A 72,089-nucleotide genomic window follows, 5' to 3' on the forward strand; every position below is an offset into this window, starting at 1 on the left:
ATAAAAGAAAAAAAAACAACGGGAGCAGGGGAACTAAACCCAGGGCCTTCCCTGTCCCAGGTCCAACAGAAGTTTTGTGAATCACAGTGGAACTAAAACTGGAACTTGGGGTATACCTACACTGCAATAAAAGACCCACAGAATGGCCACAGCTGGCCTGGGTCAAGTGACTTGGACTCACAAGGTTCAGGCTGTGGGACTATAAAACTGCAGTGTAGACATTTGGGCTCAGGCTGGAGCCCAGACCCTAAGACCCCACTCAATTTTATAGCCCTGCAGCCCAAACCTCATGAGCCCCAGTCAGCTGATCTGGTCTCTAAGATTCAGTGCAGTGGCTTTTTTATTTTTAAATCACAGTGTAGACATACTATTAGACACTGTGGCCTTAGCACCTTTGTGGACCTGAGCCTTAGTGACTATGTACCAGATCTTTGACCTCCAAGCTAGGCTCAGTCCTTGCCCCTTTAGTCCCAAAGCTACCACTACCCCTCCTGCAGGGGTGGGCGTGGGGTATAAAGAAACCTAAGCCTGCCCTCTCCTCTGTATGCCACACCAGGGACCCTGTGATAAGTAGCTAGCAGCTGTTTTTTAGAATCCTTCAAAGGTTCCCTAGGCTGCTTCCTACCTTTACCTGTTTGCAGCATCTGCTATGAAACTGCACTCTCCAGTCCTCTCTCTCCCTGGGATTTCATATGCCCATACAGCTTCTCCCCATTTATTGCTGAGAAGCTCTCTCAGCATAGCTCCTAGCCCAGGGGTGGGCAAACTTTTTGGCCTAAAGGCCACATCGGGGTTGCGAAACTGTATGGAGGGCCAGGTAGGGAAGGCTGTGCCTCCCCAAACTGCCTGGCCCCCGCCCCCTATCTGCCCCCTCCCACTTCCTGCACCCAACTGCCCCCCTCATGACATCTGACCCATCCAACCCCACCCCCTATCCAACCCCCCTGCTCCCTGTCCCTTGACTGCCCCGACCCCTATCCACACCCCCAACCCCTGACTGCCCCCCTCAGAATCCCCAACCCATCCAACCCCCTCCTGCTCCTTGTCCCCTGACTGCCCCCTCCTGAGACCCCCAGCCCTAACTGCCCCCCCAGGACCCCACCCCCATCCAACCCCCCTGCTCCCTGTCCCCTGACTCCTATCCACACCCCCACACAGGCCCCCTGAGACTCCCACACCTATCAACCGCCCCCTGCTCCCTGACTGCCCTATCCCCATCCACACACCTGCCCCAACTGCCCCCTGGGACTCCACCCCCTATCCAACCCCCCTGCTCCCTGTCCTGTCTGCACCGACCCCTATCCACACCCCCGCCCTCTGACAACTGCCCCAGGACTCCCATGCCTGTCCAACCTCCCCATTTCCTGGCCAGCCCCCCCCCAGAACCTCCACCCCATCCAACTGCCCCCTATCCCCAACTGCCCCCAGGACTCCCTGTCCCTTATCCACCCCCGCCCCCCCCCATGCTGCTCAGAGCAGCAGGAGCTCGCAGCCCACCGCCCGGCCAGAGCTGGGCACGCAACCCCATGCTGCCCAGCAGGAGCGGCGGGCCAGAGTGCTGGTGGCATGGCAAGCTGAGGCTGCGGGAGAGGGGGGACAGCAGGGGAGGGGCTGGTGGCTAGCCACCCCGGCCAGGCAGGACAGTCCTGTGGGCCACAGTTTGCCCACCTCAATCCCAGCCTCTCAGGGAGGCCCCTGGTTTGGCTCGGCTCGGCTCGGCTCCCCTCCCAGGGCCACCTCATAAGATTTCCTTTCTAAGTCCTGCCCTGCAGCCCTTGCTTTATAGGAACCACCTGGGGTAGTTCTCCTCAGCTGAGTCTACTCCTTAATCAAAGGCCATCTTGATTATCACTACAAAAGTTTTTTTTCTCCTGCTGATAATAGCTAATCTTAATTAATTAGCCTCTTAGAGTTGGTATGGCAACTTACACCTTTTCATGTTCTCTGTATGAATACATATCTTTTTACTATATGTTCCATTCTATGCATCTGATGAAGTGAGCTGTAGCTCACGAAAGCTCATGCTCAAATAAATTTGTTAGTCTCTAAGGTGCCACAAGTACTCCTGTTCTTTTTACTCCTTAATTGCCTGTCTCCCACCCATGTCAGAGAATGAGCTAATATGGCTTTCCACACCCCTTAAAACTATGGCATTTGCAGATGCCATCACATTTAGGTTTCCAACATTTGAGTTTTTTCCTTTTATTGCTCATGTTTCTGAAAGGTAATGTCCTCTCAAACTAGTGATATGTGCCTGCAACTTTAATGTTACCTTGAGCTTTGTCATTGGCTTTAGTATGAGCAGAAGCAGGATCTGAGAGGTGAAACACATGAAGTGAACTGAAGAGAAGAATCTGTTTGTTTGTCAGTGTGAAAGACTTGTTAGTAAGGATTCCAATCTTGGTTCCTCTCACCTCAAATATAACCATTGGTTTTAAGCAAAAGTTCCATATGCAATTTAACCTCTTTGTTTGTGGCCAATTAGCCTGCAGTTCAGAAATTTTTGTGATGTTAAAAATGTGTCATAAATGGAAAAACTAACGTAAGCATAAAGGCAGTTTAAATAAAGATAAAAATGTAAACAGTGCCTGCTTTATTGTATGATTAGTAATTCCATCTGTTTGGGGTCTTTTATAGAGAATGGATTTGGAGGGGAAGGGAGAGTTTTTCATAGTTTTAAGCCATGTAAAATTCATAAAAATATTTCAGAGTAAACAAATCTAAAATAATCTGCATCTTTTCCACGGAGGAAGTACTTAAATAGTTCTGCTCTCCAACAGAGCTGTTCTACTCTGTGCATTGTAGTCCTGTGTAATGAGGCTAAAAGTTAAAGTAGAATAAATTATTACACTACCTCTTCCTCCTCTGCTAACTCCTACTCCCATTTTTGGTAACTTCATTTTTCCCACTGATGACCTGCCAAACCTTGCTGCCTCCCACTTTCCTCTCTTGATCCACCACTTTTGACCTGCCTCTGGATTAAGTCTCACACTCACTGACAGGGTCACTCCTTGGACCTTGTCTTCACTAATCCCTCTCAGATTTCATACTGAGTTCCATTTCTCCTTATCTCCTTGAATATCACTCACTCTCCCCTCTTGAAGAGTGACACAGCAGCCACTCTAGAGCTCAGACAGGCCTAAACTTTGACCTAAATGTCTAAACAATGAGATTGCTAATCAAATAGCATTCGTAATAGGGATGAGCCCCTTTCTCCTGTGTTAGCAGGCTCTGGCACAGTGGCTGAACAGTGTGAAAGAAGGGCAGTGCTGTTCTGCACCCATTCCTTGTGAGCAAGGTGGAGTTCAGGTCCCCCAAGCTGCCACTGGAAGATTATACTATATGCATCCATCTGGCTGGTGGAGCCCTTGTACAGTATGACCACAACTGTAGTAGGGGCATAGAGTCCATTATCTGGGTCACTGCAAAAAAAAAAAAAAAAAAAAAAAAAAAAAAAAAAAAGAGCAGGTTTTAGGGTTCCGTGGTGAGGGAGGAGAGTACTTATCTTCCTTCCCCCACACCCAATTACCAGATTGATGAGTCTGCTCTCTTCACTGACACAGAATTTGGTCTAAATGGGGGAGGGTCATTTGATTAGCTTTTTTTCTTCTCCAGCTTTCACTCAGTCTGTGATGAAACTACTCCCCCAAGAGAGACTGTATAGCAGGAGGTGGGGTGGATGCTCTGACTCCACACTGGGGTTGGGTTTTGGCAGTCTCACAAGATAAACATTTCTAAGCTGCTGCACCTGAAGTGTTTTAGGTGCCAAGTCCCATTTTGAATAATGACTCAGGCATTTAGGTGCCCAAGACTACTTGAACGTCAACGCAACTTAAGCTCCTGAGTCACTTTTGGATCTTAGGATCTTAGGTCTGGTCTACACTACAGATCTATATCGGTATAAATATGTCGCTCAGGAGTGTGAAAAATCCACACCCCTGAGTGACACAGTTATACCGACCTAACCCCCTGTATAGACAGTGCTAAGCTGGTGGGAGAGCTTCTCCCATTGACATAGTTACCGCCTCTTAGGGAGGTGGATTAGCTACACCAGCGGGAGAACTCTCTCCTGTTGGCTTAGAGCATCTTCATTAAAGCACAACAGTGGCACCGATGCGGCATTTTAAGTGTGCCCTTAGGCTCTTAAGTTGCTACGGGTATGTATACACATTGAGCGGTAGCCTGCAGCAGCAAGTCCACCAACTTGGGCTCAGGGGGCTCACACTATGGTGCTAAAAATAGCTGTGTTGATGATGTAGCTCAGGCTGGAGCTTGGGCTCTGCAGCCCACCCCCACTCTCTAGGCTTCAGGGCCCCAGCTGCAATGTCTACACAGCTATTTTCAGGGCTGTACTTGTCGACCTGGGCTCCGAGGCTCGCTGCTACAGGCTGCCACTCGCTGTGTAGATATACCCTAAGGTGCTTTTGAAAATTTTACCCATAACTTCTATGTGATTGCCCTGACAACCCTTCACGATCCAAGCAGGACTTCATACCTTCAGAGCTCTGCTGGGACACACAGCTCTAATGACAGGTTTCAGAGTAACAGCCGTGTTAGTCTGTATTCGCAAAAAGAAAAGGAGTACTTGTGGCACCTTAGAGACTAACCAATTTATTTGAGCATGAGCTTTCGTAGCCTCTAAGGTGCCACGAGTACTTCTTTTCTTTTTACACAGCTCTAAGTATCTCCCCTTCACAGAGCAGGTTTGAGCCCCTGTAAGCCTGAGATAAAACTTTTCACAGGGGTAGGGTTGTTCTAAGCCCAGAAATAAGAGGGGCAGGAACTCTTTTTAGCAACTTGGTCTTCCAAATAAATAAAAGTGAAAGAGTTAAATTATTACACTGTGTAACTCCATTGACTTAAAAACAGGTAAAGATACACATGGAATTTCCATTTCTTATCTTCTTACTCAAAAAACCTTTAACCTGAACATATGAAAGGCCCTGCCAAAAACAGTTAATCACACTGGGAGGAAATGTAACTAAGCCATCACAATCTCTGTGACTAAAAGCGGAAGGAAAAACGTTTGTGGTTTCTCTAAAGAAACGGGTTTAAAATTTACCCTTCCAACAGTCTTCTCGGTCTCCAAAGAGTGTTATAATTAATCAGTGTACAAGACTCTCTCATCATGCTACATTAACCTTACCGAGGATTTGAGACTAGGAACAAGAGAAGCAAAGCAGCAAAAGAAAAAGTGAAAGGAAGATGATACATTAAAAAGCATATTCTTGCACAAGGTGAGTATTCCTCTGTTTACACCACTAGCCATTGTTGCAAATGTCTCAGACATGTCCTCTCCTCTATTTACTTTGGGCTTGATTCTGCAAGGTGCTGAGCAATCTGGCCTCAATCCAGCACAACAATTAAGCATGTGCTTAACTTTAATGAGTGATCCCACTGATCTGCTCAAATTCTATGTTTGTTCAGAGACAGATTCCTTAGCACCTTGCAGCACCAAGTGCTTTAACTGCAACAGTGTCTCCCTCCTTGCAATCTGCCATTGCAGTTTATCGCCTCTAGCTTCTTTTAGGGTTCACCCATATCTGCTACATATTGATGTAAATGTTAGCTTGAAAGCTCTTTTCAGGGGAAGGCTGTCCTTATTTTTATTGACGTGCACACTTCTGAGCAGATGATGAACACTTAAATACAATATTATTTATTGTATTTGTCACGCAAGGAGTTTCTCCTTTTATTGTTATGGTTGAATATACTGTACTTATTTAAAATGATCACCCATGCACCAGCAAAAATTGGTAGCCTAGAAGTGGTGCTCTTTAACCAAAGGGCAAACAAAAGAGTACAAGAAGTCCCAGGGATGCTTTAAAGCAGAGATTGAAGGCCAGGGAGGTGATTCTTAGTGCACGTTTCCCCATATTTCTGTTTCAAAGGCCATTTTGATTTTTCTTTCAGACTTTAACCAACTGACTTTATAGTCATTTGGTTGAATTTTAATCAGGGAAGTATTCATTTGTTTTATTATAAGTGATTCTAAATGACATGGGTGTGTGTAATGACTGGTCAACCGTACTGCTTCTTGCTGGTTCCTGGTGTTGGGCTAAGTGTCTGGTAGTCTCTGTACTACAAGTATTGAAGGTATTTGATTTGTTCTAAAAAGCATGAACAGAAGCGAAAAGCATCTGTGAACATTCTCTGAATAAAGATTAGTGGTATTTGCCACCTCTTTATATCTCTTTCCACAAATGTTCACATGAATACAATTTGGTTGCAGACAGAAAAAGTATCACAAATATTAGAGCAAATATTGGCTGATAATATGTGCCAGATTGTGGCCTCACTGAAAGCTCTTTGAAAGTCACTATTCAGGAATCCTACACAACTGTGATTTAGGTAGCCAAATAGCAAATTATGACCAGGCAGCATTTTAAGTGATAGTTAGTCCATAGGTTAAAATGTGTTTGACTAAAATATTTGTGGAATAAATAACTAACAAATTCATTAAAAAGTTAAGTCATGTGGTGGATTATTTGTGAAGAGAAAAAGGGGATACATTCCTCAGCTAAATTGTTCACTGTGAATAGTCCACCCAGCTGTATGTGTACAGGCTGTACAAAAAGAAATGCAGGTGGACAACGAAATGCAAGAGAATGCTTGTTTACTGATGGCTTGCTAATGTCAGTGATGTAGGAATTGTTAATTCAGTGAGGTTGCCTGGGGTGTGAGGGAGGGCAGAATGTGGCTCACAGTCTTAACTGTGTCAGGTTTCAGAGTGGTAACCTGGTTAGTCTGTATCAGCAAAAATGACCAGGAGTCCTTGTGGCACCTTAGAGATTAACAAATTTATTTGGGCATAAGCTTTTGTGGGCTAGAACCCACTTCACAAAAGCTTATGCCCAAATAAATTTGTTAGTCTCTAAGGTGCCACAAGGACTCCTCGTTGTTTTAACTGCATCAGTTTGCCGAATCAAGCTGTTGAATGCAAAGCAGCGTATGGCCCAAAAAATCTCTAGCAAAGCACATGAGCAAGTAATCATAACATGGCAAAGTGCAATGAAGCAATGTTTCTTGTGTTTATCTAAAAGCATTGCTCAGCTTGACAGCTTTACGATTCACAACTTGTTTTCATGAAGGTACAAGACGGGATGGTAGTCACACAGCCATAATACAGGTTCCAGAGTAGCAACTGTGTTAGTCTGTATCCGCAAAAAGAACAGGAGTACTTGTGGCACTTTAGAGACTAACAAATTTATTTGAGCATAAGCTTTCGTGGGCTACAACCCACTTCATCGGATGCATAGAGTGGAACATATGATAAGAAGATATATATATACACACATACAGAGAACATGAAAAGGTGGAAGTAGCCATACTACAGCTTGACTCAATGCATGTAAACAGCAAAAGGCAGACCCTCAGCTAGTAAAAGTTAGCTGCCCTGAGTTATACCCATGGAAGGTTTGGCTCCCGAGGTAAGACAGCAGACAACACGGGAGCAGTAACATTTTCAGTCCTGTTCACAGCAATAAGGCTTCCTTTAAAATAAATTGTATTGTTTCATGGGGGCAGTTCTAGCAAGCATTCAAAATATTAAAGCATCATAGAAACAGTAAACAAGACATTCCAGAAGAAGAAATAGCATGACAGGATGACAATGAGGCTAAGTATCTGGAACATGACATCTTTTTGTTTGCTTCTCCAGAAAAACAACTCTTAAAACCAGATAATGTTTGAGCTTGCTTTAACAGACCAGGGGTCCACATCCTCAAAGGTACTTAGGCTCCTAATTTATTTCAGTAGATATTAGGAGGGTCTCTGCCAGGTAGCCTTAGTCTGGCTATTTGGGGCTGCTACTCCCAAAACCTGCATCTCATAATCAATCTTGATTACATGTACAGTTCTTTGAAAAGACTAGACTATCAAGCAAAAGGCCTGTCTGCTATCTGTACTCGCTATAAATGAATATAAAGACAATATGCTGGTCTCAAGCTCTGAATATGGCTACACAGGGCAGTAAGACAGCGACACTGCCTTCACTTGAAGACATATGACCAATTATATTAAAGGTCACACTTAGTTGCCTAGTCCACAAAGAAACACAAACTTGCAGGGGTTATTATAGACTATGTCCAGCTGCTGCAGTAGCACCCTAGATGCATCAAAAAATACAGGGCCAGTCGCTGCCAATGTAAACAGGCACAGCGCTAATGATTGCCAGGGACTTTCATCCATTTATGCCATCCGATAATCTGGCCCATAATAATCTACCCAGAGTAATCATTACTAATGATTAATCTGACCCCCAACACACACTCAGCAAATTGGGCAAAAGAACATCTCCATTATTAGATTATGTTTTGAAACAAATTGACTATGGCTGGATTTGCTTTGACTGAGTTCTTCACTTTAGTGTTAGCATTTTGCAAACATTCTACCAAACAAATGTAGCAGCAGGAATGTTACTGGAAACAAACAAACGTTGGCAGAAAGCAGATCTCAAATCTGTAATCGTAAACATTCAAATTTATGGTTAGACTACAGTTAAGCTCACTCAGCCAGGGAACAGGCCTATGGCCTGTGTGGCCAAACAAAGCTGCTCAAAAAGCAAATCGTGACTATCAGCAGGGGCGGCGAGTTATATGGGTCCGTGGTGCCCGGGGTCCAGCAATATTCAGGGCCTGGGGGCCCGGCTCCACCAATGTTTGGGGTCGGGTCTCTCCCCGGACCCCGCCTGCCGCCCCCACACGCCTCTCTCGAGTGTCCCCTGGCTCCCACTTGCTGCCCCCGCGCTCCTACCCCAGGCCCCTGAGCGTCCCTGCCTCTCCCCTGCAGCTCCACGCTGCCTCCGCTCTGCTGACTCCCGGCATCAACTGCCGCCTAAGGGTACTAGTGCCAGGGCAGGCTGACCCTGACCCTGCCCTTCCGCCTCGGCCCCTTCCATTTTCCAGCGGGACCCTCCACCAGCACTGGGAGCCCCCTGCCCACAGTCACCGCTCCTGCCCCATGCTGGGCAAGGGGCAGCCCCATCCCCCGCCCCCAGTGAGGCTACACTGAGGGGTGGCAGCAGCAGGGGAGGAGGCGCACACATGATGGCAGCCCCTCCCCCTGCCACGTACCCACCACAGGGGAGGCGAGGGAGATTCCTGGACCTGAGAGGGGCCTTAGGAACAGTGACAGTAATGCAAGGTGAGTGTGCTGCTGGGGAGGGTTGGGAGAGGGGACCCCCAGAGCTCACTGCAGCCTGCGGGAAGAGGGCTGGGGGGAGTCCTCCTCTCTGGCCTGCCTGCACCCCAAACTCCTCATCCCCGACCCCACCCCAGAGCCCACACCCCCAGCCAGAGCCCTCATCCCTCCACACCCTAACCCTCTGCCCCAACCCTGAGCCCTCTTCTGCATCGTGAACCCCTAATCCCTGGCCCCACCCAATGGCCCTCACCCCATACCCCAACCCTCTGCCCTAGCCTGAGCCCCCTTCCATACCCACACACCACAGCCCTCACCCATGCACCCCAACCATCTGCCTGAGCTCCTCCCACACCCCAAACCCCTTATCACCAGCTCCACTCCACAGCCCTCACATTTTTACATTATTTTAAAAAACATATATTGGCTTACAAGGCAGGTGTGGGGGGGTGGGACTTGTACCTGTTCTGGGCACCACCAAAAATTATACAAACCTGCCGCTCCTGACTATCAGATACCTAAAACAGTGCTTACGTGGTGAACAGTTCATAAACAGTGCACAGGTTGACGTATGTGTGCATAACATATAATTTTCAACAGCAAACCATTGTTCATTTGTGCCCAGAAATAGGGCTCTATTTGTCAAATGCATTATTTGATGTGGATCATTTGCCCAGCTCTGCTCAGACTCATCAATGCTCCCAACCTCAGATCTCTCATCCCCCTTGTATATCATTCCCTGCCCACTCCCCATATACCTACTGCAGAGGGGAATAAGTAGTGTGCACCCACTTATCCCTGTGCATTTAGACCCAAGGACTGGGTGGTCTGTGCAAGGCTCTGAGAGAGATTTTTACTCCCATCTGATCCCCTTTGTGGGTGCATAGAGCCCAGGTTACAATCTAGCCCATAGTGTCATCTCACACTCCTTGTAAGCTGATGTGATAGAAGGCCCTGTTTTTAAAGAGGCAGACATTTTTAATTAATTTTGTTGCTGCAAATTACAGAGTTGAATAAAGGAATTCTTTTGTGAGTGGGTTGCGGAGAAAGTCTAGGACAGGGAGAGCTGGGCTGGGGGTGGGAGTCTGGAGCTCTGTTCCTCTATTTGATGCAATCTCTTTTAAAGGTCACCCACTGGGAGACAACATCGATCAAATTCTTTTTCTAAAAGGGACAGTGCTACCAGTGAAGATTTATATAACACACTTGTGCTACAGTTCTGTATTTTTTTAAAATCATTTAAAACCATATAATAACTTTAGCAGGAATATCATAAGAGGCTGCCAAAATTTCAAACATTTCCTTGAGGTAGGATGATCACAATGGAAAGGAATGTGAATCTTATCCAGCAGTCAGCAAGGTTTTGTCTTCCTTAATCCCTGACACTAAATCATTGGGTAGTTTTTAGTCTCCGACCTAAATCTTAATTGATGCTTACTGTCATTTAAATTACTGCGTGATTCTTTTAACCAGAGACCAAAGTGTTCTTTAGGGCAGTGATGGTTTAGGAAGTCCATGATCAAATATTTGAACAGTAAATAACCCCTAGGATTTATTACTGTTGTGATCTATTCACCACAACCCTCTAAGGAAATCTGATCACTCTGAAAGCTCAAGTTTCTTTCTGATATTAAAATTGCCTTATTTTAGGTGGTAGATTACCAGAACCTAAGCATGGTGTCACAGTGATGAGATTACACATTCAATAATAGATTCAATAGAATATGCATAGAACAGGTGATTTGTTCCCAGTGTGCTGTAATTTTACTTTGCACTGTGTAGACATTTGTTTTTTCCAACATGTCAATTCTACCAAACTCCCGAGAGCAAACCTTCCTACTCTGGCATAATCCAAAGGCTATTTGTTTTCATTTAGCAATCGGTCAGACACAGTAGATCAAAGCAGAGATGCTAAAAAGTCATCTCCATATCCCTGTTAATGACAATCACATCAGAAGTCTCTTTATAGGTGCCAACATTGGAAATAATTAGTAGAGACTCTGGAGTGGATGATGGAAACAGAGACTTTCCTGTCAAATCCACTGAATTGATTTGGGATTCAGCTTTTCAGAGGAATGTAGCAATAAAACTTAACATTTTCCCTAATTAAACTGTCATGATCCCTTTTCAATAGAGGCAGAGGACATACCTACCTCATCGCTGTGAATATCAACAAGTTCAATTGTGTCTTTAGAACAGCTACTAACTGTGTCAACTGCATCCTTCTTTTCTTCTCCTCTGACCACACAGTGACTGACTGAGAAACCAGGGAGAGGAGTCATTTGGTATGCTCTCCACTACCTCATAATCCCTTGCTGTTCCTCTTGGTGTCTCTGCCAAATGGGGTCTCGGTGGCTTTCTTTATTAAGCCATCATTAAAGGCCACACGCCTCTCTGGCGAACCAGTGAGGTTTCCTAGGGAAAATCCATCAGAAGGTAACGCTGCTCTTTTCAACATTAAGGCATGGCTTTATAGCCCATTGACTTTACATGCTTAAGTGATTTGCTTAAATGGAGCCTTAATCTCTCTGTGCCTTAGTTTTTCCATCTTTAAAAATGAAGATAACACCCCCCGACCTCAGAGTGGTGTTATGGGGGCTTAATATGTCAACTTTCATGATTTATTCAGTGACTACAGTATGAAGCACCAAAGAAAAGCCTATAAATAAACAATCAGGACTTCATAATACTAAATCCTAGAGCAGAATGCCCATCCAAGTCTAATTAACCATTGATTTTAATGGCAGTTGAGGATGTCAAGATCAGGTTCTTAGTTCTATGATGTGCCAGAGTTAAAAAAAAATATGGCGTGAGCATTTAATTGCAGTTAAACTACAATCTGTTAACACAGGAAATTTTTGTTTGGAAAGGAACTGAACATGTGACTTTTATTAAAAACAAAAAAAAAAAGACAGCTCCCAATTGCTATAAAACTTCAGGCATTCAAGACAGAACCCTATTCACATGGTAGCCAGTAATTTGTTAAAGAATAAAGGCTAGATAGCCATTTGACATTAGAGATTGGATTCCACTCAAAAGTACAAGATTTTGTGTAAACTGTAATGATCTGTAAGGTGTGTCCCCCAATGCTATCATACATGCCTGAGTGAAGGGCTTTATGAGGCAAGAGGTGGATGGCTACTATGTGTATAATTATTGGAATGTTTTGGGCCAGTACTGCTCTGTTAGATGTGATCCAAAGGCAACTGAAGCTGCTGAAAAGACTGGCATTGACTTCAATGGGAGCTGGATCGGATCTTTGATCTGTTGGCATTGATGGATTATGCCATTGTAAATAAGAAAAGAATTTGGTCCCAGGTGTATGCAGTCTATGTGAAAATACTTTGAATACATCGTAATTCAGGGTTTTGTTCTAACAATATTCTGATTTGTTCAATGTTTGCTTCTTTCCTTTCATTCACTGGCCAAGATTTTATTTCTTTTGATTTCCTGTTGTGTTTCTCTCCTCTCCATACCTCACAATTCCAGATTTATCTTTCATTTCTGTGTTCTCTGAGACTTTTCTTTTTAATCTTATTTTCCCCTCAGCCATCATGCCAGGTGTTTATAACCATTTAATCTGGGTTTCTCCTCTTTCCAGGTATTTCTTTCAGTGTTCGTTTTTGTTTGTTCTGCTTCCCCCCCCCCCCCGCCACATTTTTTCCTAAACCTCTTTTCATTCACCAGCCACTGCACCTTTTCCTGTAAAATGCTTCTTTTCAGTGTCTTTTTATGATTTTGTCCTACTATGCTTTGCATTTCTGTTTAGCTCTGAATTTTATTATGTTTGGGTTCATTTTGATTCATTAATCACGTTTACTACAGACATTTATATGATACCCATCACTATATTATTTATAAGAACTTTGCGTGACTGAAATAATCTCTCAAGAATAGACAGATATTTCACTTTCGTTATTTACTCCCATTTTTGTTTCTCCTTTCTTTTTATACCCTGTATTATTCCAGCTCTAAGCATCAATTAATATTAATTATTATTATTATTATTATTGATTTGTATTGCAGTAGTATTTTGAGGTCCTAGTCAAGGATCATGCCAGGCACTATATAAACACAGCACAGAAAAAGAACTTAAATGTAAGTCTAAGATGAGAGAATAGGTAGATATGACAAACATATGGGGGTGGGAACGGGGGGATGGGACGGGAGGGACCTCCAGACAAAAGGAAGTAAGCAGCAGTTGTCACAGTACACGAATTGACTAGCCATTGTCAAGTGTTTTGGAGGCCTCATGGCAGAGATGAGTTTTAAGGAGAGATTTGGAGGAAGATAATGCAGTAGGAGGCCTTGCAGAATTTTATGGGGAGCTCCTCAAATTGATAAGGGGCTGTACAGGAGAAAGCATGACAGCGTTTGTGGGAAAATGGGACTGATGGATGATAAAGCAGGGGTCTACAGCTCAACATGGTATGAGACATGATAAGTAGGGTGGGGATACCCCACAAAGTGCCTTACACATGAACGTGAGTAGTTTGTCTTTATTTACATTCACAGACTTCAGAAACATTTAGGTCCAAATCTGAACTTCACTGTTCAGGCCCCATCTCTAATTTCCTCTCTTCATATTTCTCCCTCTTCAGCTCTTGCTGACGTTGATACTGGCTCACTGGCATTTTCAAACTATCAAGCTGAAACTCCACAAGAAATGGTATTTGTGCTGCAGACATAGCCACATATGAATACAAGCTAACAAGCCACAAACCTAAAAACATGCCACACCCCAAACAAGGGTTTAAAAATTACCATTATTAGCCACTAAATAGGGCAGTTTTGATTCCCAAGCACTTGGCAGAACATCCAGATCTGTTTCAGACTCTTTCAGCCCACTGTGGTGAAGTGGCTTTGCAATTTTTATGTAACAACTTGGGAAAAAATAACTACCCATTTCTTCAATAATCTTCTCTGTGTTTCATGCAACTTGCTATGAACTAATGTGTGATTGGCTGAGTGATGCCAGTCACAATGCTAAGTTCAGATGCCAACCAAAATGAACATGGATAAAAAAATCTGCTATTTGAAAAGCAATTCATTTTTTGCAGATAACCAGCTGTACTAACAACCATTTCTAAATCTGTTCTGTGAAACAGAATAAACACATGACCTGTTCCACAGCCATAAGGACCCACTCCTCAGGCTTGGTCTACACTTAAAAGTACAGCAGCGCTGGAATTAAATTTTCTCTTTAGTGGGCAATTCTGCAATTGTCTTTTTTGTCAAAAAATGGTTTTGATGAAAAATTTCTGCCCAGTTCTACTTAAAAGTTTTGCCGGCATAGCCATATTAGTTAGAACTGTGACAAAACCCACAGCCATAACAACAGACCATCAAACACTGGCGTTGAAATATAGCTATTTATAGTAAAAGTTGGGTTAAAAAAAAATTTTTGTCACCAAAAATAAAAAATCACCCATTCATCCAGAACATCTTAGCAGCTTTGGATAAATGTTTTAAATTCCTGTTGCCAAAGTCATCTCTTTTAGCTACTTTCATTAATAATCAGGAATTTATTCCTAGGAAATATCAAAGCACCTATTTGTTGTGGGTAACAGCTGAGATTACTCAATTCGGACAGCTGTTCCTGGGTCCTGATCTGAAATTGCACCAAGAGATATGTAATAATGTAAATAATATAAAGAAATCATCTTTCAATATTTACACGTCAAACATTTCATTGTGAAATCTGGATGCCAGGCAGCTCTAAGTAGACCTTTCACCATATTTGAAGAGTTGACCCAGGATCAGGTTGGAACAAAAGATTCAATCTCTAAGAGATCTACAATTTTGACTAAAAAAGATGTTGATAAGAACACTACCCAAATGAAAAGATGGGAAAGGGACGTGGACAAAGAAATTGATCTGGATGATTGGGTCTCTATAAGGGAAAGGGGATATAAATCTTCAGTTAGTGTGGCTCAAAAAGAAAAATTTTAGAAGTCACTGTGTAGATGACATTTGATTCCAGTTAAGATCCATCATATTTTTGCTACTAGGGAGGCGCTCTGTGGGGGAGCTGTGGAGAAAGGGAAACATACTTGGACATGTGATGGTTATGTCCAGGAATTAGATGGTTTTAGGAGGAAATTATTAAAGAAACTCATCTTACAACAAAATGCCAGCGCCAGACCGGCTTACTTAATGATACAGTAAAGGATCTATATTTTAAACAGAATGACAAATTAGTTTTTTTTATTGTTATCAGCAAGACTTTTCATTGCACACTGGAAAACAGGACTCCTCCTCTTGTGGAACTGCAGTATAGTAAAATACAGACTGTCCTTGTAATGTAAAAGCTTTTACACCATTTATGTATACAACAGAAGTGTCAAAAAGAGAAAGGTATTTAGAAATGTGATCACCCTTTTTAGCATACTCAGCGGAGAAGGGATCTCCAGCCAGCGAGCCAGAATCTTTAGCCAGGTTCTTTGAATATTAACTAGCTCCTGAATAGTATGCAGTATGTTAACATTTTATTGTAACTTTGCCTCAATAAAAATTGTTTTTTTTAAATGGCACCCCTAACCAACAAACTATGCCAGCAAAATCCATAGTATAGATGCAGTTATTCCAGCAAAAAAGTACTTTTGCCTGTATAGCTTATTCTGTCCTTTTTCCAGCATAAGCTTTCACTAGGGTGGTTTGCTGGTATAACTCTATCTAGCTATCGCTTTTCCTGACAAACTTTTTTAAGTGTAGAGAAGGCTTCAGTCTTTTGTGGGCTCCACCTCTAATAGTGTTTGAGCTTCAAGTTGACTCTTCATTAGTCAACCCAAGATAAAAAAGCCTATGTTTTACAGTATAAATAATTAATACTTTTCAAACTTTGTACTTCTGAGATGCCTATAGGCATTATGTCCAAAATAACATCATAATGTGTGCAGGGGCGGCGAGTTGTATCTCCATGTGGTGCCTTAGCACCAGCAATATTCAGAGCCCAGGGGCCCAGCTCCACCAATATTTGGGCCTGGCTGTCCCCTCCGACCCCACCTGCCACCCCCTGGGCCTCCCCCAAGTGTCCCCCAGCTCCCTCTTGCTGCCCCCAGCCCCCCGCGTGCCTCCCCGGCCCGGACCAGAGCGTCCCTTCCCCTGCCTCTGCCCTGCAGCTCCATGCTGCCTCCCTGCATCAACTGCTGCCGCAGGGTCCTAGCACGCCCATCTCCACTGCCAGAGCAGACTGACTGAGCCTGCCCTTCCACCTCAGACCCTTCCCTTTTCCGGGGGGACCCTCCACCAGCACGGGGGGCCCCCCCACCTGCAGTCACCACTCCTGCCCCATGCTGGGCAAGGAGGCAGCCCCATCCCTCACCCCCAGTGAGGCTACAGTCAGGGGCAACAGCAGGGGAGGAGATGCACTCAGCACCCCCCCGGCACCCACCACGGGGGAGGCGAGGGAGATTCCTGGACCTGAGAGGGGCCCTAGGAGCACATGCAGTGACAGTGGTGGGGGTGAGTGTCCTGCTGGCAGGGCTCCTCCCCCAGAGCTCGCTGCTGCTGGCAGGGAAAGGGCTGGGGTGATTCCTCCTTTCTGGCCCCTGTCCCGGAGCAGCCTGCCTGCACCCCAAACTCATCCCCAGCCCTGCCCCACCCCCAGTGTTTCATACTGCCATGCAAGTTCTGATGTGGCCACCTAGATTATTTTTTCCATATGTTAATTCAGAATAAAATTATTTAATGTGGCTTAATTTATGAAAATTAGAATGAAAAACATCACTACCTCAGGGATACATGAAAGAGGTGCATTTACATTTTTCTTTGTGTTGGAAACTCTGTACTTGTACTGCCCTGATGGAAACCTGCCCACAACTTTACAGTAACAATTAAAGGGCTCCAATATTATTTGGAGTTGGGAGAGTTTAAAACGACAATAGAACCAACAGGAAAATCCTGGCCATGGAGCTCTAAAAATAAACAGTAGCCTTTCAAGTGACAGTAAGGGGTGGACCCTGATCTTGTTTTCATTCCCTTTAGTATAGTAAATAGATGTGAAATAGTCAAACCCTGGTTCTGTTGAAGTACATGGAAATGTTGTCAATGACTTCAGTGGGATGAGGATTTAGCCTACAGAGTTCCCACTAACGTCAACAGGAACTGCCAGTGAGCATCCAAGGGCAGAATTTGAGAAAGACTACTTTAAACTGTAGTTATACTTGGTGTGCCTGATCCTTGGCCCCACTCCAGCTGCTCTACATTACCAGAATAGCACAAAACATCTATAAAGCTAATGGATCTGTCCCCTGGAGGATTCTCCCTATGTAGGGGAATCTTCAGGTAATGTAGAAACACAGTAATAGTTTCTACTCCTTCTCCTGGCTCATGTTCCCCTGGGGGTTTTCCTCACAGATAAAGGAGACATGGCCAGGGTTTCCATATACCCTGGCAGTTCCCAGATGCCAGAACATCATCTTGGGGCTGTGAGCAGGCAGATGTAAGTTAGAGCAGGGTATAATCAGGCTGCTCTGCCTGGCACTAGAACGAGGGTGAGCCCCAGGACAAGGGGGAGAGTAAAGGTGGCTTAAAGCCACCTTTGCCAACCTCCTGCCAGTATTGTGCCAACTGAACTAGAGAACTCCCTGGTACTTATTCAGTAAGAGTGTCATTATGGGGGTTTCATAATGATGACTTTTTCTAACTGCTGCTCTACAAACTCCATCTGAGATCTCAAAAATCAAGCTGTTTTTCTACATCATACACCTCATCATAACAGCAGCAATTCAGAACCAGATTCTTTACTCCCTTGCACCTTATCTTGTCATTTACCTGTGCAAAGTCTGTGTAAAATTTACAGATTCATAGCCCAGCAGGGACCATTATAATGAATCTAGTCTGAACTCCTGCATAACACAAGACATACAATTTTACCCAATGATTCATGCATCAAGCCCATAACTTCTAGTTGAGTTAGAGAATCTCTTTTAGAAAGACATCCCAGTCTTGGTTTAAAGACTTCAAATGACAGAGAATCTACCACATCCCCAGGTAAATTGTTCCAATAGTTAATTATGCTCATTGTAAAAATACCTGTGCCCTATTTCTAGACTGAATTTTTCTAGTTTCCACTCCCAGTCATTAGATCTTGTTATACCTTTATCTGCTAGATTAAAGAGCCCTCTGCTATCAGAAATTTCTTCACGACATATTTATAGACCATGATCAAGTCACCTTTTCTCCTTCTCTTGGTTAAACTAAAGAGATTTAGATTCTCTAGTTTCTCACTGTAAGGCAGGTTGTCCAGAAATGAGTTTGTTCTTGACACTTTTCTGAACCTTTGTGAACATCTTTTATTAAGTATGGACACCAGAACTGGGCACTGTATTCCAGTAATAGTCTCACTAATACTGTATACATTGGAAACACCAGCTTCCTAATTTCTATTTGATATTCCCTTACTATAATCCAATGATCACATTTGCTATTTGAGCTATCACATTGCACAGGAAGTACATGTTTAGCTGGTTATCCAATGTGACCATAACACGTTTCTAGTCAGTTTTCCAAATTACAGCCCACCAGCCTATAAACTTTGACCTACATTCTTGGTTCCTAGTTAGATGACCTTAAATTTAGCTGGATTAAAATGCATATTGTTTAAGTGAGCTCAGTTTATCATGCAATCCAGATGGCTCTGCAGAACTGAGCGGCCCTTATCATTATTTACCACTCCATGAACTTTTGTGTCATTTATAAACTTTATAGCAATAATTTTTTATTTTCTTCCACCTCATTGATAAAGAGATTGAATAGCACTGGGCCAAGAACAGATCCCTGTGGGAGCCTACTACAGATTTCCGCATTGGATGAAGATTCCCCATTTAGGCGTCAGGATCTGAAATGTAACGAAATTCAGGCTGTTCTAAATTATGAACAAATGTTCACTAAACATCACAGAAATTTTGTAATTTTGCTTTGCCTGATTTCATACACCCCACAATGTTGTTTTTCTGTGAAATTTCACAAAAGGTTTATTACCCACAAGAAAACTTGTAAAAACACTTAAAATCTGCCCTGTCTCTTCAAATTCTGCCCCAACCTTCCTTCGGGCAGAAGAACATCACCAGTTCCATTCACTAAGGGCCTCTTAGTGTCTGATTGCCCCCTACTATTTATTGTTTCCCCCTCCCCCGCCACCCCATGACTTTTCTTTGTATCATCCATCTTTTATGTCTCATCTTTTAGACTACTAGCCCTTAGAAGCAGAGCCTGTCATTCATTATTGTGTGTTTGTTCATGCCTAGCACAATGAGGCCCAAACTGGTTGAAGCTTTTAGGCACTGCTGAAATATACCTGATGAATAATGGTGATTATAGTCCCACATTTACTAACACTGAGTAGTATTTTACTCTGCAAGTGAGGGTGTGGTAGGTTTGCTAGTCCACCAGAATTGTCCTGGAGTCTCCAGGAATTAAAGATTAATCTTTAATTAAAGATTATGTCATGTGATGAAACCTCCAGCAATATGTCCAACTAAAAATTGCAACCCTAGGGTGTGAGTGGCGGAACCAAGGTAAATAATAAACGTTCTCTTCTGCTCAATTTCAAAATATCATAACTCTGGATATATTCTAACCATTGTTTTAAATGTCCTGTCTTTTGCTTTGGGAAGAATTAACTCATTTCCACTGCCATTATTCATTTTACTTGTGCTTGGCACCTTTCATTGGGTTGTGTTATTCTGGGTTCATTGAGTTTAAAATATCAAATGTTCATCATTCCAAACAAATTGGGCCTGGCAGCCTATGTGAAATACACTCAATAATATAATAATATTTAATAATAATATTGCAGCTCTGACCAATACAATGGATTAGTAAAGAAAAGTATCCTAAATTTCAGATGAAGCTAGCTGCAATTTTCAATCAATAGTATAAATGGTAGTTTATTGCTATCTAGTTATCTACACACGTGTTAGCACTGCTATGTTACACTAATTATTTGCTAAATTCATGTGAAGAGAACTCAGGTAACCCTTCTAATCCAGATGGAGTATTTTAAGAAATGGAATTATTACTTATGTGCCACAGGAAGGTAACTAATACACTCTTCAAGTGTCTTTGACTAATGTATTTTGTCTAATGTTTTGACTGGTCTGAAATATATCCAATTTATCATTTTCCAATATAAACCCACTGGAACAAAAAAGAAGACAAGAAATAGGATCACTCACCAGCCAGGGTTTACCACTGAATGCTGAAAACAATTTATACTGTATTATCGGCAGCTGTATTAAAAGTAGTGGTTACTGTCCCATGCGCCAGGTTTACAGGATAATTAATAAACACAGGTGGCCAAAGAGCTGTCTGCTCACTTAATGTGATAAGTGTAGGGAAGGGGAAATACTGGAGGCTCATTGCTGGATATGGCTATGCTGAAAGCACATCTGTACAAGGATGACAGTACACTATTTACGGAATGGCTTTCTGGACATAAGCGTGCATAGGCTCTGCTTTGAAAGCAAAACAAATGTTTAGTGTTGGACCAGGACATTCAGAGGAAGGTAAACAGAAATGGACGCATGGAGCCGTTTGCTTTGATAGTCTACTCCACTGGGTTCAGTTTAGAGTGCTATTTTGGTGATGATTTTCCCTCTTTGGGCGTCTGAGCAGCTAGTCACTAATCTGCATCTAACTCTGGATCCAAGCCAGTAAAGGCTGACTCAGGGCTTCCTGAGGCCCCACAACACTCCAATCGAGAGATCAGCTTTTTGCAGATTTTAACACTTGGAAAAATGACTAATATTTAAGGACTGACCTGTTTCCTGGAATGAAACAGGCAATGACAAAAGGATGGGTATCTGGCTTTCGGGAGGTGGGGCTGGTCCTGACCACACTTCTTTTTCTCTGCCAAGAAAACCCATCCCCCCACTGGCGAGCAAGCTGGAAACAAGCAGGAAGGTAGTATTGGCTCCTTTGGGGAGAGCAGGCAAGGGGCAGAAAGAAACCTGCATGGAGTCCATCAGGCAGCCCTGCTACCCAGGAAGGAAGCAGGCTGTCAGCATAAAGCATGGCAATCTGTTGAGAGGGACCTCTTTTGGCATTTACCAGTGAGGTGAGAAAGGTTTTATTCGTGCTTGCTAACAGGGTGGCATGTGGCCTTCTGCAAGGCTGATGCCACGTTCTGTGAATGGATTGCATAGGATGTGCCATGATCATTACCCTACACCTCCAATACCCTACAAGCCAGTATTTCTCAACCAGTGGGTTGAGACCCCCAGGGAGTTAGCAAAAGGCAAACAAGGAGGCTGTGAGATGCTGAAAATTTGATTACAATCTAACGCAACGAATCTCACTCCCTGCACATCCTTATCCTTCAACGTCAGGTACACTCATTGTTATAATTCATACATATTATACTCTTGCTTTTATAGTGAATGTATAGGGATTGGTGAAAGGGATTGCTGAATGAAAGGGAATGGTGAAAATGTTTGACTTTGAATAAAGTTTGACCTGATAAGGGTCAGAAGCACTAATCTAAACACAAGTGGTCCACTGTCAGGAGGAATTAGAAAGATCATTGCCAAACAAGCCTCTTCCAAGCCATGGTTCTCACAGGAAAGCCACTAGCCAGCCTCAATTAGTTCCACTGTTGCTGGTGTGGATTATGAGATGCTCCAAGAGAAATTTCAAATTATAATGCAGAAAATTGAGTGCTTCAACACTCAAAAATGCAACTTCAAAATGCAATGTATTGAAAGAATGATCTTTTACTTTTTGTTCTGGGATGTATGCAACACTCTGGTTGGTGTGTGTTGCTTACAGAACTTAGGGATGCATTCAGTATATACAACAGAGGAAAAAAAAAGACATTTCTTCAGCACTGTTGAGACACTTCCTTCCAGCTCATGTATACACACATGCAAATGAGCATTTACTCAACCGCTTCTTTCTGAGCTAAAGAGCAAAATTCCAGGCCAAAATTTGGACTGGATTCCATCGGCATCAATTTGGAGTAACTCCTTTGAAATCAATGGATTTAAACCAGTGTAGCAGAGAGCATAATTTGGCCCTTGTAGATTCTCACTGTTTGCATTCTTTGAAATATTTTTATTGAATTCCTCTGAAAGCTGATTGAAGATCATGAACTGGTATGGGACACTCTTCCTTCTTTTTTCAGGACATGTAAATTATATTTATAGGTACGTGAAGGAAAGGAAATTTTGTCCTGAAATTTCATATTTAAAATGTCTCATTCCTGTTCTGAGAAAGCTCTTCTCACTGAAATTTTATGCATTTTGCAAAGCTTCCTGGCAATGCCTATTTATTTTGTAATTTAACTATGCAAAAACACAAAAAGGCACAATTGCCTGAAAATCTGTACTCACAAATTTTTAAGGAGAAGTGGAAGTCATCTTTGATTTTTTTTTCTTCTCTCTCCTGCTGCTAAAATGAGCGGAAACCTTGGCGTGCAGATCCTCAGGGTATAGCTGAGCTTTGTTCAGCTTAGGACCTGAGGAAAGAAGGCAGATATGGTATTATGCCACCTTTTCAACAGCCAATTCTGGGGGCAACTGAGAGCAGTTTCAGTCCCAGTGCAACCAACAGCAACTTCAAAGAGGTTTTTTGGTTTTTAGATCCAGAAAAACCATCACATGGCTTAAATTATATGATGAAATGCAACCATCTCAACTCAAAACGCAAATGCGTAAAAGTCTTCACTGACAACCAGTTAGCGCAGAAATGTCATATCTTCCATACCAATAATTTTACTGATACAGAATATTTAGCAGGAAGCACTGCATTTTTGTAGATGCACAATGAACTGGGGCAGGGACACAGAGGGCTTGATCCTCAGCTGCAGGCAAACAAGGCTCAGTGAAGTTGAGGGAGGGAAGTCCAAATGTGCCCTTTGCATTCCCTTGTTCCTGGGGCCAATCTGCATCAGGCCAACTCCCTGATGCCTGCTTGCATCAGCTGTTAACAGCCCCAAGCAGCCATTACAGCAGCCAGGAGTGCTGGGGTGCCAGGGTATCCGAAGCTGGGGTGTGGAGGGTTGGGCCTAGTAATCAGTGCAGTGGCAGCCAGGCCAGGAGTCAAGAGAGGGACTGGAACAAAGTAAGGGCAGTGCTGGAGAGGGACTGGGAACAAGGCTGGAGTCAGATAAGGACTGGAGCAGGTTAAAGCCTGTGGAGTCTGACACTACTATCAGGCAGGGGAGAGTTCCAAGCTATGAAGTCACGTTGGTCAGACTGGTCTACTGTTTCTCCTGTGAGGCTTATATACCTGTCCTGAGAGTCACCAGACCAGCTCCTGGCTTGTGGACTGGCTGGAGCCTAGCACAGGAATGACTTGTCACTGGATGTGGCTTAATCAGGCTCTAGTTCAGAGATTACTCATTACCTCACAAAGGCAGTCCTGACCATGTTGTATCTCTCCCAGCCGTGCCCCCTATAATGGCAACTACCAGGGGTTTAACATGATTTTTGTGCCATCCAAGGATGCTCCGAAACAGGGAAAGTCCTGAGGGATTCAATCTGCCAGGGTTAGTGCTCCTTTGCACAAGTGGAGCAGTGCAAAGTGACTGGACCAATGAGTCTAGACTGTGGTTGTTCTTAGACAGTAAGAGAGGGACAATCAAAGTGTGACAGCAGCAGAAAATTGCAGGGGGGAGGGCGCAGTGAAGAGAGTGAAACTGCAAAAAGAGGGAGAGAGGGTCCAAGAAGGAAGAGGGACAGACAGCTTGTTTTCGAGAAACTGTCCTGCAGGAAGGGGAAAGATCGAAGGGGGAGAGAACAGTAGCAAAAGACAAGAGTTCAAGGAAAAAAGTACTATTCTGGGTTTATCCAAATTATTTACACAAAGGAAATCTGGCTCAGAATGTAGTGCTGACTGTACTGCAACTCTTACTCTTGTTATTAACGAGGGGATAAACTGGGGGTAATTTAAATTTTTCTTCCTCAAAATCTCAGTCATCATTTTGGCTGTGCCGTTTTGGATTCATGACCTAAAGAAAGCTCTTGCAGCATGGATTTAGCACTGTGGCAACACAGCATTGTTTACACTGCAGCATGCTTGAAATCCAATACAAGAGATGTCAAAAGATGGTCCATTATACTAACATGAATGTTTTGATGTAAACATGTTTCACTCGGCTTTATCAGTCTTTGTTTTCTGAGGTGTATTAGTAAGAGGATCTGGCTAAGGTTGGTGGCGTCTGGACTCACTTCACTGTGATGTCCTTAGAGGGTTTCAGTATATCTTACAGCTGTGCCGTGAGTTTCCAAAAGCCTGGAACAGGTGAAGCTGAGGAAAACGACAGTGCAGAAGGGTCTGTGCAGCTGACCACCACCTAGTGCAGTGATTGTCATGTAGTCTTCATTTTGCCCACTTACCTCTGGGTGTACATATACTTGGAACTGCATTTCACCACACAGAATGTGCACAGGAATGGGACAGTTTTTTTGTGAGAAATGCCTACTGGATGATACCTGTTATTATAATGCAGCAGTCTGTAATATGTTGCAGCAGTCTGTAATATGTTGTAATATGTTTCCTGGGAGGAAAGGGACACATAAAAGCAACTGAGAGTAATTCAGTTTGTGAAAGGACAGTTAGGGTCATATTTCCTTCTTCTTGCTATCAGTTCTTTCAGAGTTAGCTTTTGTATGGCCTTCATGGTAGACAGTTTTTTGTTGGATCCAGAAATGTGCTTTCAAACAGTTTAGAGGTGCTTAGGCCAAAAACAATATCATCATAGGTGGTGCAAGGGTCATGGTTTTGTGAACTGAAACTGCTACTACAAAAGAAGGAACAGGGTTGTCAGTGCCCCCTGTTAGTAGTAAAGCAAGTTCTGATGTCACTAGAAGACTTGTCAAAATCCTTCCACAATGCACCATTCCTTGCTTCATCTTCTCTCTAGTGATAAATGCCCATACCCTGGTATGCAGTGTAGTTGTAGCCCTGTCAGTCCCAGAATATTAGAGAGACAAGGTGGGTGAGGTAATATCTTGTATTGGACCAACTTCTGTGGGTGAGAGAGACACGCCTTCAAGCCACAAAAGCTATTCTTGAACCCAGACCTGAAGAAGAGGTAAATTCTGCTCTCAGTTATACTGAAACCAATGTACATTTGGATTAACTATTACTTCTCACTAAGGGAGCTAAATTGTTTTGAACATTAAACTATTTTGACTTCAGTGGAGTGATTCCAGGTTTGTACTGGTGTAAATGAGAGCAGACTGGAGTCCATATTATACATGACAAAAGCAACTATTAGTTCATCTGATCTGCAGCCCACTGGAATAGTTTCAAGATTGCTTTGGCTGATAGTTCCACATTTAGTCTCACAGAGGTGTTGTATTTTGCAGTACATTTGGTGCAACATAAACATGTGAAAAGTTGCTTTCATATGTTGGAAAACTTCAAGTACTATAAAGTCATTCAGCTGTGTTTAACATGTAATGTTTTATTGTAGCGTGAATAACCTAACACTTAGTAGATTCAATTTGCCTTGTGCTGTGAGGTCAACCCATTTTCATGGACTCACCTTTCCATCTATAAGATGAGGTCATTTTTATTCTGAGCCATGGAATTCTAAAGTGAGGCTCTCATACAACTGGGCTCCAGCAGACTTAGAGGTTTAAACAAACAAGTGTTTTTCATTATTGTAAGAGTTCAAGGAAACTCATTCTCAAAATGTTTACATACAAAGCATTGTTTCTCTACTGCCAAAGACCTGCTGAACTTTATGGCAAGCCTTTGTTACAAAGAGGCCACAAGCAATTTGCCCTTCTTTTGTTCTGAGCTGACATACAGTAATTTATAGGTAAGCTTAGGACTCTAACTGGTATACTAATGAAATGTTTGTTTAAGCATGTATCTTTCTATCTAATGAATGAAATATGAATAACTTAGCATATTTCAAGTAGTGTTTTTGTGGTTACCCTTGAATACTGGAAACTATTTGGCATTATTTTTAGCAGTGAGATTTCAACTAATTAATTAAACCAATAGATGTGAGAGTAATCATGATATGGTAGAGGAGAAAAAATTGAAAGAGTTGTTCCCCTTGAAATAAAGGTGGATTGACCATGAAGTGTGAAAGTATGTCAAAATGAAGCTTTGACTGTATGTGTATACCTCATTACTATGGAGTAGTGGGGAACTATTTATTTGGCTAAATCAAATGAATGGGTAGTAAATAGTGCTTTATTTCTGATTTACGTTAAACAAACATGTTACAGTATGCAACAGTAATCTTGAGCCATTATTGTAATGAGCTGGACCATTATCATAAAACACTATATTTTTTAAATAAGGGAAAAATTTTATAATGTGATTTTTTAGATAAATGTATTTGAACATGAGAATACACTGAACATCATGCCAACAATATTCCTGAATACAATCCAGATATCTCAAAACATAATCTACTAGGTAATATTTTCTTCTCATGTTGTGGGACAAATCACCAAATGAACTATTGACACATTCAATCATACAAATAAATTCCACTTATGTTGCAGTTGCACTGAGAGGAGCATAGTTCCATAAGCCTCTACCCCTAAGACAATGGAAAATCTTTCAGAACAACTGAGCGAGCCAATGTACCCTGGTGAATCTCAGACTTGCAAGATTTGAGAGAAACATATAATGTGCACACAAGAAAGCTGATAGACACTTCAGTGATATATACATTTTTAGAAGACTGACACATTTGGAGGACACAACCCTGCATTGAACAAATGTCAACCCTGCACTGAAGAAAAAAGACAATGATAATAAATTGGTATGTATTATGTTCCTATTCTACTCAACTTACCTTAGACAAGAAACGTGCCACAAATCAATGCTGTATAGCCTTAAATGCCCCAACTAGACCACCTTTCCTCCTCTACTGAGTCTCCATAGCTTTCACAACCATTGACTCAATTAGTTGAAATAGCATTGCTAAAAAAAGACAAATGATTTCCAAAGTAACCATGAAAACACTGCTTGAAACTATGCTAAGTTATTCAACAACAGACTATAAGATAATCATAAATTGGGGTCATCTGCTGCTCCTTTGCTTGGTTTTGTAATGGTTTTAGTAAGATAATGGGCTCAATCCTGGCCTGCAATCAGCCCTCTTTGTGCCTCTCCGGTTGCACAAAGAGGACTTTAAATTACCTTAAGCAGGCAGCTGAGCCATTCCCCAAGTATAGCTGGCTTTAAGTCACCCACTCTCTCCTCAGGCATAGGGTGTGGAAGAAGGCAGGGAAGAAGATGCTGGGGATGAGTCCAGAAAGCGAAGTGCTCTGGTGATCCTAGGCCAATGGAACAGTCGGTCCGCAGGAGTCTGCATAAGTGTAAGGGAGGTCACAGGGATCCAACTTACACCCTACACATCACTTCTGAATTTGGCCCATCAAGTGGATCCTCCTGAGAGCTGGGAAAGAGTTTCATTCAGCAGCTAGGTATTCATTTTCATGCTGCATTATTAAATGCTGGTGAACGTGTTAGCCTTGGCCTTGCCTTCAGGCTTAAAAAAAAGTGTGTGTTTTATACCTCAGGGTAACTAATGCACATGTGCTAACCTGAGGTAAATGCACAGAGAAGACAAAGCACTTTAGTTGTACTGTGATGTAAAGTTGCCAATGTCACCATTATACCCCCCCATGGAGTTGACTTTGCCAGGTTTACCTTGCAGTAAAACGAAGTGCCTAGTTTTCACTGTGCCTTTACCTCAGATTAGCTCACATGCATAAGTTACCCTGAAGTAAAAAAAAATCCAATGTTACAGCTGCAAAGACAAGGCCTTAGTGTGCTACTGACTTGTAATGCAAGGAGAATCTTTTGTACTGATTCTGACACGGCGTACAACAAAGGTGACACATACCGTTACCACAGGCAAATGGCCATGCTCAGTGCATAAGACGATAGCTGTGATTTGTGATTGTGTTTGCATGGGAAATGGGAGTTTATGCTTATTTCCTTAAAGCAATGTTTTTCAATCCACAGCTGGGGGCCACTTGCAGCCCAATCAGCACACAGCTGCAGCCCATGTGACATCCTCAGAACCATACAATATTACTGGATGCGGCCCACAATGATAAATAGGTTGAGAATCACTGCCTTAAAGAAACCAATTACAAACTACCCAATGTGCTCCCAGTCTTCTATTTACTTTTACACACACACACACACACACACACACTACAAAAAGAAAGATACCACTTTTAAAATAATTTTCCTGACACACCCATATAAATTCCTATGAATGCTCTGTGGTTCCAAAAGAACTTTTACTGCTCATTTATTGCCCAGAACCAAGTTGGTCTCTTGCTAAATTAAACTTGCAAGACACAGATTCCAGAAAGTGAATGGTTGATGTTTGTTTGCCCAATAGCATACACCACAGGAGTTGCTGCTTGATGTGTGAAAGGAGAGACTTTTCAAGCCAACATCAGGAGGCAGCCACTACAGGAGGCATTTCACCTCTCTGAGGCTCTAGTTTGTCACCCAGGACTGATTCTTCTGTTGTTAAATTAGAACATGGGGAGTCCTGCTGATTAGTGCATTTTCAATAGGACAGCTAGGGCTTTTTTCCCCTTTAGCTTTTAACTACACTACTTATATTGCTTTTTTATTAACCAACATCAGCTATGCCTGGTGTTCATTAGGTTCTTTATTACCTCCTGTTTCTTATGACCTCCCTCCCACTAGTCCACTATGCATTTAGAGACGCAGTGGGTGGTAAATACCACTTTGCAGATGGGTCAGGGTGGGTTTATAGTTATGTCTATGTGCAAGTATACACGTGTGTAATAATGAACAGTCTAGAAAGAGGCAATTGACTCAGAGAGAATGGGCCTGCTTCCTAGCTGTAGGAAGCATGTCTAGCTTTCCAATCTCAAGTTATGACTTTAAAAAATTAGGGTCACAACCTAACTAGCTTTGAGATCGAGCTTGATAAATTTATGATTGGGATTATATGATGGGGTTGCCTGTGATAGGTAGGGACTGGACTAGATAACCCAGGAAGTCCCTTCTAGTTCTATGTTCCTCTGTTTTATGATTAAGGGAGTTGAATGCAGCCTCACGGACTTAGATTCAATCCCTGCCTCTCCCAGAGTTGCGACGTGATACTGGGAAAGCAGACTGCCACTGTGTGTTCCTCAATTTCTGGGTGCCTGTGCTGAAACAACTGGGACCTGATATGCAGAAGTGCTAGGTATTCACAAGTATAACCCAAGTCAGACAGCTGTATTTCAAATATATTAAGTGGAATAAAAATGTTAACTACACTTAAAAAACAATCAGGCCCTAGGCATCTCAAATCAGGCACTTAAAATTAGTGGACACTAATATCAATGTTAACCTTAATTTCTCTATGTCCCAGAATAAAAATAATACTCTGTCCCAGAGATAATAATACCACCTCGTCTCCCAGGCATGTTGTGAAGATAAGTTCATTAATGTTTGTGTAACCCTGAGACACTATGGTGATTAGCACCAGAGAAAGACCAACAAGGAAATTAATAATTTCAATAAGAAAAGGAGTACTTGTGGCACCTTAGAGACTAACCAATTTATTTGAGCATGAGCTTTCGTGAGCTACAGCTCACTTCATCGGATGCATACTGTGGAAACTGCAGAAGACATTATATATACAGAGACCATAAAACAATACCTCCTCCCACCCCACTCTCCTGCTGGTAATAGCTTATCTAAAGTGATCATCAAGTTGGGCCATTTCCAGCACAAATCCAGGTTTTCTCACCCTCCGCCCCCTCCCCCGCCCACACACACAAACTCACTCTCCTGCTGGTAATAGCCCATCAAAAGTGACCACTCTCTTTAAAATGTGTATGATAATCAAGGTGGGCCATTTCCAGCACAAATCCAGGTTTTCTCACCCCCCCACCTCCCTCCAAAAACCACACACACAAACTCACTCTCCTGCTAGTAATAGCCCATCCAAAGTGACCACTCTCCTCACAATGTGTATGAAAATCAAGGTGGGCCATTTCCAGCACAAATCCAGGTTTTCTCACCCCCCCCCTTTTTTTTTTCAAAAAAAACACACACACAAAAACTCACTCTCCTGCTGGTAATAGCTTATCCAAAGCGACCACTCTCCCTACAATGTGCATGATAATCAAGGTGGGCCATTTCCAGCACAAACCAGGTTTTCTCACCCCCCCCCACCCCCATACACACACAAACTCACTCTCCTGCTGGTAATAGCTCATCCAAATTGACCTCTCTCCTTACAATGTGCATGATAATCAAGGTGGGCCATTTCCAGCATAAATCCAAGTATAACCAGAATGTCGGGGGGGGGGGGGGGGGGGAGAAAAAAACAAGGGGAAATAGGCTACCTTGCATAATGACTTAGCCACTCCCAGTCTCTATTTAAGCCTAAATTAATAGTATCCAATTTGCAAATGAATTCCAATTCAGCAGTTTCTCGCTGGAGTCTGGATTTGAAGTTTTTTTGTTGTAAGATAGCGACCTTCATGTCTGTGATTGCGTGACCAGAGAGATTGAAGTGTTCTCCGACTGGTTTATGAATGTTATAATTCTTGACATCTGATTTGTGTCCATTTATTCTTTTACGTAGAGACTGTCCAGTTTGACCAATATACATGGCAGAGGGGCATTGCTGGCACATGATGGCATATATCACATTGGTGGATGTGCAGGTGAATGAGCCTCTGATAGTGTGGCTGATGTTATTAGGCCCTATGATGGTGTCCCCTGAATAGATATGTGGGCACAGTTGGCAACGGGCTTTGTTGCAAGGATAGGTTCCTGAGTTAGTGGTTCTGTTGTGTGGTATGTGGTTGTTGGTGAGTATTTGCTTCAGGTTGGGGGACTGTCTGTAGGCAAGGACTGGCCTGTCTCCCAAGATTTGTGAGAATGTTGGGTCATCCTTCAGGATAGGTTGTAGATCCTTAATAATGCGTTGGAGGGGTTTTAGTTGGGGGCTGAAGGTGACGGCTAGTGGCGTTCTGTTATTTTCTTTGTTAGGCCTGTCCTGTAGTAGGTGACTTCTGGGAACTCTTCTGGCTCTGTCAATCTGTTTCTTCACTTCCGCAGGTGGGTATTGTAGTTGTAAGAATGCTTGATAGAGATCTTGTAGGTGTTTGTTTCTGTCTGAGTGGTTGGAGCAAATGTGGTTGTATCGCAGAGCTTGGCTGTAGACGTGTGGTGTGGTGGATCGTGTGGTGTGGTCTGGGTGAAAGCTGGTGTTTATGTGACCATTCTTTATTAGCACTGTAGTGTCCAGGAAGTGGATCTCTTGTGTGGACTGGACCAGGCTGAGGTTGATGGTGGGATGGAAATTGTTGAAATCATGGTGGAATTCCTCAAGGGCTTCTTTTCCATGGGTCCAGATGATGAAGATGTCATCAATATAGCGCAAGTAGAGTAGGGGCGTTAGGGGACGAGAGCTGAGGAAGCGTTGTTCTAAGTCAGCCATAAAAATGTTGGCATACTGTGGGGCCATGCGGGTACCCATAGCAGTGCCGCTGATCTGAAGGTATACATTGTCCCCAAATGTAAAATAGTTATAGGTAAGGACAAAGTCACAAAGTTCAGCCACCAGGTTTGCCGTGACATTATCGGGGATAGTGTTCTTGACGGCTTGTAGTCCATCTTTGTGTGGAATGTTGGTGTAGAGGGCTTCTACATCCATAGTGGCCAAGATGGTGTTATCAGGAAGATCACCGATGGATTGTAGTTTCCTCAGGAAGTCAGTGGTGTCTCAAAGGTAGCTGGGAGTGCTGGTAGCGTAGGGCCTGAGGAGGGAGTCTACATAGCCAGACAATCCTGCTGTCAGGGTGCCAATGCCTGAGATGATGGGGCGCCCAGGATTTCCAGGTTTATGGATCTTGGGTAGTAGATAGAATATCCCAGGTCAGGGTTCCAAGGGTGTGTCTGTGCGGATTTGATCTTGTGCTTTTTCAGGAAGTTTCTTGAGCAAATGCTGTAGTTGCTTTTGGTAACTCTCAGTGGGATCAGAGGGTAATGGCTTGTAGAAAGTGGTGTTGGAGAGCTGCCGAGCAGCCTCTTGTTCATATTCCAACCTATTCATGATGACAACAGCACCTCCTTTGTCAGCCTTTTTGATTATGATGTCAAAGTTGTTTCTGAGGCTGTGGATGGCATGTGTTCTGCACGGCTGAGGTTATGGGGCAAGTGATGCTGCTTTTCCACAATTTCAGCCCGTGCACGTCGGCGGAAGCAGTCTATGTAGAAGTCCAGTCTGCTGTTTCGACCTTCAGGAGGAGTCCACCTAGAATCCTTCTTTTTGTAATGTTGGTAGGGAGGCCTCTGTGGATTAGTATGTTGTTCAGAGGTATTTTGGAAATATTCCTTGAGTCGGAGACGTCGAAAATAGGATTCTAGGTCACCACAGAACTGTATCATGTTCGTGGGGGTGGAGGGGCAGAAGGAGAGGCCCCGAGATAGGACAGCTGCTTCTGCTGGGCTGACAGTATAGTTGGATAGGTTAACAATATTGCTGGGTGTGTTGAGGGAACCATTGCTGTGGCCCCTTGTAGCATGTAGTAGTTTAGAAAGTTTAGTGTCCTTTTACTTTTGTAGAGAAGCAAAGTGTGCGTTGTAAATGGCTTGTCTAGTTTTAGTAAAATCCAGCCACGAGGAAGTTTGTGTGGAAGGTTGTTTTTTTATGAGAGTATCCAGTTCTGAGAGCTCATTCTTAATCTTTCCCTGTTTGCTGTAGAGGATGTTGATCAGGTGAGAGCCAGAAGAGTTCCCAGAAGTCACCTACTACAGGATAGGCCTAACAAAGAAAATAATAGAACGCCACTAGCCATCACCTTCAGCCCCCAACTAAAACCCCTCCAAGGCATTATTAAGGATCTACAACCTATCCTGAAGGATGACCCAACACTCTCATAAATCTTGGGAGACAGGCCAGTCCTTGCCTACAGACAGTCCCCCAACCTGAAGCAAATACTCACCAACAACCACATACCACACAACAGAACCATTAACCCAGGAACCTATCCTTGCAACAAAGCCCGTTGCCAACTGTGCCCACATATCTATTCAGGGGACACCATCATAGGGCCTAATAACATCAGCCACACTATCAGAGGCTCATTCACCTGCACATCCACCAATGTGATATATGCCATCATGTGCCAGCAATGCCCCTCTGCCATGTACATTGGTCAAACTGGACAGTCTCTACGTAAAAGAATAAATGGACACAAATCAGATGTCAAGAATTATAACATTCATAAACCAGTCGGAGAACACTTCAATCTCTCTGGTCACGCAATCACAGACATGAAGGTCGCTATCTTACAACAAAAAAACTTCAAATCCAGACTCCAGTGAGAAACTGCTGAATTGGAATTCATTTGCAAATTGGATACTATTAATTTAGGCTTAAATAGAGACTGGGAGTGGCTAAGTCATTATGCAAGGTAGCCTATTTCCCCTTGTTTTTTTCTACACCTCCCCGCCCCCGACGTTCTGGTTATACTTGGATTTATGCTGGAAATGGCCCACCTTGATTATCATGCACATTGTAGGGAGAGTGGTCACTTTGGATGAGCTATTACCAGCAGGAGAGTGAGTTTGAGGGTGTGTGGGGGTGAGAAAACCTGGATTTGTGCTGGAAATGGTCCACCTTGATTATCATACACATTTTAAAGAGAGTGGTCACTTTGGATGGGCTATTACCAGCAGGAGAGTGAGTTTGTGTGTGTGTGTGTGGGGGGGGGGGCGGAGGGTGAGAAAACCTGTATTTGTGCTGGAAATGGCCCAACTTGATGATCACTTTAGATAAGCTATTACTAGCAGGAGAGTGGGGTGGGAGGAGGTATTTTTTTATGGTCTCTGTGTATATAATGTCTTCTGCAGTTTCCACAGTATGCATCGGATGAAGTGAGCTGTAGCTCACGAAAACTCATGCTCAAATAAATTGGTTAGTCTCTAAGGTGCCACAAGTACTCCTTTTCTTTTTGCGAATACAGACTAACACGGCTGTTACTCTGAAACCAATAATTTCAATGGTTAAATAAGGCCTGGGGCCACACTGAATGAGGAGGACAAACAAATTACCCATTCTCTGAATGAGACAGGAGAAAAACAATATATGATCATGTAATTAAACTATCACATATTCATATTCAGAAGGGGCAGGCAACCTTAATTCTGGTAGTTTCTAATTTTTGAGTGCTTGACTTTGCATCTTTCTTTTAACGCTTTTTTTTTTTTTAAAAAAAAGGGATTTCCTATTTTATTTTAGCAAACTAAAAAGTCCCAGAAATTCTATCATGTGGAACCACATTGACTCCCAACTTGGATCATCAGCAGGGTTGAGACCTTTCGATCCACAGCACAGACCTCTATCCTTTGAACTAATGAAGTAACCAATACTGGTGGTAGGTTGTTATCTTCCCTATAGATCAGCCACTAGGAGGGACTGAGACACATACTTTGCCATTGGGTTTTCCAGCGATTTGCTGAGAGAAGAACAATGTAGAAACTCAGGACTCCTGGGTTCAGTTCCAAGTCCTGGATGTTCTCTAGTGGTCTCTTCTGCACTTGTGCTCTCAGCTTGTCCCCATCTTCCTCTCATCCACCAGCCACTTCCTCAGGCTCCTGCCCCCCTCCCCCTAGGGCTGCCACCTCCAAGATGCAGAAAAACTGGCCACACACTCCCACCAACAAAAAGGGTTCTAGTGCTGACTATGGACAATTATTACCAAAATGTTTTAGAGAGCCATTTTACACCCCCACCCACCCTGCAGTATGTATTTTATATCATTGTATCTTTTTTCTTACCTTAGCCTTACAATAAATGTTTTCAAATTTTGTACATCATACCACCTATGTTTACTTTTTGAATTTGTATTTGCTGTTTGATTTGCTGCTGCCAGCAAGTGTTTGTTTTGAATTGTGGACTGTGACCCAGGGACCTCTTTGTGCCAAGTGGTAGAGGCATCAGGTAGGATACAAAAAGGTTCCAGGAATCCCCCAGGTCTGGGAGCTACATACTAGTTCGCTAAATGTCATGTAAGGTCTCTTATGAGAGCCTGCATCACACTTGTCATCCTGATCATTGCAAGATGTTTCTACAGAAAATGTGTGTGGAGTTATGTCCATATACTAAAAATTATCTTCTCTAGGTCTGTGTGTTAAGGCAGGGCACTAAAAGTGAACCACATACTCCAGGCAGGCAGGGGGAAACAGACACTTCTCTCTCTCTGGCTGGTCATGTACAAACTGAGTTTTGTATGGTTCACCCTGGACACCCATTTACAATCTGAGCAAAATGCTAGTCAATAGATTGTGGAGCCTACAGGAAAAATACAGAAACAGCAGGGATTATGCTGTTTAGGAGTAGAGATAATGAACTTTGGGAATTATATCTGGAGTGCAGGTGAACCCTCACTTATCCTTCATCAAGGGGAGACAAGTTGTCAGTGGGCTTGGGCTCACACTAGAAGGGTCTCAGCCATGCTGATAGAAAAATATAATGAGAAGCACTTTGGGTTAAGCAAAATCTTATTAGACAAGAGGTCATCTTGTTAGGTGACTTTAGGCTCTAGAATACATGTTATGATTTTATATATAGCTCTTTGTTTCCAGTGTTTGTTTATCATTTGAATATCATTCTTTGTTAAATAAACATATACCTGCCTTCTCTAAGTGCTATGTGTTAAATGGAAAGGTGTTTCAAGGCGTAATTAGTAAGCTATAGTGTACTGTTCCTTTGGGAATAGCAAGCCATGTAATTCTTTAAGTGTCCAGAGGATAAGGGGGTGAACACCAGAGGGGCATGGTCAGAAGACTTGGGAATTGGAATGTGCCTGTCTGAGGGACAGGTGAGCCCATGTGGGCTGAGAGGGGAGGGACTGTGTTGCCTGTGGCTGGCAGCTGACTCCTGGCAGGCACAGAGAAGACTCCCTCATGCTAATGGCAGGTGGTAGCGAGGTGCCTCAAAACCCTGGGTAACCCTGGGAAGCATCACAGTGACATTGTGGAATTCCAAGCATGAGTACCTGAGGCTGCATCTAATGCAAAGGATGAGGGATATGCAAGAGGCTCCGTGTAGGATCCAGGGTGCTGAGGGGTAGTGCCTGGGGCTCTGTAAAGCGCTGGAGGCGCTCAACACCTGAAGAGACCTGCGGGTGACTGGGGGACGTTGGGGACTACAGGAAAAGGGGTGCTGGGTGTCTGGTGGAGGCAAGGGTGGGTTCTGGGTGCTGTGGAAGGTGGCGAGGCATGGGTGCCCTGGTTCACTCTGTCCCCTTGCCCCAGGCACACCCCAGTTTCCCAGCCTCTTACCTATCAAGCCAAGCAACAAGACTGTTTGTAGCCAGGAGGCAGGACCGTCCCTAGCCATTTGGGTATCCTACACAGCTCCCCTGTGGGGCCCCAGGCCTCCCGCCCCCATCCCACCAGGGTCTGGGAGGCAGGAGCTGTGGGGGGCCACTTTTGGGAGGTCCCACAGGCCCAGAGTAGCCCAGAGGATTATCAGGGGGCCAGGAGCAGCCCGCTCTGCTTTCCTCACCCCAGCCCCAGCCCCAGCCGTGTTGCTCAGGGAAGATGGTTTGGGGGAAGTGGTCCCCACCCCGCACTCACTGGCAGTGGTGGGAAGCAGAGCAGCCTGGCCCCAGCCAGCTCTACTCTGCCAGCTCCCAGCTACGGCACTCTGTTTCCCGCCGCTGGTGACAGTGGTCCTTTCCCCAATCCAAGCGACATGGCTGGGGCAGGGGCAAGGGAAGCAGAGTGGGCTGGGGCCACATCTCTCTGCTTCCCGTCGCCAGTGAGTGCGGGGGGGACCTTTCCCCAACCTCCCTGCACTCACCGGTGGCGGGAAGTGCAGCGACGAGCCTGGGAGCTGGTGGAGTGGAGCAGTGTGGGGCCAGATTGCTCCGCTTCCTGCTGCTGCCAGTGAGTGCGGGGTCGCTGGGGGAAGAGGTGGGGAATGGGGGTGGGCTGGGGGCAGAGCGGGGGGGGGAGGAGGATAAGAGGTGGGGCGCAGGGAGTTGTCTGCCCCCCCGCCCCCAGGGACGGCCCTGCCTCTTGCAGTGGGCACAGCCCGCGGGGGGGCCAGCTGAGGGATAGGGCTGGTCGCCAGAGCTGCTGCATATGCAGCACGCGGCTGGCTAGGGCCACTATGAACTTTGGAGCAATTTGGTGCCCCAAATTTCATGGTGCCTTACGCAGTTGCATATGCTGCATACGCCTAAGGACCGCCCTGCCAGGAGGCTCTTCCACGCTGCTGCTTCCCAACAGCGACTCCCAAATCAGGCACCCCTGCAGCTTGCATATGCAGGCACCCCTCCAAGCTGGTCAGCCTGCCTGACCATATGGAACTCAAAAAGTCACCTCCATGAACCCAAAGTTCTCCACCTCTGCTGCTTCTGGTTACCGAGTCACCATAGAATCATAGGACAGGAAGGGACCTCAAGATGTCATCTAGTCCAGTCCCCTGCACTCAGGGCAGGACTACGTATTATCTAGACCATCCCTGACAGGTGTTTATCTAACCTGCTCTTAAAAATCTCCAATGATGGAGATTCCACAACCTCCCTAGGCAATTTATTCCAGTGCTTAACCACCCTGACAGTTAGGAAGTTTTTCCTGATGTCCAACCTAAATCTTCCTTGCTGCAATTTAAGCCCATTGTTTCTTGTTCTATACTCAGAGGTTAAGAAGAAAAAATTTTCTCCCTCCTCCTTGTAACAACCTTTTATGTACTTGAAAACTGTTATGTCCCCACTCAGTCTTCTCTTTTCCCGACTAAACAAACCCAGTTTTTCCAGTCTTCCCTCACAGGTCATGTTTTCTAGACCTTTAATAATTTTTGTTGCTCTTCTATGGACTTTCGCCAATTTGTCCACATCCTTCCTGAAATGTGGCGCGCAGAACTTGACACAATACCTCAGTTGAGGCCTAATCAGTGTGGATAGAGTGGTCCATCTCTCCTTCAAGAGCAGGGAAGCGTAACTGTCTAGTGGAAAAAAACAGTATCCAGCATGTTAACTGGCAACCGGCAGACAGTACAAAACGCAGCCAGGTGGCAAACTGCATCCCCCTTGGCTCCCATCGAACCCCCCTACATCCCCTCTTTGTGTACACCATCCCTCCACCCCATGGCCATTACAATGCCCTCCCTGCTTGTCTCACCCCTCTGCATTCCAGTCAGCTGCTGTTCCTCCTTCTCCTCCTCACTGCCTGGGCATTAGCAGCATGATGGGAGCACTGGGAACACAGGAGAAACAGTGGCTCTGTTTTCACTTCCGATGCAGTGGCTACTGGCAGCCAGGAGAAGCAATTGCATGCAAGTCCTGCTCAGTCCGTATAGCCCAGGGATGGAGCATGCTCAGTCACTCTGGGGATGGGGCATGCAGAGTTCCATTGGCACACAGGATTTCATAGATTCCAAGGCCAGAAGGGACCATTACAATCATCTAGTCTGACCTCCTGTATAACACAGGACATAGAACTTCCCCCAAATAATTCCTAGAACAGATCCTTTAAGAAAAACATCCAGTCTTGATTTAAAAATTGTCAGTAATGGAGAATCCACCATGGCCTCTGGTAAATTGTTCCAATGGCTAATTACTCTCACTGTTAAAAGTTTACACCTTATTTCCAGTCTCAATTTGTCTAGCTTCAACTTCCAGGCATTGGATCATGCTAGACCTTTCTCTGCTAGATTGAAGAGCCCATTATCATATATTTATTCCCCATGCAGGTACTTATAGACTGTAATCAAGTTACCCCTTAACTTTGTTAAACTAAACAGATTGAGCTCTTTGAATCTACCACTATAAGGCACCCTTTCTAATCCTTTAATCATTCTCAAGGCTCATCTCTGAACCCTCTCCAATTTATCAACATCCTTCTTGAATTGTGGACACCAGAACTGGACACAGTATTCCAGCAGCATTTGTACCAATGCCAATTACAGAGGTAAAATAACCTCTCTAATTCCCACTCCAGATTCTTTTGTTTATGCATCCAAGAATCACATTAGCCCTTTTGGCCCCGGCATTGCACTGGGAGCTCCTGTTCAGACAATTATCCACCACAACCCCCAAATCTTTTTCAGAGTCACTGCTTCCCGGAATAGAGTCCCCCATCCTGTAAGCATGGCCCCATTCTGTAAATATGAATGTAGTATAACAATGGTAGAAGCGTTCTGGGAAGATGAAACACAGCCTGGCTCTGTTAGAGAGGTACAGTGGTGTAGCAAACAAGACACTGGACTGGGACTCACGAGAGCTGGTTGCTATCCCTGGTTCTCCCACGGTTCTGATATGTGATCTTAGACAGGTCATTTCACCTCTTTGTACCTCTGTTTCCTCTCCCACTGCTGTCTATTTAGATCATGGAGACAGTCTATCCTGCTGAAAGCCAAGGCTGTCCTTCCAGTTAGAAGCTAACTGCCCCCTGCACAATTTCTTTCAGCACAAACAAAGGACTTTTTGAGTTCTAGGCGAGCAACAGGAATCTGAAGCAGCAATTTTCAAATTAAACTGAAAAAAATTTAAAGCAAATAAAAGATCAGCCTCAAACAACCAATAATCTGTTTGTGTGTAGCAAAAACATGTTGTGTCTGTTCATTATGCTAGAGAAAAAAAATGCCTTGTGGGAGACCTGGAAGGAGTGGGGATGCATTACAGTAGCACCTTGTTTTCTTTCCTTAGTACTATGAAAGGGTACTAGAATAAATTGGAGCCCTTAGCAGCTCCAATAGATAATAAATCTAGAATAAATTGGAGCCCTTAGCAGCTCCAGTAGAAAGTTGTACTTCTCTGGAGGAGAGTGGCAACATTTCATGTTTTTCTTGCTTCTTCAAACACAGTTGACGACTTGTTTTTTTAAGAATTTAATTGGATCTGTCTTTCCACCATTATGTTATGATTTACCATGGTAAACCACATAGATTGTGGAAAAATAGCTTTACTCTGGATTCTAGCTGGCAAGGGAAACTATCTATATGCCTCAGGGTGGATTGGGGAAAATGAATGTATTAATTAAAATAAAAGGATAATAATCCTGGTGCAGTTATTTGAGAAGCCTCTACTGACCTCAGGAGTGGCATGTGGTTGACTGAGCTGTAACTAGAATATAGATGTATAAAGCTAAAGCTTTCACCAGTTGCCTTCAGTTCCTGGGGGTGATAGTTTAAAGGCGTTAGTACGGTATCTAAAATTAAATTAAATAAGTTAACCCTCTCTCTGCTACAGTCTTTGCCAGCTGATGGAGATACCTTAGTATAGAATACTGTAGTGTTTTCAGGGGTGGATTCTAGATCTTTCCTTGCCCAGAAAAGGGTCAATGAAATTACTAATGGCTTTAAACCCTGGTCTACACTAGGACTTTAGGTCGAATTTAGCAGCGTTAAATCGATGTAAACCTCCACCCGTCCACACGTTGAAGCCCTTTAGTTCAACTTAAAGGGGTCTTAAAATCGATTTCCGTACTCCACCCCTAACAAGTGGATTAGCGCTTAAATCGGCCTTGCCAGGTCGAATTTGGGGTACTGTGGACACAATTCGACGGTATTGGCCTCCGGGAGCTATCCCAGAGTGCTCCATTGTCACCGCTCTGGACAGCACTCTCAACTCAGATGCACTGGCCAGGTAGACAGGAAAAGAACTGTGAACTTTTGAATCTCATTTCCTGTTTGGCCAGCATGGCAAGCTGCAGGTGACCATGCAGAGCTCATCAGCAGAGGTGACCATGATGGAGTCCCAGAATCGCAAAAGAGCTCCAGCATGGACCGAACGGGAGGTACTGGATCTGATCGCTGTATGGGGAGAGGAATCCGTGCTATCAGAACTCCGTTCCAGTTTTCGAAATGTCAAAACCTTTGTCAAAATCTCCCAGGGCATGAAGGACAGAGGCCATAACAGGGATCCGAAGCAGTGCTGCGTGAAACGTAAGGAGCTGAGGCAAGCCTACCAGAAAACCAGAGGGGCGAACGGCCGTTCTGGGTCAGAGCCCCAAACATGCTGCTTCTATGATGAGCTGCATGCCATTTTAGGGGTTTCAGCCACCACTACCCCAGCCGTGTTGTTTGACTCCTTCAATGGAGATGGAGGCAACATGGAAGCAGGTTTTGGGGGGGAAGAAGAAGAAGATGATGATGATGATGAGGTTGTAGCAAGCAAGCGTAGAAACCGGTTTTCCCGACAGCCAGGAACTGTTTCTCACCCTGGACCTGGAGCCAGTACCCCCCAAACCCACCCAAGGCTGCCTCCTGGACCGGCAGGTGGAGAAGGGACCTCCGGTGAGTGTACCTTTTAAAATACTATATATGGTTTAAAAGCAAGCATGTGAAAGGATTACTTTGCCCTGGCATTCGCGGCTCTCCTGGATGTACTCCCAAAGCCTTTGCAAAAGGTTTCTGGGGAGGGCAGCCTTATTGCGTCCTTCATGGTAGGACACTTTACCACTCCAGGCCAGTAACACGTACTCGGGAATCATTGTACAACAAAGCATTGCAGTGTATGTTTGCTGGCGTTCAAACAACATCCGTTCTTTATCTCTCTGTGTTATCCTCAGGAGAGTGAGATATCATTCATGGTCTCCTGGTTGAAATAGGGTGCTTTTCTTCAGGGGACATTCAGAGGAGCCCGTTCCTGCTGAGCTGTTTGCCTGTGGCTGAACAGAAATGTTCCCCGCTGTTAGCCACGGGGATGGGGAGGGTTGAGGGGGTAGCCACGCGGTGCTAAAATGCAACCTTGTAACGAAAGCACATGTGCTATGTATGTAATGTTAACAGCAAGGTTTACCCTGAAAGACTGTAGCCACTGTTTTATAAGATGTGTCTTTTTAAATACCGCTGTCTCTTTTTTTTTCCTCCACCAGCTGCATGTGTTTCAATGATCACAGGATCTTCTCCTTTCCAGAGGCTAGTGAAGATTAGAAAGAAAAAAAAACGCACTCGTGATTAAATGTTCTCTGAGCTCATGCTGTCCTCCCACACTGACAGAGCACAGACGAATGCGTGGAGGCAAATAATGTCAGAGTGCAGGAAAGCACAAAATGACCCGGAGGAGAGGTGGCGGGCTGAAGAGAGTAAGTGGCGGGCTGAAGAGAGTAAGTGGCGGGCTGAAGACAGGGCTGAAGCTCAAATGTGGCGGCAGCATGATGAGAGGAGGTAGGATTCAATGCTGAGGCTGCTGGAGGACCAAACCAGTATGCTCCAGTGTATGGCTGAGCTGCAGCAAAGGCAGCTGGAGCACAGACTGCCACTACAGCCCCTGTGTAACCAACCGCCCTCCTCTCCAAGTTCCATAGCCTCCACACCCAGACGCCCAAGAACGTGGTGGGGGGGCCACCGGCCAACCAGCCACTCCACCACAGAGGATTGCCCAAAAAAAGAAGGCTGGCATTCAATAAATTTTAAAGTTGTAAACTTTTAAAGTGCTGTGTGGCATTTTCCTTCCCTCCTCCACCACCCCTCCTGGGCTACCTTGGTAGTCATCCCCCTATTTGTGTGATGAATGAATAAAGAATGTATGAATGTGAAGCAACAATGATTTTACTGCCTCTGCAAGCAATGATTAAAGGAAGGAGGAGAGGGTGGTTAGCTTGCAGGGAAGTAGAGTGAACCAAGGGGCGGGGGGTTTCATCAAGGAGAAACAAAGAGAACTTTCACTCCGTAGCCTGGCCAGTCATGAAACTTGTTTTCAAAGCTTCTCTGATGCGTACCGCGCCCTCCTGTGCTCTTCTAACCGCCCTGGTGTCTGGCTGCGTGTAACCAGCAGCCAGGCGATTTGCCTCAACCTCCCACCCCTCCATAAACGTCTCCCCCTTACTCTCACAGATATTATGGAGCACACAGCAAGCAGTAATAACAGTGGGAATATTGGTTTCGCTGAGGTCTAAGCGAGTCAGTAAACTGCGCCAGCGCACCTTTAAACGATCAAATGCACATTCTACCACCATTCTGCACTTGCTCAGCCTGTAGTTGAACAGCTCCTGACTACTGTCCAGGCTGCCTGTGTACGGCTTCATGAGCCATGGCATTAAGGGGTTGGCTGTGTCCCCAAGAATACATATAGGCATTTCAACATCCCCAACAGTTATTTTCTGGTCTGGGAATAAAGTCCCTTCCTGTAGCTTTTGAAACAGACCAGAGTTCCTGAAGATGCGAGCGTCATGTACCTTTCCTAGCCATCCCATGTTGATGTTGGTGAAAGGTCCCTTGTGATCCACCAGGGCTTGCAGCACTATTGAAAAGTACCCCTTGCGGTTTATGTACTCGCCGGCTTGGTGCTCTGGTGCCAAGATAGGGATATGTGTTCCGTCTATTGTGCCACCACAGTTAGGGAATCCCATTGCAGCAAAGCCATCCACTGTGACCTGCACATTTCCCAAGGTCACTACCCTTGATATCAGCTGATGTTTATTGCGTGGGCTACTTGCATCACAGTAGCCCCAACAGTAGACTTGCCCACTCCAAATTGATTCCCAACTGACCGGTAGCTGTCTGGCGTTGCAAGCTTCCACAGGGCTATCGCCACTCGCTTCTCAACTGTGAGGGCTGCTCTCATCTTGGTATTTATGCGCTTCAGGGCAGGGGAAAGCAAGTCACAAAGTTCCAAGAAAGTGCCCTTACGCATGCGAAAGTTTTGCAGCCACTGGGAATCGTCCCAGACCTGCAACACTGTGCGGTCCCACCAGTCTGTGCTTGTTTCCCGAGCCCAGAATCGGCATTCCACAGCATGAACCTGCCCCATTAGCACCATGATGCATGCATTGGCAGGGCCCATGCTTTCAGAGAAATCTGTGTCCATGTCCTGATCACTCACGTGACCGCGCTGACGTCGCCTCCTCGCCCGGTATCGCTCTGCCAGGTTCTGGTGCTGCATATACTGCTGGATAATGTGTGTAGTGTTTAATGTGCTACTAATTGCCAAAGTGAGCTGAGCGGCCTCCATGCTTGCCTTGGTATGGCGTCCGCACAGAAAAAAGGCGCGGAACGATTGTCTGCCATTGCTCTGATGGAGGGAGGGGCGACTGACGACATGGCTTACAGGGATGGCTTCAGGGAGCTAAAATCAACAAAGGGGGTGGCTTTACATCAAGGAGTATTTCAGGCAGGACTTCACGGAGGGTTCCAATAAGAAATGGTGCACCTAAGTTATTGTTCTTATTGGAACAAGGAGGTTAGTCTGGCCTCTGATTGATAACATGGCTAGATTTACCTTGCTGCACCTTCTCTGTGAGTGACTGCAGTGTGACCTAGAGGAATGAGTCCCCTAGATGGGGCGGGGGCGGGGAGCAAATGAGTACAAAACAAATCTGGTCTATTTCTTGTTTTGATCCACTCCATCTATCTTTTACATCTTTGGCTGGCAGCAGATGGTGCAGAAGGACTGCATGCCATCCACATCTCATGGCTGCCCGGCAGAAGATGATGCAATAGGACTGCTAGCAATCAGTATCGCCTGCCTGCTCCCCATAAGATGGTTCAATAGGACTGACTGCAGGACTAAATAGAATGACCTGGTCAAGTCACTCCAAATTTAGTCCCTGCGCCCATGTCTGCCCAGGCGCTCCTGGCCGATGTGGCCAGGAGCACCTCGGACATGAAGATGACGGCTACCAGTCATACTGTACCGTCTGCTGCCACAAGGCAAGGGGTTGATGCTGCTGTGTAGCAATGCAGTACCATGTCTGCCAGCACCAAGGAGACATACGGTGACAGTTACCTGAGCGGGCTCCATGCTTGCCGTGGTATGGCGTCTGCACAGGTAACTCAGGAAAAAAGGTGCGAAACGATTGTTTGCCTTTGCTTTCATGGAGGGAGGGAGGGAACGGGGGCCTGACGATATGTACCCAGAACCACCCGCAACAATGTTTTAGCCCCATCAGGCATTGGGATCTCAACCCAGAATTCCAATGGGCAGCGGAGACTGCGGGAACTGTGGGATAGCTACCCACAGTGCAACACTCCAGAAGTCGATGCTTGCCTCGGTACTGTGGAAGCACTCTGCCGAGTTAATGCACTTAATGCACTTAGAGCATTTTCTGTGGGGACACACACACACACTCGAATATATAAAACCGATTTCTAAAAAACCGACTTCTATAAATTCGACCTTATTCCGTAGTGTAGACATACTCTTAGATTCCTATTACTGTACCTTAAGCAAAAGGCCACCCTTCTTTCTTTTGTTGTAAGGGAAGCTGACCCCAGTGTTCTCCCTTCCTCCCCACCACTATAGTCACTTTCTCTTTAGTTTCCTCCACCATCTGACCACTCTTGAGTGGTGCACGTACCAGTTAGGTCAACGTACATTCACACCAAGTAGCACTCTTTGTCTGTATCAATAGGGAGCACTTCTTTGACCAGTGTTTCATGTGTTCTGCCTGCAGTACGGTTTGTCTACACGGTGAGGTTTACCTGAATAACTGTACTTGTGTAGTTAGACCAGTACAACACCACTTGTGGACAAGAAGCTACACCAGAAAAAAAAGCTACACTGGAAAACAGAACTGGAATAAGTGTCCCCATGGGGAGTTATACCAGTATAACTATAGCAATACAGATATACCATAAGTTTCCCCATGTAGACAAGCCCTGTACAAAACTTGCTCAGACGGAACAACGAATACTGAGCAAAGCATGAGCTCCTGGGCAAGACAAGAGAGACAAACTCCTTCCCTTAGGGGAAAGTTTACCACAGAAGAGATGTCGCCCTGCTGCTGAGGGAGGAGGAGGCGTGAATGAGATGATACGCCTCTTCTCCACTCAGTGTGGTAGGGCCGCATGTTACTAGCATGCTCTGATTTTACCCAGGAGGAGGGAGTGGGGCTAGAAGGGAGAATGGGAAATGTAGAGGAATGGGAAACAGATAGAAGAATGAGCTGGTTAAGGTCAGTGGCCATGATTCTGCCATGAGGTAACACATCTCCAAGTGAAACAGCTTTGCAGGATCAGGTCTTATTGTTTGTATTTGGTATTGGATGAATACTTACGTAAAGTATACGGATGAGGTCCAAAGAGTAGATACTTCTGTACATCCCAGAAGACAGCTTACTGTTTAAAGTATGTAATGAAATCACAGTATTTAAAGAGATTGTCTCTGTGTGATATACAGTGATTTTAATACATTATAATTTGGAATAGGGCTAAGGAATTGTGCTCAGTCAGCAGATCTTCTCTCTTTGGAAGCCAAAGTCAAAAGAAAGTGAAAAGTTGGCTGTTGCCCACAAAAAAAGGAACTTTTTCTTCCATAAGAACTGCTACTTCTGTGGAACTGCTTTACATCCAGACAGACAGAAGAAGCCCTCGCCAAGCCATCAGTTTTCCTCATTTGCTGGGAAAGAGAAATCAGACTGCAGTGTGCATGACTTTTACTAGTGGTTTGGCTGCTGGCTGAAAGACCCTACATATTACCCAATACATTTGTTGTAAGTTTAGGGTTTTTAAGTATTTCTCTGAATTACTGCAACTACAGATCTTGGAAATTCGTCATTTCTCCCTCTTTTGCGATCGTCTTGTTCTGCATAAATGTTGCCTAAGACATAAGAGTATTCTTGAAAATTCAAGGGGTCAAAATGTGCATCCTGAATTCTGTGCATGTTATAAATATGGGAGACAGTAGGCATGTAGAAATTAAAGGGACACTACAACACTTTTTAGGTCCTCATAACAGGCCAAGTGAATCACAGTCATTTGTGGAACTGGACTAACTCCAGGGTACAAGTGTTACTGGAATTTTCAAGGTCCACTCAAATCAAATGTACTTTAGGCCTGCTCAGAGTCTGAGTATTAAATTAGGAGTTCAAAGGCTTCCTCCAGACTGATTTCTAACAGATAGAGTAACAAAGGTCAGCTCTGTGCAACCAAAGTTTGCATCTGATAATCAAGGGCTTTTTTTTCAGCCACAATTTCCACCTTTCTGTAAAGAGGAACTGGCCCAAATTCAAGCTAACCTAAATATCTACCAGCCCATCCTTCTTGTACCACGCTGGGGGAATTACCTAATGCACCGTCCATTCCTGGTCCCAGTCCCAGACAGGTTTCCTGACAATCCCTGTATGATAGCTTGCAACTGAAGTCTGCTCCCCACCTCCCACTCAGGGAGTGAATGTTAACCCTCTGGACAAGGATCTATATATCACATCACAGCTCTCAAAATACCTTAATTAATGGAAGTTAAATTCCATGCATCACACGAATGGGTAACAATGGGACCTCAGCAATGTTATGTTTGGGTTGCTGAAGACCCAAACAAAGCTTAAAAAACCCCCAACCTACTAAAGGGATGTTATCAGTGTGATGCTGGCATACCAGATGCCAGGTCATGCCCCCATGCCTCAGTTGAATACTGACAAATACATAGCTGGAATCAATCTAGCTCACCTGTGTGTTGGTATTATTAAAAGAGGTATTAGAATTTCAAGAATGTGTTTTGTGTTTGGACTTTATTGGATGCTTGTAAATTGGTGCGTCCATGAATCTCAATTTTAACATCTGCATCCCATGTTATAAATAATATTTGAGCATTTGTATTGTAAACCTCTGTAACCGTGTAAATCACCAGACAGAAGAGAGACATTACCTTGTGTGAAATACTGGTCTGCATCTGAAGGTGTATATCCTGCCCAATAGGGATGACCCATGGACACCAGACAGACTAGTGTGGAGCATTAAAGAGGACAAAAGCCTTAGTTGTTTATTCTTCCTTCCCCAATGGAGATGAGTCATATAAGTGAAATTCCTCTCCTCAGCAGAGTTTGCAGCTCAGAGCATAAGGGGCTTGGGGGAAGGGAATAAAAACCCCTAATACAAAGGAACTGTATCTCTATGCTTGGATTCTGAGGGGCAAGGTTTTCTAGGAATAAGCAAGAGAACCCCAGTGCTTAGCCTGGGTTAGCCCTAAAGGACATATAGAGCTTGCTTATTAAAGAAGCTTCTATTTAGGGTGACCAGATAGCAACTGTGAAAAAAAGGGACAGAGGGTGGGGGGTAATAGGCACCTATATAAGAAAAAGTCCCAAAAAACAGGACTGTCCTGATAAAAATGGGACAGTTGGTCACCCTATTTCTATTACCTTTTGAAACATAAGATTATAACTCATTTGTGTGTTTAGGTTCATTTGCTTTAACCTTGTAAATAACTCCTTTGTTTTCTTTTCCTGTACCATAAATCTTTAGATGGTTTATTATAGAATTGGCTACAAGCATTGTCTTTGGTGTGAGATTTAATGTGCAATTGACCTGGGGTAAACGACTGGTGCTTTGGGACTGACCTGAATATTACTATGATCCTTGGTATAAGGAATCATCAGTCATACAGTTATACTCACCTGGTTGGCAAAACAGACTGGAGTACCCAAAGGGACTGTCTGAGACTCCATGTTATGTTTGATACAGTAATTGGTTGATGAAATCCAAGTAGAGGACTCTCAGCCAATTTGGGGTATATACCCTAGTTCTTAACAGTCTGCCCGGAGGCTGGTACTCATGCTCTTGAGCCACTGCAAGACAGCTTGACAATCAGCTCAAAAATTAGATTATAAACTCTTCAGTGCAGAGAGAATCCCTTAATTGAATTGGCTCGTTAGCACTGACCCCCCACTTGGTAAGACAACTCCCATCTTTTCAGATACTGTGTATTTATACCTCCCTACTGTATGTTCCACTCCATGCATTTGATGAAGTGAGTTTTAGCCAATGAAAGGTTATGCCCAAATAAATTTGTTAGTCTGTAAGATGCCACAAGGGACTCCTTGTTGGTATTGCTGGTACAGACTAAGCACGGCTACCACTCTGAAACCTGATATTTATATGGTTTGTACAGTGCCAGTCAGGTCCTTGCTTTAGGTTCTACTGCAATACAATGCTAATAAATAATATGTTACAAATATCATCTTAGCTATTAAAACTGAAATAATTTGTCAAATCCAGTTTACTTTTCACTATTTGTGCTCTTTACCCTATGTATTTCTCTCAGCTTGTGCAATGAAAACAGAGTTGTTCGTTTCACTTTGGTTCGCAGTCATTTTCTAGCTAATTACACTTGTGAGTTCTCAAGAACTAACATAAAATTATAATGTTTGGGCTGAAAATAGCTTTTGGAATGTTTCTTTGGTTAAAGAAAACTTTCTATTGGCCACGTGTGAATATAATAATAAAACCCCACCGAGTAAACTAAGGGATAAAATACCAAGGCTTTTCAGATTTGCATGGGTAAATTAGCCTCCTGCAAAACAGCCTTGCCCTTCAACATGCCTATAAGGAACTATGTGCTGCTAGTTGAGAAAAAAACATAAAGCGTGTGAGCACTGGCAGTGTTATTAAAACTCATACCTCAGACAGAAGTGAGATCCATTTGAATTTATTCCCCTGCATCAGTAGCAGTTTTGTGGGCAATCCCAGTACAGCTCAAATTGGCAGGTTGGTAACATCATGGAGAAGAGATTTTTCCCTCTTTGATCATCTGCAACACTGTGTTTTAATAACCTTTTGTTTCAGAGTGACAAAGTGCTCGTGTCCATTTAGAAATATTTGGAACAAGGAAATCCTGGAAGTGAAAAGAAGACCTACAATAGAAAGGACAAAAATTAGCCAATATACCAAAATGCTGGATTTCCCATAGAGATTGTTATCTTCAAGACACAGAGCCCCTGTGTTCCTAGGATTAACATGCTGTAGGTGGAACATCAGAAACATTGGATAATGGTAAGTTTCATTTTCAATGAAGTTAAAATTCATTTTAATTCAAGTTAAGCATTTTTTTTTTTTAAATTAAGCTCAGCAAGGAAATACTTTGTCCTCTTAAACAATGCAAACCAAACACCCACCTCATTTAGAATTCTGACTGCTCATTGTTAGGGTTTATCGCAACCAGTCATACTTAGGTTTAGGGCTGTTGAGAATCAGTAGTTCTGTTTTGCCTTGAATACTGCCCAGAACTGTAAGCCATTATTGTAGCTATCTCCTTAGTGAACACATTACCAAGATTTCCTCATGCATATAAAACAATAAAACACATTGTTTTGGTAAGTGGGTCAATAAGCTTGGTAACAGCTAATTTAAGTATGATTTGATAATTGGCATTTTCTGTCTGTAACATAACTTTTGAAGAATGCATCCAATCAATTCCAAGATTTCAGGAAATTGTTCTAGGCATCAATGGGAAGAAACCTAGTTGATTTTGGCGACAACTGGAATCTTGGAAAAGCCTGATTTACACACAGTGCTCATTTGGAGCACCCTGCTGTTGCCTGAGTGGTAGCATTGTGACGTCAGAGGTAACGCTCCACACCCTTCCGTTAGCTCATTTCCATACTTCAATCCCATTAGCTGCAGTGAGTCAGCAAATGAAACTGCAGGTCAAGACAGAGGTGCTTTGACAGAGCTGTGTGTGCACGTGGGGGGATGTGGGATTCAGGACTGGAATAGCACGGGTTATACTGGCTGAGTAGGAGTGAGGCTGGAGGTTTGCACTGTGATTCCCTCCAAACTTTGCCTGGGTCAGGAAAAAATCATTTACCTTTGCCTCGCCATCCCCGAAACCCCTAGGGGACCAGTAGCATGCCAAATGCACGGCAACTCATAGGTAAGCAGTGTAGGTGCTTCAGCAGCTATACTTTGTAAGTGCTAACCCTGGTGGGTCCCAATGACCACTCAGGCACATGGCTATGTGAAAGGCTCTTTTACTAGGACTGGCAAGAAAGGGGAAAGTTTGCAAATACCCTAGGTACAGAGACTTGAATAGTTACAATTCAAAGTGAGCAATGGTGGTTCCTGTGTGGGCCCCTGGGGGCAGTCCAATCAAAAAATCAGGGCTCTTCAGGCTTAGTGCCTGAGGTGTCCTCTCCAGTCTCTATTCTATGCATATACATGCTTGCAGGTTTCCAGGACAGATTCAGTTAGTGTCTGTCATTGGGGCCCCTCTGCACTGGCTCACTGCCCACCCCAGAAGTTTCACATGCAAACCTACAACCAGCTGTAGTGTCCGACAGTCACAGTCTGTTCCATACACAGCTCTGCATCCATTCCTGCGTCCAGCTTCTCTCCAGCTCCCTGCTTGCCTCCTGGCCACTGTTTCAGCTTCCTTGTGTAAGTGGGGGAATAGTCCTGCTATTGTGGGGAACTTTCCTGGCTTCTGCACTACCCCGGTGAAGTGGGCTAGCGAAAGGATCTGAGTCCTCGCTCCCACTTCCTTTACCCAGTGGCCTCCCTGCCCTTGAGGACTCCCCTTCCACTCTCCTGTCTGGCAGAGTCCTCGTAACCCCAACAAGACTCCCAGCCCTGCTGTGGTCATCTAGGACAGGGGCTAGGGTGTCCCCACTCCGGAGTACTCTCTCTGCACTGGGCACTTCTCTGACCCACTGACCATTACATACAATTTAAAGCAAATGCAAGTTATTTAATCAACAATTAATTTTAACAAGAATAAGGAAAAATGGGAAAGGTTAAACGAAACACATCAACCTGCTCTGTGGCAGGGAACATCACAAACAGTGTCTCTGGAATGCTAGGGCAGCTCACAGTCTGTTCCTTGTAAGTCCCAGGCCTTCTTCTCAGGCCCTGGCTTTGCTGCAGGGATGCTGTGGGTTGGACACTTGCTCTGGTGGTGGCCACACGCTCTCAGTGGTAGGACCCTTCTTCCCAGTGTCACCCCCGCGCTGTCGGGGTTACGATCCAAGCCTGGCCTGCAGAGACTCTTGGCTGAGGCATCTCCCTGTGCTGGGCCCGCTGCCCAGGGTCCCCCTCACTGTCCCCAGCTGCTCACCGCACCCAGCTCCGGACTGCTCCAGCCCCAGCTCCACCACTCTGTCTCTGCACTGCTGCTCTGCCTCTCTGCCTCCAGCTCCCTGGGCTGCTTCTTTGGCCCCTCTGGTTGCTACAGCTCTGCTCCCAGGACAGGGCCTGCTCTCTCTGGGCTGCTTTTCTGGTCCCTCTGGATCTGGAACAGCTCTGCTCCCCAGCTTAGCTTGGGCCCCTGCTTTCTCCTTAGCTCGGCCCCACTCCGTCTGTCCCAGGCAAATCCAGGGCACGTGGAGGACAGGACCTCCCTGGCCTCCTGACTCCCTGATTAGCCTTCTCGCCCTGTCATTCAGGCTGACCTGGAGCATTGGCCTCTCTCCGTTGTTCCTGGGGACTGTCAGTCTCAGGGTCTTGATTTCCCATAGACCCTTTCCTTTTTAGTACTGGCAGCTAGCCAACCAAAACACCCCACTGAATGTTAGTAAGGGGGCAACAGTCCCCTTACACTTGCAGCTCTTTGCTGCCAGGCAGCCACTACTCCCAAACAGAGGCCAGCCACTTCCTGGTTAAAGAGCCTTTTCCCTCACTTGGCCAGGGAAAGGGAAGTGCAGGGGGGAGGGAGCTGTATACCCCTGCTTTGCAGATCCATCACAAGTTCTACAACTGGGGAAAGATGACCTAGAAAGGCATCAAGGTTTGGGGAGGGAGAACAGAAAATATTAAACAGCAGCCTGGGATGTGGGGGAGTAAAAGGCAGCATGGAGGGTGCAAGCCTGGGGTGGGGGTGGGGACAGAGGAGGGGATTGAGGCAGCAGAAACTCACTTCAATGGATCTTATTTTCCTTTGTCTCTCATTGGCTGGGGGGAGGGGGAATTCTCTCAGGGCTGTAAAGCACTTGGAAATCCTCAGATGGGAGGTGCTCTATGAGGGCAGGGCATTTGGGGTCAGGGATAAATACTGCATTCCTCCCCTCTCACCACCTGCTAGTCTGGCCTACATAAGGAATGAAGTGCATAACCCTCAAGTAAATTAGCTGACACTCCTATGCTACATGTGCTTCCTTAAATAAGTCATTACTGCTTCCCCAGCCAGAAAATACCACCCATTTCTCAGTATTCTGAAGTCTTCTTTTCTTATGTGTTCTGGTTTACAAGTGTTTGGAAATGGAGTCATTGATTAAGTTACAGTCCCACACTCCTGCCTTAAGTAAAACTCCTACTAACTTCTATGGGATAAGAATATGATAAAATAGAAAAAAATAATAATCTGAATAAGCAGCATATAATCAAGGCCAAATGTCATAATTATGTAACATTTGTCCAAACCAGACCATTTTACTAAATCAGGCGTCATCTCATTCACTATCAGACTCATCCAAGTGATAGAACTAGGCCACCTTTCAGATAATTCAGATTCAGACAAAATTTAATTGTTTCATATTTGGATAACTACCTGCAAATCTGGGAGGAAAAATTGTTCTTATCTAGTGGTATAATTTATAGTGGTGTGTCCATTAAAGGCATTAGGCCTGATTCTGTTCTCACATATGTAAATTGTTTAGGCCAGATCCCATTCTTTCATAGCTAGGGATTATCTTGACATGAGAGAATCCTCAGTTCATGTAGAGTCAGTGTCAGGGGCAGGAAAGGGTATGGCTAGACCACATAGTGATCCTCATTCACACAATAACCCTTGAGGTTGCTCTAACTATTCTATGGTCCAAAACAGCCCATGGATGCCTCCAGATTCGGGAGAAGGCCAAAATAATGGACATCACATTGGCTCAGGTCCTTTGTGGAGCATAGCTCAGTTGCATCCAAAGATCTGGCCCATTGAGTTCGGTGGAGTTACTCCTGGATTACACTGACATGAGTAAGATCAAAATCAAGTCCATATAGTTCAAATACACTGTACCCAGAATCCAGACTGACATCTGGCAGAATGTCAGCTCACTTCTACTAAATGGGTCAGGGAGTGACTCTCTTATGTTGTCTCTACCAATGCACATATCACTTTAGAAGAGCGATGTGCTGCAATTTCAGAGTTGTTGATTTGTGCTAGCTTCATACAGACAGAAAGTCCTTTATTTAATAGCAAAAATTAAGTAGGACTTCCTCACCACTTCTTATTATGTGTGCCCTCTTCTACTGCTTTTTGTCTCCTGCAGCACCATTATCTATACCCAGTCTTCCCTTGAACAGGAATAGTAACTGAGCAAAGCTCTAGAACCAAGCGGGAAACCAAATATCCACATGTTTGGGTTGTGTTTCAGTTTGGCTCATTAGAAAGAGAAGCCCAAAGTTGCAAAGATCAGATCTGGGCTCACTCAAATTCCAGAGGAACCAGGGGTCAGATCTGGTGTTCCAGTACAGCCTCGCCTCCATTTTTCAAAGAAGCTTATAATCAAGCTCCACTTTAGATGCCATAACAGTTGTGTTTATTTACGTTGATTTCCTCTTCTTTTACTAGCCCCATCGCAAATGAAAGTCAGAGGCCTACAACCCTCTTCTCAGACACCTGTAACCCTGTATAAATAATCACAGAAAATATGCCCTGCATAAGTCATGTCAGTTATACAATTAAAGATATTTTCCTCTGGTGATGTAGTTTTATTGAAGTATAAATCACTACTAAAAAGCAATTTAGTGCAGACAGGAATTTTATTGGGGGATGCAGATCCCCTGGGCTTGTCTGGAAAATGAGAACCATACTCAGAGATGCTGGTGTAAGATTCACAGGGGCTTTACAAAGGCCTGTCTAGACTGAGATTTAACTTTCACATTTAAATCAAGTAAAATAGCACTGCATTGGATCTGATTGCATGGAGCATTCTGTGTTCGATTAAAGAGATTTTATGAAGCCCAGTCACACTGCAGAAATTAAGCTCTCAGAAAAGAGCACTGTTGAATACACAGAAAGTAAACAGGATTTGAAATGCATCAAATGACCTCTGAGGTCAGTAGGGTTTTAACAGCCCTCATTTTTTTCCTTCCAAAACCCAGGAACTTTCCCTTTTTAGATACAGGTGGAGCTGAATGATGTTTTCTGGAGTTTTTGTTTCCTTCCAAGCTCACTTGGTGATTCCAATCCCTGTAGCAAACCCTGTTGCCTACTCTGTCCCCATATCTACTCTAGTGACACCATCAGAGGACCCAACCACATCAGCCACACCATCGGGGTGCATCCACCTACACATCTACTAATGTGATATATACCATCACATGCCAGCAATGTCCCTCTGCCATGTACATTGGCCAAACATGACAGTCTCTACGCAAAAGAATAAATGGACACAAATCAGACATCAGGAAAGGTAACATACAAAAGCCAGTAGGAGAACACTTCAATCTCCCTGGCCACTTAATAACATATTTAAAAGTAGCCGTCCTTCAACAAAAAAACTTCAAAACAGACTTCAAAGAAAAACTGCAGAGCTACAAATCATTTGCAAACCTAACACCATTAATTTGGGCTTGAACAGGGACTGGGAGTGGCTGGCTCACTACAAAAGCAATTTTCTCTCTTGGTGTTGACACCTCCTCATCTGTTATTGGGAGTGGACCACATCCACCCTGACTGAATTGGCCTTGTCAACATTGGTTCTCCACTTGTAAGGAACTCCCTTCTCTTCATGTGCCAGTATATTTATAGGTTTCAGAGTAGCAGCCGTGTTCGTCTGTATTCGCAAAAAGAAAAGGAGTACTTGTGGCACCTTAGAGACTAACCAATTTATTTGAGCATAAGCTTTCATGAGCTACAGCATCCGATGAAGTGAGCTGTAGCTCACGAAAGCTTATGCTCAAATAAATTGGTTAGTCTCTAAGGTGCCACAAGTACTCCTTTTCTTTTTTCAGTATATTTATGTATCTGTATCTTTCACTCCATGCATCTGAAAAAGTGGGGTTTTTACCCACGAAAGCTTATGCCCAAATAAATCTGTTAGTCTTTAAGGTGTCACTGGACTCCTCTCTGACATGGAGTCTCTCATATTTCTTTCTACCACTTGTTATCCCTTTGTATTAAAATGAGATCAGATTAAAGATCTGTTTATTTAGGGTTAGATTGTGTTCACATGTGTAGGAGGATGGAGGGAGAAGAACTGAAATGAGCTTTTTGCCCTGGGGGCCCCTGAACAGGGTCTGAGACACAATCCCTGTCTTTGCATTCTTGGCATGCAAGGAATGAGGGAGTTTAGTATGGACATTGGTACTAGATTTCCCAGAGAGAAACGGTTGAAAGAAGGGCATAGCCTGCTTTATTGTGGTGGTCAGCATAGATGGGGAGCGTGCATGCTGCACACTAGTAAAGAGAGGTAATGAAACCTAGGATCCTGCAGCACTAATGAGGCCATTATATCTGCCTCAGGTCCAAAGCCTCTGAAAGTGTCTGCCAGTGAGTAACAGCAGCCCCTCCTCACTTCCACCTTCCAGCTGGGCACTGGCTTACAGCCACAGCCTCATCCTTCATTTGCAAAAATGAGGATTAGAATTCGCAGTGCTAGAAAATAATATTTTCTCTATATGCCAGTTGTCTGGGAACAGATCCATTCATCTTCGACAAAACCTCAGGACATGGCACATTGGGAAGGTGGCACAGTTTTTCTGCATAGCCCTTATATTTCTGCAGGGTGATATAGAGAACACCAAACCTGTACTTTTTCTTTGTAAGGAAAGACAGAGACCTTGCGGTATTCTGCTAACAATATACTATGCTTTATTTCCCCACTCTCCTGGCTGGCACACACACATCTTCCTGTTAAGGACTCTTGGTACTAATGTAGTCTACCACGGCGGTTCTCAACCAGAGGTCTGGGGGCCATGACCAGGTTTGGCCGGCATTAGACTCACTAGGGTCCAGGACAGAGAGCCAAAGCCCTGCAGCACAGAACTGCAGTCCAGGACCCTGAGCCCCACCACTCAGAGCTGAAGCCAAAGACTGAGCAACTTAGCTTTGCAGTGCCCTGGGCAGTTGCACTGCTTGCTACCCGTTAATGCTGGCCCTGGCTTTTATATGCAGAAAAACAGTTGCTGTGGCATAGCTGGTCTGTGGAGTTTTTATAGCATTGGAGTGGGGGGAAGAGCTCAGAAAGTAAAAGACTGAGAACTCTTGGTGTACCAGGCATTTCCAGTACTAAGAAATCAGAACTTTATTTAGAACACTATGGCCCAGATTCTGTCCTCCCTCAGTCCTCATGCATTTATGTTGAAATCAGGTAGTTGCATGGAATCAGAGCAAGGGCAGAATTTCACCCTAAATGTACATATTACTACATTACATGGAAGGTTCAAGTTCATGCCCATCTCTAGCTGAAATGGGGTTATATGACTAAACATGATTGCCCTCTGAGTTAGTCAATAGCTTTAGGTGCTAAAAGAATTGACTAGCTAGCAACTGACAGATTTGTCGGACCCTATGAGAGCCAAATGAATTGTACTGATTTAGTCGGGGATTGGTCCTCCTTTGAGCAGGGGTTTGGACTAGATGAATCATGGCCCTTCCAACCCTGATAGTCTATGATTCTATGATACTTGAATTAATTACCTAGTTAACATCCATACAGCAGATTGCAGATGTGAAGTGCTAAAGTATTATTAAACAGTGTTGCTATCTCTTAAGATTTTTATCTCAAGACTTGTGATATTTAGTGTTTTCCTTAACACCCCACCAGGTTGTGGATTCAATTCTGTGAAAATCTCGGCTTTCACTTTTTTTAAAAAGGTAAGTTTCTAGCTCTCAGAGGATATGTCTTTACTGCACAATGAGTTAGCCTGGGTAATAGGCATCTGGATCTGAGTACCTGGGCTAGCCCAGCCTGTGAGCTGCCACAATCCAGAGCCATACCTAAGTTACTGAGTGCTCACTGGTGGGGCTGTTCCCTGTGTGTGTTGCTAGGACTGCTTGGGGCACAGCCCAGGGTTCTTTGTGGGGCAGCCAACTGAACTACTCTATGCTTCTTTCCCAGTGAGTTGTGGGAGAAATTGTTTGTTCTTCTGGAGGAAATTGTGGGAAAGTACTGGAGGACTGTCAGCACACAAGAGATTTAGTATGCATCCTCAATGCAAAGTGAGCAGGTCACCAGCCTGAGTGAAAGATACTCCCGAGCTCTAGTCTAGACCTCCATCTGGGTCAGCTAGTTTGGGTTGAAAGGACCACTTAACTTGGGTGAGAGGCTTGTGTGTGTGACAGGATGGGGGGTTGGGGCAACACCCAAGTAAAATCCTAGTTAAAACTCTGCAGTGAAGACATACGTAATTGTGGAGAAAGGCTCGAAAACATGAACTCTAAAGGTTCAAAAACCAGAAAGCAAACAAAAAGAACTCAATACAGTATTTATTATTTTTCAATCTGATTGATTGTTTCTGAGGGTGCAATTCATGATTTTTGAATGCTTAGAGTTGGTGCTACTGTTCTCCTTGCCTGCAGAGTCACTCTGAAAAATTCCTCCTCGTTTGTTAACTGTGTCTTTCCACTCTACCTCCATTTCATTCTACTTACTCCTCCCATCCCTTCTGTAACTAGCCTGCCATTGCTGCCTCTGCTAAGACATTTTTGAGTAGCACCAGTTGAAATGTCTCTCAAATTCAAACCATGAATTAAATTGTCCTTTAAAAAATTCAAACACTTTTTGCAGAATGTATCCCCCTTTTCCAACCAGCTCTAATTTTGGAGGCCTGGTGACTTCAAAAGGAACTTCCACTGGCCCATAGCAGCCAGCAAAGAGGGTTTGGAGGTACTGTTTTCTTTAAAATCTTAGTGGCACAAAGATGTCCACTGCCGTTGCTCAGCACCAAAGACCAAAATGAATGGATGTTTAAGTCACCTCTGAGCTATTGTAACAGGTATCCTTTGACTTTAGTTGGATATTCATCCTCAGCCTGAATATCCATCCCACATACATTTTAGCGGTGCCAAATAATGGCTCACCTCAGGCCTGTTCCAAAGCCTATTGAAGTCAGCAAGAATCCTTCCATTGACTTCATTGTGCTTTGAATCAGATCATTGTCAAATGCTCGGCCAGCAACAGGAGGGAGAAAGAAGCATTAATAAACTCATCAAAAGCCAAAGAAAGAGGTTGGGGGAAGTTGGGATAAATCAGCGAGTTGAGAGCAAGAGTGAACAGTTCTTTTCTACAATCTGCTTTTTTTTTTCTTTTTTCTTTTTAAAGGTATAGTAACATTTCTTGGTACTAGATTTCTTAGTCTATAGCAGGGGTTCTCAAACTTCACTGCACTGTGATCCCCTTCTGAAAATGAAAATTACTACAGGACCCTGGGGGGTGGGGGGGACACCAAAACCCAAGCCCCACTGCCCAGGGCAAGAGCAGGGTGGGCAAAGCTGAAGCCCAAAGGCTTCAGTCCCAGCTGTGGGGCCTGTAACCTGAGCCCCGCCACCCAGGGCTGAAGCCCTTGGGCTTTGGCTTCAGCCCCGGGCGGTAGGGCTCAGGGTTCAGCTTCAGCCCCAGCAAGTCTAATGCCAGCCATGGCAATCCCATTGAAATGGGGTCATGACCCACTTTGGTGTCCCGACCCACAGTTTGAGACCTGCTGGTCTATAGTGAAAACAGTTGACTCATAGGTTTAAAAAGTGACCTCATTTGAGCAACATTGTTCCCAGCCCAGGTTTCAGGGATTACATCTCACGCTGTCAATAAATCTTTCATTCACAGGGGCAATAGTTTTCAACTCTAACCTCAACTTCTGTATGTTGTTATGTATGTTCCTCCCATCTGAAATACAGAGAGATGAAGGCCCAAAGTAGCAGCTGCCTGAAAGGCACCTAATTACAGGAAATGTTGTATGGAGAGCTCTAGGTCATTAAAAATTACCATGGAAAAATTTGAGTTAATGTCCAGTGAAGCAGCAAAAGAAAAACAAAATACATCAAAATGGCCTCCTGAAGCAAAACACCAAATTTTAGGGCTCTCCCACCCCAATTACTGATACTGCAAGCTAATCCTTGAATAGGAGAGGGAGAGGGCAGAGAATGTGCTGCTTTCTTTAAAACAAGGAAGGAGTTGCAGGTTTTTACCTCCTATCTATGACATGTGTAGGTTATGAACCCCCCTTTGCAGCCTGCCTAGGAGAATCCTTCAATGAGGCAATGCCAGGGTAGAAGCTCCTCTATCACCGCCCTACCAGCCACCAGTGTAGGGGCATCACCAGGGAAAATGGGCATGCCTGGGTTTTCCCACCCTTGGGAGTGGTTACCAGCCAACATAAAGTAGAGCAGCTGTAATGCTGCTCTGTTTTATGCCTGCAACAACTAGACAGCCCTAGAATCTCAGCTATATAAAGATGGCAGTTGCTCCATGAATGCCAACAACAACCTTGTATTGCTTCACAGCAACCTAGTCTCCAAGGAATCGTTATATTCCCCACAGCTCCTCTGGTGGCTCTGCAAATACTGTAGGATCAGGCGCACACAGGTTGTGGTCACAATGCTCATCACAGAAGTGCAGAGCTGTGGAGGATACATGCTTCTCACAGAGATGGTGGACATGTGTGTTTGCAGGCTTTTTTGTTTTTGTTTTTTTAAAGGCGCAAAACATTATGGCGTGCAAGACACTGCATCAATGGATATTGAAACCATGTTCCCAGTCACCCCTGTGTGGCTCATTTGCCCCCATGAGGCACTGCAAAATCCTTCCCAAAACACCCTGTGCTAGATGGTGGTGAGTTGCACAGGGGGACAGTTACCCATGGTGCACTGCTCTCTGCATCTATGCAAGCACTGCTAGTGAGGACGCGCACTCCCGACACAAGGAGTGTAGTGTAGACATGCAAAAGCAATTTAATTACTGTGGCATCTGTACACTGAGGTAACTCAGGTTGACTTAATTTTGTAAGTGTAGACTTGCCCTGACAGTATTAACATAGCCTGTTACTCTATAGCCATTAGCCTCTGCTAACATCTCTGTGCCTCAGTTTCTCCAACTGTACAATGAGCAGTTGAGCCTCTGGAAAACCTCTGCTCCTGCCCACTGGGACCATTTGACCAGCCCATACGCAGCATCAACTGCCTCTTGGTTTTAGTGGCAGCCTCTCACTGAATACGGCAAATTGGGTAGAGGTCAAAAGGTCTCCACTGAGGCTACTGGGCAGGTTGGGAACCAAACCCCAAAACCATGTGTAAAAGCCAGGCCCTCTGGGGGGCGGTGAGGGTCACATGGGACATAGTGGAGAGGAGAATTCTACCAGCTCAGCTCCTTCCCCGTCCCTTGGTGAGCCATCCTCCTGGGGACAAGGCTGAGTCTTTATGGCAACCACATTGCAAAATCAAGCAGGACGTTTAGTTTCCTCTGCAGAAATCTGAAGTGTTTAATATGCATGGGAACTCACAGTCCTGTTTGCAAAGCTTTAACACATATTTACCAGGCATTCGTGGAGGTGCCTAACTCTCTCCCCAAACAACAATACATGCCCTTTGTCAAAGCGTTAGGCAAGGTTAATTGGTTACAGTGAAGAAGAGTGGAAGTCAGGACTCCTGGGTTCTATCCCCAGCTCTGGGAGTGCAGGTGGGATCTACTGGGTTCGAGCAGCAGGGGAGGCTGGGACTCAGGACTCCTGGGTTCTGTTCCTGGCTCTGGGAGGGAAGTGGGATCTAGTAGTGAGACGCACTGGTTGTCAGATCTCCTTGGCTCTATTTCCAGCTGTGCCATTGGCTGGTTGACTTAGAGAATCTACTCAGAGGGGAATTTTCAGTGGGGATGTGATGAACGATCTGTGCTGGAACAAAGCCCCCTCTTTATCCTTTGTGGGTTCAGATCAGGTTTCTCTATTGCCATCAGGGCTTGGAAAGGAGACAGACTGCCCCCAGCAGTGCCCACTCCAGTCTTTTTCTGTCTGAATGGGCACATTGGCCTCAGTACGTTCAGTAATACAAAAGTCTAGAGAGAAAATGGCACCCACAAGCCTGGATGAGAACAGCTCCATTTTTGGTTCATTCACCCTCTGGGGATGAGGCCATGGGCTTTCTGCCCCCCATGCTGCAAAATCAAACGAGAGTTTTGTGGTTTATTCCATGGAAGGGCAGAGGGTTTGGTGTTTGTGGGAGCTCACTCCCATGTTTACAAAGTTTGGGAGTGTCTGAAACATGAGATGTGGCTACAAGGAGCCCAGTCTGATGCAGACTGACAATTCCCATAAATCTGCCACTGAACACATGATGTTATAGCATGGACAATGGGAACTATTTAGAGAGTATTTTAAATGGGAGGAGTGAAAGATGGTCCCTGCTCTATGAGACCAGCACTATAGTTAATGCAGCCCTTGTCCCCTCCACATCCTGCCCCCATGAATGCCATGTAACCCCATCCCTTTCCCAATACTACCCTCAATGACCCCTGCACAGCCCCCATCCCCTTCCCATCCTGCCCCGGTTTCCCTTGTGTGGCCCAGTGGCCATGCTATGCCTCCCAAAATGTCATTACTTTGAAGGACGTTGCAACACCTCTCAAATTTGAGGCAGTCAGGCAGGTAACCTAAGCAGCATTCTGGAAGGGGAGTGAGGTCTAGGGGGTTAGAGCAAGGAGGGACTGGGAGCCAGGACACCTGGGTGCTATCCCTGGCTCTGGGAGAGGAGTGGGGTCCCATAGTTAGAGCAGGGGAATTGTGTGCCAAGAATCATGGATTCTCTCCTCAGCTCTGCTGCTGAATTCTGGTGTGTGCCTTTGGGTATTCCTCAGTTGCTTTGCCTACAGCTGTGCAAATCAAAATGGGAAACAAACACCCAACAAGGAATGCCTGGTGGGTTCCCATCCCTGCTAATTAAGCACCTGGGCTATAGCTATTGTTTATTCAAAGAGTTAATGAAACATGTCTGCAGCTATTTTCTGCATTAGTTGTTCATTTGGCAGAAATTAATTGCAGGTTGAGAATAGCTATTGTGTTTTGTTACTTATTGGTTTGTTGCTTCCTGGCACTTAACAAAAGAAAGAAGGGAAGATATAGACTGGCTAATGCTTGCTACAGTCCCCACAAGCTGTGGCCCCACTTTGTGCTTATTATCACATCTAATAATCTATACTATGTTCAACAAATATTTGATTTTTCTCCACCACTTTAAAAAGAGTGAATCATCATTCAGAAGATGCTCTCTGTGTTTCAACCTATACAAAATAAACTTCAGAGATGGGCCCAAACCAAAATCCCACATCCAAACACCCCAGAACGTTGTAGGTGCTTTCACCACACAAAGCTAGAAATTCCCTGCGGTGTATTCTCAAATATTTTATCCAGTCCAGTTGTAAATGCTTTCACCACTGTCATAGAAAGTAACACAGGTGTATCTAATGCCTGATGCAGAATTCGGTGGCTCTAAATTTTCAGCCCAATCACCCACTGTCCTTTTCTGCTGTGATGTTACATTACAATCTCACATCTAATTTGTTGTCCAATATGAACAAAGGATTTTTTGACATTACTATTTTTCAGAATTTTCCTTTCCACTGAATATCCATGATGAATATCAAATGCATAGCTTTGGATTTTCCTAGCATAAGTCCTTTCGTCCCTTCTCTCAGTAATAAAACAGTACAGTAATAACTGTAGCTGCTGCTCACAACAACCCCAATTTAATATTATTAACAGATATTTTAGAATTACTTCTGGTGTAAGCACACTATACTGTACAATACTTGTTAGTTTGTTCAGAAGCAGTCTCATTATGCTGAGCTTGCAAAAGCAAATTTCATTAGTACATACAATATGAATAGAATCATTCTGTATTTAATTGGCAGGACTATGGGCTACCACTGTATATGTGCATTGTTTTGTATAGTATCATCTTCAAGTTTTCCTTTAATTTCCTGAAAAAATGTGCATTTTACCAAGGGCAAGAAAAGCCCCTGCAACGTCAGATTTAATTGGGACTAATAACTCAATTCCTTCTGTAAAAGAATAAATGAGCAGTTGAAAACACACAGAGATTAATGTACTAATCGTCTGTTGGCACAGCACAGCATGGGGAAAAAAGCTAATTAAAAGGGAATTAACAATATGAGGAAGGTCATCTGGGTTTACTATATACAGAAGACAATAGCAAAACACAAGGGTTTGTTATTTCTTTTGTAATGTTACAATTAAGGTCCTAAAAAACAAATATTTCCACCAGGAAATTCAGTACTGAGTGTGTTTGCATATCTAAATTGGAAATAAACCCCTAATGTAGGAAAAACATTTTTTGCAGGAATTCTGGGGTTCTAGGCATCTCCAACATGATGAAGGACCTAGTAGTCTTCTCTTCTCATTGAGCAAGATCCCAATGAAACTTACATCAGTGGGAGGAAGAGTAGGCCCACAGGTGATATGTGGTACTTACTTCCTAGCAAACCACCCAGAGCCAGTGTACTCCCTGGCTGTAACAACTGTGCTGTCAGTGGCATTATCGCAAGGGTGAATTTGACCCACAATATATTTTGTAATAAAAATAATATTTAAAAAAGAAAGAAGAGGTAGGAGCTGCAAAGAGACCCTGATTCAGCTTCTTTTGTTTTTTACTCTGCTCTTGTTCATCAGGGAGCTCAACTCGTGTGTTTGTAAAACTGCGCAACTGCCAGGGAGGCCTAATTCTCTCCAGATGTCATGGTAAATGAGTTTGGTAATACGGTAGTTACAGGCATAATACACTTTGCATCTGAAGCATACAGAGAAATAAAAAGTGATAAACATATTTGCGTAGGCAGGTGTCATCCGTGTTTGAAAGAATGGACACTGGCTCTGTAATGGGGGCAGGGTTCCCCTTCCATGGAGTAGTAAGGGATTCAGCTCAACCATACTTGCTAAATCTCTGGGGAGATTTGTGCTGCCACTCTTTCTCAGTGCTGCCTCTCTTTCAGTTTCATAGCCATTACTCAATTGGAGCTGCACTACCAGGTACTTCTCTGCTGGCTGTTGGACCCACACTCCACCTGAGAAGTGGAGCGGGGCATGGTAGGGCAATATAGTGTGTGCGTTCGGGGGGGGAGGGCATTCAGAGTTAGTACTGACTCACAGGGCAAGGACATGCAAGGAAAATGGGAGAGTCTCCTCCCAGCAACCAGGAGGGGGAAGAGCATAGAGAATATTTCTTTCAGAAGAAGAAGAGTGAGGGAGACCACCCCCACCCACTTCTTTCAACAGCCAAGAGGAGAGCTACTTCCAGGTTTCATCATGGAGCAAGAAGAAAAGTAGCTTTACTTAAGGAATATGGTTTGGTGGGAGACGTTAGGTTGTGGGTTGAATTCATGTTTTGACTTGCCAAGGGGTGACAACTAGAAATGTACAGCAGCCACCAAGTTCAGATCTGGATCTGAATTGGATCCAAACTTTTCAGAGTTCAGGGACGTTGGACCTCCCAACAGCCCCAGGTTTCACAGGACTTCCTGCTTTGACACCCAACCCCCCCTATCCTGGTTGAAGTGAACAAGTCCCACATTCAGGGCTGCCCAGCGGGGGGAAAAGGGACAGTTTGCCCAAGGCCCTTCATTTGAAAGGGCCCCAAACTGGGTGGTGCAGTGACCCAGAGCATGGGGGTTGCAGTACCACTCAGGTTTGGCCCGTCCACCCCTCCTTCTCTGTTTATGGAAGGGCAGACGGGCCAAACCTGAGTGGCACAGCATCCCATGTTAGCCGTTTGAAGTGTTGGGAAATATGGGGTCACTAGGACCTTGAGTTTTGGTTAGGTCTACTGTAGAGAATGGGTTCAGCTGCAAATCTGAATCTGGAACCCTGCTGAGCTCCCAAATCCGCCATAGCACATCAGAGTCTGGACCCATTGCTTTTCTCCCCTTAAGAGAAAGTGATGGTGTGCAAAAGAGCACCATTCTCTGCAAGCTAGATGGCGTCTAGTCCCCCGTCTCCTTCTTAGCTCCTTCTTCCTGTTTAAATAGGTCAGTCCTAGGCAAAGTAGAGAGCCTCTTTGATTATACACAGACTGTTCTGATTTTGAGCTCCTGGCTGAACTTAAAGGGGCAGTACACTCCTTCACAGTGGAAGAGAAGACAAAATAAAGCCATCTATTCCATTAGCTTCTAGAAAGGTCCAGTTAACTTTGATTATCACTTCTAACAGTTAGCTTTGGTTGCACTTTTTAAGGTGTTCTTGTTGCCAGGATGGAATCCATATAGAAAATAACCTCTGGAAAAAGTGAGAGACCTACAGGAGACAGTTATTTACTGGAAGTGTAATGGAACATAGTGCAATATAATGAAACTTAATTTCTCAAGTTTAGTGCTACTTGGATCAGTTTTTTTTGTTTTTTAGAGTCTGTAGACAGAGATCAGGTCTCGATATCTCTTAGATGTACACTGTATTGCATGTGAGGAAACAGTTAAAGTTTTAAAATAAACCCCCCAAATAATCATACTTCTTGTCAACAAAACTTCAAAGGAAAATATTTTCAGCTTTGGCAATGTGGCACACGCAGGTGTGTTTTTTATATGGGCACTCTGCTGTCTGATATTCCTGTACAGGGGTGAAGCCACATAACACATCAGCACCCTCTAGATTCAAGAATCAGATGGAAATGTACTTCATAGGGAAAGGTTACATCTTCTTGCTTATTAATGGCTTTTAATATATGAACCCTGGTTTACACAGCATCAGCATAAATATAACTCCTGTATTAAAGTGGTAAAGAAATCCAGCAATATAGTCGAGGTAGCAAAAGCATTACCAAGATAACCTCCCATTTACACACTTATCATATTCTGAAAATAGAAAAGGAGTACTTGTGGCACCTTAGAGACTAACAAATTTGTTTGAGCATAAGCTTTCGTGAGCTACAGCTCACTTCATTGGATGCATTCAGTGGAAAATACAGTGGGAAGATTTATATACATAGAGAACATGAAACAATGGGTGTTACCATACACACTGTAATGAGGGTGATCACTTAAGGTGAGCTATTACCAGCAGGAGAGCCGGGCGGGGAAAACTTTTGTCGTGATAATAAAGATGGGCCATTTCCAGCAGTTGACAAGAACGTCTGAGGAACAGTGGCGGGGCGGGGGGGCGGGAATTAACAAGGGGAAATAGTTTTACTTTGTGTAATGACCCATCCACTCCCAGTCTCTATTCCAGCCTAAGTTAATTGTATCCAGTTTGCAAATTAATTCCAATTCAGCAGTCTCTCGTTGGAGTCTGTTTTTGAAGTTTTTTTGTTGAAGAATTGCAACTTTTAGGTCTGTAAACGAGTGACCAAAGAGATTGAAGTCTTCTCCAACTGGTTTTTGAATGTTATAATTCTTGACGTCTGATTTGTGTCCATTTATTCTTTTATGTAGAGACTGTCCAGTCTGACCAATGTACATGGCAGAGGGGCATTGCTGGCACATGATGGCATATATCACATTGGTAGATGTGCAGGTGAATGAGCCTCTGATAGTGAGGCTGATGTGATTAGGCCCTATGATGGTGTCCCCTGAATAGATATGTGGTCACAGTTGGCAACGGGCTTTGTTGCAAGGATAGGTTCCTGGGTTAGTGGTTCTGTTGTGTGGGGTGTGGTTGCTGGTGAGTATTTGCTTCAGGCTGGGGGGCTGTCTGTAAGCAAGGACTGGCCTGTCTCCCAAGATCTGTGAGAGTGATGGGTCGTCCTTCAGGATAGGTTGTAGATCCTTGATGATGCATTGGAGAGGTTTTAGTTGGGGGCTGAAGGTGATGGCTAGTGGCGTTCTGTTATTTTCTTTGTTGGGCCTTGTCATAAATATAAAGGGAAGGGTAAACCCCTTTGAAATCCCTCCTGGCCAGGGGAAAACTCCTCTCACCTGTAAAGGGTTAAGAAGCTAAAGGTAACCTCGCTGGCACCTGACCAAAATGACCAATGAGGAGACAAGATACTTTCAAAAGCTGGGAGGAGGGAGAGAAACAAAGGGTCTGTGTGTCTGTCTATATGCTGGTCTTTGTCGGGGTTAGACCAGGAATGGAGTCTTAGAACTTTTAGTAAGTAATCTAGCTAGGTATGTGTTAGATTATGATTTCTTTAAATGGCTGAGAAAAGAATTGTGCTGAATAGAATAACTATTTCTGTCTGTGTATCCTTTTTGTAACTTAAGGTTTTGCCTAGAGGGGTTCTCTATGTTTTTGAATCTAATTACCCTGTATGATATCTACCATCCTGATTTTACAGGGGGGATTTCTTTATTTCTATTTACTTCTATTTTTATTAAGTCTTCTTGTAAGAAACTGAATGCTTTTTCATTGTTCTCAGATCCAAGGGTTTGGGTCTGTGGTCACCTCTGCAAATTGGTGAGGCTTTTTATCCAACATTTCCCAGGAAAGGGGGGGTGCAAGTGTTGGGAGGATTGTTCATTGTTCTTAAGATCCAAGGGTCTGGGCCTGTAGTCACCTAGGCAAATTGGTGAGGCTTTTTACCAAACCTTGTCCAGGAAGTGAGGTGCAAGGTTTTGGGAAGTATTTTGGGGGGAAGGACGCGTCCAGACAGCTCTTCCCCCGTAACCAGTATTAGTTTGGTGGTGGTAGCGGCCAGTCCAAGGACAACGGGTGGAATATTTTGTACCTTGGGGAAGTTTTGACCTAAGCTGATAAAGATAATCTTAGGAGGTTTTTCATGCAGGTCCCCACATCTGTACCCTAGAGTTCAGAGTGGGGGAGGAACCTTGACATGGTGGCATAGTGGTGGGATTAACCTGAAATCATTTTGAGATCCAGTTGAGATTTTTTGAACTAGAAATACAGATTTTAAAAAGGAAATTTTTTTTTCCTTTGGAAAGGAAATCCAGAAAGCAGCTGAAACTGAAAGCAGCTTGTTTTTTCTCTGCTTTGTGGCCAAGCAGAGACAAAAGGGGATTATCTTTGTGAATTGCAGGTTTTCTTTGCCTGGAGGCAGGGTACTTAACTCCTGCAGGGAAATTCACAGTCTTCCAACCCAGAGTTTTTTTTTTTTTCTTTTCTTCCTAAAAGTAAATAGGGTGTGTGTGTTCTACCCATTTGCTTTTTCTTTGGGCTGGGTAAGCAGGTTTCCAAGTAGTTGGAGGTTTTTTGCTTTAATTTGGGCCCAGAGCAGAGACAAGGGAATTGTCTTTTTCTGTAGGCTGACAATCACTATCAGAGAATAGATATTCTATTCCAGCACAGCAAAATTTTACAGCCAAGTTTTGTTTGTTTATTTCTAAACCTCAGGTGTAAAGTTAGTTAAAAACAGAGAGGTTAGAATGACAAAATCTGCAGCTCGACTACAGCTGGAATTAGCCAAATTTCAGGCTGAGGAAAAACAGGGAACATGAAAGACAGATAGAACTCATGCAGCTGGAGAAGGAGGTACAGGAGGCTGCCCACAAGAGGGAAATGGAAGCAAGGAAGCATGTGGAGGAGGAGAAGGAAAAAGAGAGGAAGCATGTGGAGGAGGTGGAGAGGATAAAGGCCCGGCAGAATACACCAACAAACCCTAGCAATCCTTCTCCAGGTACCACTTCCCATCCCAGAAAGTTCCCCACCTACAAGGCAGGTGATGATACTGAGGCCTTCTTAGAAAACTTCGAAAGGGCCTGCCTTGGGTACAACATCTCTACTGACCAATACATGGTAGAGCTGAGGCCGCAGCTCAGTGGACTCTTAGCTGAGGTGGCAGCTGAAATGCCTAAAGAACACATGAACAAGTATGAACTGTTTAAATCCAAGGCGAGAGTCAGAATGGGGATAATACCCGAGCAGTCTCGTTGGAGGTTCAGAGCCCTAAGGTGGAAACCAGACATGTCATTTACCCGACATGCCTACCACATTGTGAAACATTGGGATGCCTGGATATCAGGAGCAAGTGTTGAATCTCCAGAAAATTTGCCCTTCCTAGTGCAAATGGAACAATTCTTAGAGGGTGTTCCTGAGGAAATAGAAAGATACATCCTAGACGGGAAGCCCAAAACTGTAATCGAGGCAGGAGAGATTGGAGCCAGATGGGTGGAGGTGGCAGAGAAGAAGAAAACTGGTCGTAGTTGGAGCGGAGACCAGAAGGGACCACCCCAGACCACACCCTATTACCGGGGGCCGCCCAAAGCCCCACCTACCTCCCAAAGAACCCTCCAGACCCCTTATCGTCCCACCACCCCGTTCTCCAGCAACCCTCCTTGCCCCAGTGACCTGTCAGCTGGACGATGTTTTAAATGTAACGAGCTGGGGCATGTAAAGGCCAACTGCCCCAAGAACCCCAACAGATTACAGTTCATTGCACCGGAATCACACCAGAGGTCCACAGGCCCAGATACCTCCCAGATACCCTTGGAGCGGAGGGAAACTGTGAGTGTGGGCGGGAAGAAGGTCACCGCGTGGAGGGACACCGGAGCACAAGTGTCAGCTATCCATGCTTCCTTAGTGGACCCCAATTTAATCAACCCAGAGATCCAAGTGACGATTCAACCCTTCAAGTCCAACTCTTTCAATTTGCCTACAGCCAAGTTGCCTGTCCAGTACAAGGGCTGGTCAGGAATGTGGACTTTTGCAGTCTATGATGATTATCCCATCCCCATGCTGTTGGGGGAAGACTTGGCCAATCATGTGAAGCAGGCCAAGAGGGTGGGAACGGTCACCCGCAGCCAGGCTAAACAAGCCGTGAGGCCTAGCTTTGTTCCGGAAACTTCTATCAGGACCCGGTCAGAGGTGATGGACCCGGACCCCAGGCCAATGTCTGCAACAGCAGTAGTGGATCCAGTCCCAGAGACCCAGACGGAACCAGTCCCAGAACCGGAACCAGCCGAACAACCAACACCAGACCCCGTGTCAGCACTGAATCCAGTACTTGCAACCTCAACACCAGAGGGCCCCACCGAACCTGAACTGGCAGCAGCCGATAACCCTACACAAGAGGCTCAGCCGGAGCCTGAATCTCAACATAGTGCACCAGCGGAGAGCGGTTCACAGTCAACAGAAACAGCTCCATCCCCTATATCGCTTCCAGAGGGACCGAGCCTAGGTCCCCAATCCAATGAGGAACTGATGTCTCCAGCATCAAGGGAACAGTTCCAGACCGAACAGGAAGCAGATGAAAGCCTCCAGAGAGCTTGGACGGCAGCACGGAGCAACCCACCGCCTCTCAGCTCTTCTAATCGATCCAGGTTTGTTGTAGAAAGAGGACTTTTATACAAGGAAACTCTTTCTGGGGGACACCAGGAAGACTGGCATCCTCAGAGACAGTTGGTAGTACCAACTAAATACCGGGCCAAGCTCTTGAGCTTAGCCCATGATCACCCTAGTGGCCATGCTGGGGTGAACAGGACCAAAGACCGTTTGGGGGGGTCATTCCACTCGGAGGGAATGGGCAAGGATGTTTCTACCTATGTCCAGTCTTGTGAGGTGTGCCAAAGAGTGGGAAAACCCCAAGACCAGGTCAAAGCCCCTCTCCAGCCACTCCCCATCATTGAAGTTCCATTTCAGCAAGTAGCTGTGGATATTCTGGGTCCTTTTCCGAAAAAGACAGCCAGAGGAAAGCAGTACATACTGACTTTCATGGATTTTGCCACCCGATGGCCGGAAGCAGTAGCTCTAAGCAACACCAGGGCTAAAAGTGTGTGCCAGGCACTAGCAGACATTTTTGCCAGGGTAGGTTGGCCCTCCGACATCCTCACAGATGCAGGGACTAATTTCCTGGCAGGAACTATGAAAAACCTTTGGGAAGCTCATGGGGTAAATCACTAGGTTGCCACTCCTTACCACCATCAAACAAATGGCATGGTGGAGAAGTTTAATGGAACTTTGGGGGCCATGATACGTAAATTCGTAAATGAGCACTCCAATGATTGGGACCTAGTGTTGCAGCAGTTGCTCTTTGTCTACAGACTGTACCACATCCCAGTTTAGGGTTTTCCCCATTTGAACTTGTATATGGCCGTGAGGTTAAGGGGCCATTGCAGTTGGTGAAGCAGCAATGGGAGGGATTTACACCTTCTCCAGGAACTAACATTCTGGACTTTGTAACCAACCTACAAAACACCCTCCGAACCTCTTTAGCCCTTGCTAAAGAAAACTTACAGGATGCTCAAAAAGAGCAAAAAGCCTGGTATGATAAACATGCCAGAGAGCGTTCCTTCAAAGTAGGAGACCAGGTCATGGTCTTAAGGGCACTCCAGGCCCATAAAATGGAAGCATCGTGGGAAGGGCCATTCAAGGTCCAGGAGCGCCTGGGAGCTGTTAATTATCTCATAGCATTCCCCACCTCCAACCGAAAGCCTAAGGTGTACCATATTAATTCTCTAAAGCCCTTTTATTCCAGAGAATTAAAGGTTGGTCAGGTTACAGCCCAGGGAGGAGACGACGCTGAGTGGCCCGAAGGTGTCTACTACGA

General features: G+C 44.6%; 1 protein-coding gene across 4 annotated transcripts; it reads left to right on the forward strand.

Moving 5' to 3' along the window:
* Positions 1-4,879: 4,879 nt before the first annotated feature.
* LOC140905957 (uncharacterized) lies at positions 4,880-57,536 on the forward strand. 4 transcript variants are annotated; one of them, XM_073329455.1, is made up of 3 exons: positions 4,880-5,237; positions 40,771-41,368; positions 41,950-42,601. In XM_073329455.1, the coding sequence occupies exons 2-3, from the start codon at positions 40,792-40,794 to the stop codon at positions 42,033-42,035; spliced, it is 663 nt and encodes a 220-aa protein (XP_073185556.1). In that variant the 5' UTR covers positions 4,880-5,237; positions 40,771-40,791; the 3' UTR covers positions 42,036-42,601. The 4 variants fall into 4 exon arrangements, 1 of the variants encoding a protein (XP_073185556.1); XR_012157001.1 differs by lacking the exons at positions 40,771-41,368; positions 41,950-42,601 and adding exons at positions 49,577-49,783; positions 57,487-57,536 and having other exon boundaries at positions 4,887-5,237; XR_012157003.1 differs by lacking the exon at positions 40,771-41,368.
* Positions 57,537-72,089: the final 14,553 nt, after the last annotated feature.

This window comes from Lepidochelys kempii, chromosome 2, assembly GCF_965140265.1.
Source record: "Lepidochelys kempii isolate rLepKem1 chromosome 2, rLepKem1.hap2, whole genome shotgun sequence".
Lineage (NCBI taxonomy): Eukaryota > Metazoa > Chordata > Testudines > Cheloniidae > Lepidochelys > Lepidochelys kempii.

What these genes read in the sequence shown, in the direction of transcription:
- LOC140905957 (XM_073329455.1), top strand. Translation starts at nt 40,792, where the DNA reads ATGCAGAGCTCATCAGCAGAGGTGACCATGATGGAGTCCCAGAATCGC. An exon ending in AGGTGGAGAAGGGACCTCCG is followed by an intron (nt 41,369 to 41,949) that starts GTGAGTGTACCT and finishes TTCCTCCACCAG; the next exon opens with CTGCATGTGTTTCAATGATC.